Source organism: Euleptes europaea, chromosome 11 (assembly GCF_029931775.1).
Source record: "Euleptes europaea isolate rEulEur1 chromosome 11, rEulEur1.hap1, whole genome shotgun sequence".
In the NCBI taxonomy this organism is placed as follows: Eukaryota; Metazoa; Chordata; class Lepidosauria; order Squamata; family Sphaerodactylidae; genus Euleptes; species Euleptes europaea.
Window position 1 is genome coordinate 61,154,390 of NC_079322.1, and position 71,894 is coordinate 61,226,283.

General features: G+C 46.4%; 1 protein-coding gene across 1 annotated transcript; it reads left to right on the top strand.

The window, feature by feature from the left end:
• Nucleotides 1-25,620: 25,620 nt before the first annotated feature.
• Nucleotides 25,621-40,869, top strand: JCAD (junctional cadherin 5 associated). Its single transcript, XM_056857872.1, has 3 exons — nt 25,621-25,973; nt 26,898-30,589; nt 40,655-40,869. The coding sequence occupies exons 1-3, from the start codon at nt 25,675-25,677 to the stop codon at nt 40,687-40,689; spliced, it is 4,026 nt and encodes a 1,341-aa protein (XP_056713850.1). The 5' UTR covers nt 25,621-25,674; the 3' UTR covers nt 40,690-40,869.
• The last annotated feature ends 31,025 nt before the right edge of the window (nt 40,870-71,894 follow it).

Below are 71,894 nucleotides of genomic sequence, written 5' to 3' on the forward strand. Positions count from 1 at the left end.
TGTTGTGTTTGCTCCGCCCTCGCTGTGAAGAATCCTCTCAAGGAACCATGCAAAATAACAGCGGCACGTTAGCTATTGCTAATGGCTATGCAAATGGAGGAATGAAGGAGCAGGCGAGTGGGGGGGTGGAATTTCCCCTTTTGCTTCGGGACCGTGAATAGGTATTTTAAAAGACGCGTTTTAAAAAAGAGCTTTGAGCAAGCATCAAAACTGACCCTGCATAAATGGCCAGCGAGGACTTTTTTTTGTGCATTTGAGCAAAGGCGAATAGCAGAACCAGAAAAAGGCGAATAACGGGAACTGCCTATTCGGCTTCAGGCAAATTCCCAGGTTTTGGTATCCAGTCTAAAATCAGAATATTGCCGAAACGGCTAATTTCGGGTTTATTTTCAGTTTGGGTATATCAATATGCACAACCCTAGTGGTTAGTGTCAAACTAGGAGCTGGGAGATCTAGGTTTGAGTCCTCACTTTGTCACAGAAGCTTGCTGAGTGACCTTGGGCTAGCACCACACTCTCGGCATCTAACCTACCTCACAGGATTGTTGTAGGGATACCACGGAGTTGGCAAAGACACAGAAACAGGCCAGGCTAGTCTCTCCCCCCCCCCCGGATGAGTCGGTCGCCTTGAGCGAGCGGTGCTCTTTTTTTCTGGCCGACTTGCCAAACAGCTCGCCTCTGCAAAGGATTCCTGGGTCGCTGCATCGCCGCACAACAACCAAGAAGCTTGGCCAAAGATTTCCATAAGCAAACCTGTTCTCAGGGGGTGACAATACAAGAACACACCGGCGGAATTATACAACAGCGTTGCTAGGGAGGTTGCAACCACCACAGAGGTTTGTTTCTTTTTTAAGGGGGGGGCGCCCAACCCACGAAGGTGCTCAAGGGTGGGGGGGGGAAGGCGGAGGAGAAGCGTTTGGAAAACTTGCAGGCAGCAGCGCTTTCCAGCTCATTTCAAGTCATTACAGCGCCGGAGAGGAGGAGGAGGAGGAGGAGTGGGGGGGGCGGAAAGGGCCCGTTTCCACCAGGCATGCTCCGCAGACTTTACTCCTCTCTGGGCTCCCAGGCGCAGAAAGCAGAGGAGGCAACCATGGGTCAGGATCCACCCGGCAAAGCGCTGAACTGGTACTGTAAACCCCCCCCCCCATCTTCGTGGATTGTTCCGCTATGGCGGGGGGGGGGGTGTTGAGAAATGGCAATGCTTTCTTTTCAAATTCATGCAGCTGCCAACTACGAGACTGCCGTCCGGGAAACTTTCCGCTGCCCCTAGATCGGGGGAGGGGGGGGCGAAAACGCACGGGAGGGGTTTCCCTGGGGTTGGCCGCTCTGTAGATGCCCATTCGCCCCATCCGAATTCTCCAAACTCTGCCTGGGGGGGCTTGTTGAGTTTTGAGAATTTGGCTGGGGGGACTGTGCACGTAGAGAGCGGCGAACCCAAGGCAAAACCTGCCCTGCCCTTTCGCCCGTTCCTACAGATGACTTCAAGTGTGTGTTGGGGGGGGGGGAAGCGTTTTTTCCTCTCTTTGGCCATTTATGCACGGGAGGTTTTGCCTTGGATTTGCACATTTTCCCCATCCGCATTCTCAAAACTCTGCATGGGGGGGGGGGCGCTTCTGGTTGAGTTTTGAGAATGTGGATGGGGGGAACGTGCATCGAGAGAGCGGCAGATCCAAAACCTCCCGTGAAAAAATGGCCAAATTTGCCAAGGGCGGATCCTCCCGCACGTGCCGCCGACCGGAGTAGAGGCATTCCTAAGTGCTCGGCGGTGGGGCGAGGAGTGCCCCCCCCCCGGTTGTTTCAGCCCCCTTTCCTGCCTCCCCACCCACGCCTGGTGGGCGCCGGGTCGCCTTGCTCTGCGCGTTTTGCGCACAGGGGCCGGTCCCCGCCGCCGCCCCCGCGCTGCTCTTCTCGCCTTTCCGCCGGCGAGCTTCGTGCTCGGCGCTCTCCGGAGCGGGCAGGGCGGCCGCGCCTCGGAGCACGTGCAGAGCGCCTCCCCACCCCGCGCAAACCGCCCCCCGTTCAAAGGGAGGGCGTGACCGCGGAGCCCCGGGGGGGGGGGTTCCACCGGGCACGCCCGGCCTTTTCCCCCTCGGGGAGGCAACGGGAGCGGCCGGTGCCTGGAAGAGCTGCGGACGCCTTGCAAGGTTGGCCCGGTTCCCTGCCTTCGCGTCCCCGGAGTCTGGGGGCGAAAACGCACGGTCGCTTGAGCCTCCTTTCTTCCCTGTTCCAGCCAGGATCGAACGCACGGACGTTCGAAGAACGTTCAGCCAGGATCGAACGCACAGACGTTCGAAGAACGTTCGAAGAACATTCGTGCGTTCGATCCTGGCTGAATCCTGGCTGGAACAGGGAAGAAAGGATGCTCAAGCGACCGTGCGTTTTCGCCCAGGGGTTGGGAGACGGTTTAGTAGCAGCCGGTATTATTATAGTATCCTTTCTGCAAGTTCCGGCAACGAGCGGATGGAGGAAACCTCCCTTCTAAATGCGCCGCTTATGGCGATGCAAATTAAGCCTTATTGTTTTCCTCCGCGCTTACTGTCTATAAGGCAGGGTTGGGGAACGTCAGGCCCGGGGCCCGCATAAGGCCCGCGAAATCATTTGCTCTGGCCCTTCGTGGGTCCTGGCAGATCTCTAGCTCAGAAGGATCTGAGACTGGTGATCCGCCCCCTCCCGCGGACAGGAATAGCCTCTATTCAAGGTGGAGGTGAGTTTGTTTAGCCGAGGAAAGGAACCTTTTTTCCCCCCTTGCAGAAGAGTCGTTAGCTGTGGAGCTGCTAGGACCACCCAAGAAACTGTTAACCCTTTCCCGCCCAGGCGTGGAGAAACTACGTGGCAGACACTTGGAGCCGTCTCCGGTCGGGCCTCTTAGCTAAATGTTTGACCAAATATAGCAGGTTAATTTTAATTAAGCTGATAATTTTGTATGGCCTGCGAATGATGTTATAAATATCCAAATGGCCCTTGGCAGAAAAAAGGTTCCCTACCCCTGCTATAAGGGGTTGGGAGTCGGTGGCCGGCCTTAAAGGGGAATATGCTCCATGTGGGTAACGGTGCCTACAAATTGACGGGCAGCGGTAGTAGAAAGGGACCCTTAGGAGGAGGCTTTTGCATTTCTTGCGTTTGGATTTCAGCTAAAACCCATCCGTTGGGTAGAACATAAAGTGCGGGAAATTGCCCCTTCTAGTCCTCATGAACTGCATCCATGCGTTCTAGACTATAAAGTACCTGACATCCCTGATGAAAATACCTATAGGTAGGTTGCCAGGTTCCTCTTTGCCACCAGCAGGAAGTTTTTGTGGCGGAGCTTGAGGAGGGCGGGGTTTGTGGAGGGACTTCAATGCCATAGAGTCCAATTGCCAAAGCAGCCATTTTCTCCAGGTGAACTGTTCTCTATGGGCTGTAGCTCTCCAGCTAGTACCTGGAGGTTGGCAACCCTACCTATAGGCTGGGGGTACACTGAGGCTACCCTACTTTGGTCATACTAAGAGAAGGCAAGACTCACTAGAAAAGAGAATAAGGCTGGGGAAAGTTCAAGGCAGCAGGAAAAGAGGAAGATCCAACATGACATGGATTGACTCTGTGAAGGAAGCCACAGCCCTCAGTTTGCAAGACCTGAGCAAGGATGTTAACATTAGGAGATTTTTGCAGGACATTGATTCATAGGGTCGCCATGAGTCGGAAGTCACAGCGCTTAACACAATCACCTTCCCTTCCCCTCCCCACAGCAGATACCCTGTGAGGTAGGTGGGGCTGAGAGAGCTCTTAAGAGCTCGAAGAGAGCTGTGACTAGCCCAAGGTCACCCAGCTGGCTTCCTGTGTAGATGTGGGAAACCAACCCGGTTCACCAGATAAGACTCTGCTGTTCATGTGGAGGAGTGTGGAATCAAACCCGGTTCTCCAGATTAGAGTCCACTGCTCATAACCACTACACCACGCTGTGGGAGGGCGACTGATGGTCTTCCACTTGTCCCTGCTAGTATTTGCATGATGCTAGGTGAGGACCTGGAAACCTGGGCTGGCTAGGAGTGAGGGAGAGCCTTTGCGGACATCAGATGTAACTAGAAGGATGCACTCATGTCCCCAGGATAAGCGACAAGCAAATGTGCTTCCACTCTGGTTTTTCTTTTTGCTGTCGCACAGCAGTGAAAATTGTTTCTGAATCCTTACATCTGAACGATTAGATACGTACTCACAAAGTCCTAAAACTACAGGAGCTGACCTGAGCCAGAGCTTGAGAGGCCCTAGGCTCCGCTTTGAAAGCAAGTTTCTCTGAGAATATAGTATTCTTCCGTACTAAAGAGTGTTCCTTGTCAGTTCGTGTGTACTTTGTGCATGTGTATGTACATGCAAGGTTTCTAGTATGGTCTGAACATTGATACATCTCCCCCCCCCGCCCTGCAACAATAGGTCATCCCAGACTCCCACAGGGCTTTGTGATAATGTTAACACATAAATGCATTTATTTACTTATCGTCCAGCTTGATGGTGGAAATCCAAATCAGCAGCAACTTATATATGAGACAGAACATTCAGCTAGATATCTGGATACTTAATTTAGTAGGCCCCATACGGATTCCCTGCCTTAAGCATCTTCAGGAAGTTTAATTAGTCTGTTTCATCTCTTGAAGAAAGCTGACACTTTTTTCTTCATACGTAAACAACAGTATATAGAGAGTCATCGTGGGGTAGTGGTTAAGAGTGGCCAGACTGATTTGGAGAACGGGGTTCGATTCTGGAACGGGGTTCGATTCTGGAAACGTCCCTGCAGAAAAGGCCGTTCTCTAGCTCCACCCCCCCAATACCTTTGATTTTTGTTTGATTTGCTTCCAAGAAGCACCTGAAGAAGTGAGCTGACACTCATGAAAGCTCATGCTGCCATAACATTTATTAATCTTTAAGGTGCTGCTGGGCTTCTGTTTGTTTTGCTACAATAGACTTAACACGCCCACCCCTCTGGAATTATCTTGACAAACTGATAGGTTCAATCAGTGTGAGCAGAGGGTCAGAAACTTTGCATATCTACTGGAGAGTAGTTAGTATAAGCAAAATCTAGGGTGCAGAAGTCATCCAGGTAGCACTTTTTTGGCAGAATACATACAGAAGTGGCTCAACAACTTTGTTCTTTTAGTACAAAGAGCCCGTGTGGTGTAGCGGTTAAGAGCAGTGGTTTGGAGGGGTGGACTCTAATCTGGAGAACTGGGTTTGATTCCCCACTCCTCCACCTGAGCGGTGGATGCTAATCTGGTGAACCCAGTTGGTTTCCCCACTCCTACCCATGAAACCAGCTGGGTGAGCTTGGGCTAGTAACACTCTCTCAGCCCCACCTACATCACAGGGTGTCTGCTGTGGGGAGGGGAGGGAAAGGTGTTTGTAAGCCTGTTTGATTCTTCCTTAAGTGGTAGAGAAAAGTCGGCATATAAAAACCAACTCTTCTTCTACATTGTCACCTGTGCATTACTAAAGTATGACTGTGTATGTCTTGGAGTTCTTTTTCTACTCCAGTGATCTGGGGATTTATCTTCTGCTTTTGACAGATTAGTGGCATATTGTTCTGAAGATACATAATTGAACTTGTCTCTCATGACCAAAAGAACACCCAGGGGAAATAAACACAGGACCTTTTATTCTGTGGGGGTGGAAGGCAATTAATGTCTACAAAATAATTTTGGGGGGGGGGTGCTGCCAAAGCAGCCACCTGAACAAATGCAAACTTCATTTTGCCCAGAGTGTATTTATCTTTAGTGGGATGTGAGTCTGAAATTCTCAGGAGGCTGAACTGCTCATTGTGAAACGCTGCCCAAGTGTCCCATATTAACAGATTTGGCTGCAGGCCACCGTAAATTAACTTGATTGTGTCTCTCTGTGTGCACGCGTGGAGGATATGGCGCTACATGAAGTAGTTATGTTTTAACTTTCTTTACCTAACTGTGCTACATTATCCAACACTACACTTCCCAAATCCTTTGGGTGTCTTAGACTTAGCCATGAAAGCCTTATAATTAGGTTTTAACAGATAGTGTATGTTCTTTTAGAAGGGCAAGGTATCCACTCTCTCCGTACCATGCATAATTTTCTAGACCTCTATCATGTCTCTCCTTAACAGCCTTCTTTCCAAGCTAAACAGCCCTAAGCGTAACAAAACTCCAAGCCATGGGCTAAGGGCCATGCCTGCTGGCCAGGGTCCTGTGACATTGGCTACTCCCAGGATTAGTACCTGCAAGCAGAGGAGAAAGAAACTCAACCTAAACAGTATTCAGCTACTGCTGGCAAGCTAGCCGGATCTTCCCAACTTCCTCCTATTCTTTGTCTCGAAGGTTAGGGGATTGCTAGGCAAAGGTCTTGTATGCTGGTCCCAGCAACAAAGCAAAGTGTAGATCAGTCTTCTATGGTCTCAGTGCAGACTGTGAGATCCGACTGTTGAGTACGATGTAGAGTGATGGGATCTCTCACCACTATCGGTGAACTGGACAAATCTGTCACAAAAACATGGGATCGCAACAGAATGGAGATTGTAAGGAGTCGTGGTGGCAGATTGCTATCCTATGATGTCTGCTGCTGTCTGTACTTTTGATATATTTTATTGGCACTTCCCAGCATCCAGTGGGACATAGATTTCACTAATGTTTGGGTATTTTGATTGATGTGACAGCTTCAGCACTGGGTTTGCTCCTCTCCGTCTCCTCGTCTACTGTTCAGTGTTCTGCCTCTGGTTATTCCGGGGATCTTTCACTTGCTGTTCCTGTGTTATGGGTTAGATTACTAGGTGATGGATGGTTCAGAGATCACCAACACTGGTGGCCTATTGGAGGGCTTGTAAGACTCTTCTGTCTCACAGAGCTTAGTTTGTCCTTCAATAATTCATTTATTTCGGAGAATGTTTAGCTTAATCTCCTTACAACTGGTCTTTTCAGTACTTTTCACAACATCCTCTGCTGAATCCCTGTTAATAATACAACTTCAAAATCCTGTTTTCAGCTGCTTGTGATCTAAAATGAACTCTGGACTGCCATTATTTCCTCTAACGGTGAAATTAAAAGTCAGATGCCTATCAGTATCAGTATGGCTGCGAAACGGGGTCATCCACAGACAAGTTTGGGGTTTCAGAATACTTGGTGCCCTCCCCAGGAATGTAATAAAAGCATTCCCTTATAATTATTTTTTTAATAGAACCCTGCCCATCAATGGCCTGATGAGTATTGATTCCATGTATTGAAGAATACTGAGGGGAATAAACCTCAGTTAAAGGAGGGGGGGAATGGAAAAGAGGAGAAGTTGGCCTACTTTAGCACCTAATAATTTTGTTTGTGGGCTTCCTAGAGGCACCTGGTTGGCCGCTGTATGAACAGACTGCTGGACTTGGACCTTGGTTTGATCCAGCATGGCCTTTTTATGTTCTCTTATCTTGTAAGGGAAAACTAAAGTTGGTACCAAGTGGAAGAGGTAAACATTCCTCTGTCTCGTACAGCTGGCATCTTCCAGGGAAAATTTGGGGTGGAGAAAATGCCATTGACACTGCACCGATGTGTGACACACCTTCTAGAAGTGACGACATCATATTGTGGTGATAGAGTTTCGGGGCGAATCCAAGAGCATTGCCTCCAGGGTGATGGTGTCTCTTCCTTCTTTTGCTCCAGAAGTTATATCACACATTGGTGTAATGCCGAAGAGCTACCCTCATTTCCCCCACCAGCTTGTGAAGCGACAGTGGGGAACAGGGGGCCGCAAACTCAGCAACACTGAATTATTCAAGAGAGCTTTTCTGCGCAGGCAATGGAGTTGCACTGTACTAAATGATTCACAAAGTTACTTAGAGAAGTTATTAAGGACTGTGGTCTATTCTACTGTGTTTAGCTTACTGAAACTAGGATCCTACTATGTAATTTTTGTATCATTTAATGTGTCACATTAAGGCTTATGCTTCGCTTCAGTACTGTTTTTAGATTTCTGAATGGTCCTACAACCCTAATCCTATTGTATTGTTTATTGGGGAGGGGCTGTGGCTCAGTGATTGAGCATCTGCTTGGCATGTAGAAGGGCCCAGGTTCAATCCCTGGCATCTCCAGCTAAAGGGACTAGGCAAGTAGGTGATGTAAAAGGCCTCTGCCTGAGACCCTGGACAGCTGCTGCCGATCTGAGTAGACAATACTGACTTTGATGGACCAAGGGTCTGATTCAGTATAAGGTAGCTTCATGTGTGAATCCTGTCAATTGTATTGACTCACTCTGTGTCCGCCTTGAGTCCAAGTGAGAAAGGCAAACTATAAGTGATGTAAATAAATAAAGCAGGAGACGTATCCCTAGCTAGAGATTACCAGTTTCCTGCAGTCAAGCAATTGCAGTTCAGAAGTAGATAGCTAAGGGTCAAGGCTAGGATGAGCAGGAAGTCTTCTCATCTAGCACTAGAGGTCAGCAATGTCACCAGGATGTATGTGTATGGTGGGGGTGGGGGTGTTACTGGTACTCTTGGTTCTTTGATGACCCCCAATTTGTGATTGATGTCTTAGTGCCTATGACTAGGGTGCAAAATGGGACCACCTGTAGATAAAGTAGATGACCTGCAGGAAGAAAAGTATTTTGTTAATTTAATTAAGACCTTTTGTTTCACCTGCCTGATAGAGATTGACTGGATCCATTGAGCATTGGTTAAAAGGTGAAGGGGAAAAATGAGAAATGGTTTGTTTAAGCCCCTGAAAGTCTATAGCATCTTGAAGGCAGAGATTTGGATCAGGGGGAAATTCCCAATTGTTCACGCACCTCCCCCATTCCTCGCATATGCCTAATTTTAGGTTGGCCATTTTCCATCGTTCTATCAGACTTTAGTATGACCAAAAATATTCAGGATGAAGCAGGAAGAGTTGACGATGTACAGATTGGAAATTAAGAAGAACAATTTTTGTGAGTTGATACAACCTGCGAACGTAGTAGATCCACAGAAGGTGTGAGAGGGTGTCTTCTTTGCCACAATGAAGTGAGATTGTCCAGGTGTGTTTCAGACATTAATGTGACACTGTGATCACTAGCGGATCACCGTTCAAAATGGGTTGGGTATGTTTTATTACATTCCTGTATGGAGTAGACATTTTTGAACCTTTGCGTGGGCTTTTTGCCTCCTCCCTGCAGCTAGGCAGATGAAAGCAGCTCCAGCTCAATGACTGAGACTGCTGTGGTAACAGTTAAGTTTACTCAATCCTAATGGACGTCCCTTTGGTAGGACGTTCCTGGTGCTTGATGGCTCACTGATGGTGATTCATCGGGGGCTGAATATACACAGAACTTGCCAAAATGCACTATATCATCACCAGAAATCCTTGCAATATCCATGCAAGAACATTCCCAGATATTCCCAGCGATATCACACCCATGGCTGTTTTTCTAGGAGTGTAACATAAGGAGTGTTTAAATGAACTTAAGAACATAAGAAAAGCCATGCTGGGTCAGACCAAGGCCCATGAAGTCCAGCAGTCTGTTCACATAGTGGCCCACCAGGTGCCTCTAGGAAGCCCGTAAACAGGACAACTGCAGCATTATTGTGCCTCCCCAACCGCACTTTCGGGCGAAGGAGTGGCTGGAGGGTCAAGAAAGGGACCCGCACCGGGGCAGAAGCTTCGGGTGGGGCAGTGTTGGAAAAGTCCATCTGCGGGCCATGGGGGCAAGTAAGTGCTTTTCTCTGGCTCTTGTGGGGGGGGGGAGAATAGTTTGCAGCGAGACTCTTGCTTGTGCCTCTGGAGAAGACACTTTAAACTCAACCGCCTGCTCAGTGGTAGAGCATCTGCTTGGCACGCAGAAGGTCCTGGGTTCAATCCCCGGCGTCTCCAGTTCAAGGGACTGGGCAAGGAGGTGATGGGAAAGTCCTCTATCTGATAAACACAAAGATGGTTTGCTTGGCATGTCAATGTGCTAGGAAAACCATGGCTTGTTTTGATATTGGTAATTGCTCTGGTGGTTGCTTTTATGACTGCATTAATTTTTCACCTTTTGAGCCACCTCCAGCAAGCCTCTGCAGAGGTGACACGTGCAATTTCTAAATAATATTTGAGGAGGATAAATAGAGAAGCCTACCATTATTTTCATTTATTTAGTGTGTGTTTTTTTAATCCCACCCATCCTCCATGGAACTCAGGGTTGCGTTCATGGTTTTCTCTTCCTCTGTTTTATTCTTACCACAACCCAGTGGGCTAGTTTGGTCTAAAAAAGAATTACTTTCCAAAGGTTTCCTAGTAAGTTTCATTCCAAATGGGAGTTTGAATCTGGGTCTTCCTTGTCCTAGTCCAACCCTAACCACTATACCACACTGGCCAGATATTAACAGATCTAGCCATCTTGGCCGAGTTGAGGTTTCTCTGCGTACTAGGTTGTCCTGTAACAATCAAGGTGTGATTTAAAAGTTGAAGAACAGGGAATAGACGTGGAATTTGCTATAGAGTGAAAGATTGATATGATCTGATGGAAACCAATACCGTACTTATGGTGCATTCCTAAAGAGAGTTACTCCAGTCTAAGCCCATTGAAATGAATGGGCTTAGACTGGAGTAACTCTCTTTAGGAATGCACCGTTAGAATCTGATAAAGACAATAGATGAGGAGGAAGTTGCATAACACTTTGGGGGACTTATTTGAGGATTGGTTGATTTCTGGATTTTTTTTTATCAAATCAGTTTGAAGTGTGCAGCGGCTGGACAGACAAACTGGTCCTGTAGCCTAGTAACTTTTCCTTTCACGGTCTCTGAGCCTGTGCTGCTGATCTGATTGCAAAGCAAATCCTATCAATGGCTGCATTACACCAATCCAAATCAAAACAAGCCCTCCCTCCATGAGCCACTCTAAAGGTTGTGTGAATCAGCCCAGAGGCTGGTGCTTTTGAAAGCAAGCAAAACATTTATTTGTGTGAAGGATGTGCTCAGAATATCCTCCCACAAGTGTGTATGATCTCTTTTGCGCAGTTGGTAATCTGTTTCAGCTCTGTCTACATCCCAATCATCGAGTGCCTTTGAAAGACATCCGGAAAGTATTTGTTTAGGTCTCTTCCCCTCCAAACACCCACTTAAATCCCAGCCTGAATGACTGATCAATCCTGCTGTGGTTAGTAGAATGCTAATGTGTACGTTCCTTTTGATCATAGAGCCTAGGCTTTATAACTCATGTTACTTCTCGTCTCAAAGAAGTACATACTTCGTGATGGATTCTTTAATAAATTCTTGCACTTGATCACTAAAGTGTTGGTATTCTTGCTTATAGCTTACAGAAATGGAGTGAACTTTTAAAATGCAGTTTATTTAAACTGCTTATTGGGGGGAAATGTGATCTGGGTATTTCGATTAGCTCTCAAAGGCTTAGAAGAATTGCAAGTTCCATTAACTGTTGTACTTTATAAAAGATCATGACTGCACCTCCATTACATTGGCTATTGGGGTTTGGTAGTGCTACAGCAATCAGCTGCTCCTGGATTTTTCTATGTAGACGAGAGAATCCCAGGACAAATAACTGCAGTAGCGCAAGTACCAATGCTGAATGGGTGTAGCCAATGCAGCAGTGGTTGGAGCAGTTGAGAATATTGCTCCAGCAAATGTGTTTAGTGTTGGAGGATTGTGGTCATCATATATTCCTGGAGTTGGTGGTGGGCAGTGAGTTCTGCTTCCAAGACTGCAGCCCCCAGGGATGCTTACTAGGGAGTAAATTCCACTGAACTCTGTAGGGCTGACTGCTTAGTATAGAAAGCTTGCACTGTCTGGAGTGTTACAGGTCTTTTTGTGTGTGTGAAGTGCCGTCAAGTCGCAGCTGACGTATGGCAACCCCATAGGGTTTTTAAGGCAAAAGATTTACAGAGGAGGTTTGTCATTCCTTAAAAATATATATATATATATATATAATAAAGGGGCACAGAAGGAAAACAGGGAAAAGGGAAGAATAAAAGTATCTGGCATACTGTTAACAAACTGAAAATAAAAATTCTAATGCAAATCAAGCAGATGACATTACTTTAATATTTGGGCAAGTTGTACAAATAATATAATTGATAAATGATCGCTGTCTATGTCTAGTTAATATGTTAATAAACCAAATAATTATCTAAATGTAAAATTGAAGTTACATTATAATACCACTAAACATTATCTGATTTCTTACTTTCTATTTGTTATCCATGAGCCTCAACATAGTTATACAATAATTTCCATTTCTCATAATGCTGCTCAAAAGTCATATCATTTCTTGTGTTTATCATGTTGGTCATGATGCCGGAATTCCTTGATGGTCTCTGATCCAATTTATAACAAGGGCTGACCCTGGTTAGCTTGAGATCTGAGGAGATCAGGCTAGCCTGGGCCATCCAGGTCAGGGCGCAGGTCCTTTTAGAAGTATGGCAAGTGGCTTCAGGAGACACACCACAAGTCCTTCCTCTGTCTTTCTGTACAGTCTTGAAAGCCTGTTTGGCAAAAGGACCATTTACTAGTCCCCCCATTTCCCCTAATTTCCTTTAAAGGCTGTGCATTCAGGCGGTATTTAAGCACTTGCTGGCAACATTTGTTAATTTAAACTAGCTTCTGCTGTAGCAAAGGTGACTTCCCGCAACAAGGGTAGCTCTACCTCATTTCCTTTCTTCTCATGGAGAGAGGGGACTGTTGCAGCAGGTTGCCAGTGTGGCACTTAGCAGCACCTCTGTAGTAACCACTGAAGCAATCCCCCACCTGAAGGCATCTGTACCTTTGATAATCAAAAAGGGCAAGAGTCCAGTAGCACCTTAAAGACTAACAAAAATATTTTCTGGTAGGGTATGAGCTTTCGTGAGCCACAGCTCACTTCTTCAGACATTCTAGCTGTATCTGAAGAAGTGAGCTGTGGCTCACGAAAGCTCATACCCTACCAGAAAATATTTTTGTTAGTCTTTAAGGTGCTACTGGACTCTTGCCCTTTTTGACTACTGCAAACAGACTAACACGGCTACCCACTTTGATTTAATCATCATGCAAAGAAAATGAAATAAGAAATACCTGAAAAGCTGAAGCTTTGAGGGGTATGTGGAGGAAGCCCCCCTGAGAAATATTGCTTGTATCAAATTTTGCTTGTATTGTTTCTCTTGTTGTCAGAATCATGGAATCATAGAGTTGGAAGGGGCCATACAGGCCATCTAGTCCAACCCCCTGCTCAATGCAGGATCAGCCTAGAGCATTCCTGTCAAGTGTTTGTCCATCCTCTGCTTAAAGACTGCCAGTGAGGGGGAGCTCACTTGTTGTTAGAAGCTTCCTGAAGCAAAATTAAAAGTCACTTTCTTGGCAATATGGAAGCATAGTATGATTGGTTTGGTGGATTGAAGAAGAAGAGTTGGTTTTTATATGCCGACTTTCTCTACCACTTAGGGAGACTCAAACCGGCTTACAATCACCTTCCCTTCCCCTCTCCGCAACAGACACTCTGTGAGGTAGGTGGGGCTGAGAGAGCTCTAAAAGAGCTGTAACTTGCCAAGGTCACCCAGTTGGCTTCGTGTGGAGGAGTGGGGAAACAAATCCAGTTCACCAGATTAGCCTCCGCCGCTCATGTGGAGGAGTGGGGAATCAAACCCAGTTCTCCAGATCAGAGCCCACCGCTCCAAACCACCGCTCTTAACCACTACACCATGCTAGATTGTAGCACCATGGAAACTTGCTGGGTGACCTTGGGCCAGTCACACATTCTCAGCCCTGCCCTTGGCAAGTAGTTGAATGGGAGACCTCGAAGGAATACCAGGGCCGTGACACGGAAGCAGGCAATGGTAAACCACCTCTGAACATCTCTTGCCTTGAAAACCCTACAGGGTTGCCATAAGTCAGCGGTGGGGGGAAATGTTGGGTTGTGTTGACCAGTATGTTTACAGTGTGGTCAATGGTCCTGATCAAAAGCTGTGAAAGGGAAGCTGTGCTTTGAGGAAAGGTGCTGTGCTCCTGCCAGACATTGGAGGAGGCTGTGACATCTTCAGTGTGGAATGCCAGTGAATGCCGCTGAGCAATTCTTCCTTCTCCTTTTTGCAGAGACAAACTTGGGCTGTTCTCACAATGGGGATACAATTCATTGTCCTCTCTGCCAGCTGTAGTAGTTGCGTTTTTAAAAAAACCAAAACAAAACCCTGGAATGGATGGTGATGCTGAAGGCTGTATTTTCCAAGTGGGCAGAGGTTAGAAATAGTTAAGTTTTTCTCCTGACATTCTTTCTTTAGTTGGATCCTTAAATGAACAACAAACGCCCATACCTTGCTTTGGAAAGGCCTTTCCAGATGTTTTTGTGGGTTGTTTGGATGCTGGGGAAGGGAGATGAGCAAGGACTTGGACAAAGATGCAGAGTTGAGTGTGTGTGCGGAGGGGGGGATGAATAGGAAGAAAAAGGTAAGAATACCGCAGGGAGTGCTAAGGGTGTGGAGAGAAAGTGAGTGGGATGTGGGCTAGCCACAGCCTTTCTGTGGGAGGGAGATGAGCTCATGGGTTGAATAGCAAAGAAGGTGACTCAACTAGGCAGGGGAAGCAGATGGGAGTTCCGAGTGGCTCTGTTTTGGAGGGGTTAGTCTTGTATTGTGAGGCTAAAGAAGGCTGAATGACCAGATCCAGTGTTCCAGATCCAGTGTTTGAAACACCCTGGAATCCTTTTGGCTGGAAGCGGCCAGTAGTTTTTAGGAGAATATTCAAGGGGTTGGAGAGATGCATAGATTCCAACGATGCCTGCACAGCTTCCTCTGGTGCCCCAGATTTTGCATCCGAAGGAGTTCCGGCTCCCGAAAGCTCATGCTGGAGTAAATGTGGTTAGTGTAAGATGCCACTGGGTTTCTGTTTTATTTTGAAACAATACCCAGCTTACACTGAAGGAGACGGGATAAATGTTCATACCATGAGCTACAATCCTTTTCAAACTGGCTTTTTGTGCTGTTTGTTTTATTTTTAAAAACCCTGTCTTTATAGTGTGATAGATTGAGAGTTGGTGTGGTCTAAGACTGTTGGACTAAAGTCTCGGAGATTCACTGAGCCATGAAGCTTGGCCACTGACTGACTCTCAGCCTAATGTACCTCACAAGGGGCTGGTTGTGAGGATAAAATGGGACGGGGAACCTATAGACTGCCTTAAGCTCCTTGGAGGAAGGGCGGAATAAAAATTATTGTTTTGAGGGTAACAATCCATAGTTGGCCTCTGAATTGGACGAGCACCTTAAGGGTAAAGTAGCATTTTACAATGTAGCTGCACAGAGGTCAAAGCTGCTTCCCTTGTGTAAATTATGCTACCTGCATAGAGGCAGAAATGACAACATCTTCCATGTGGACAAGGGGGTATCCTTACACAGATGCTTTGTGGCTGATAGAGATCCGGTGTGATGAATGAGCTCATCTGAGATCCAGACCAGCTTCTATGGATGTATGTACCCCTTGGGTCGATCAAGTGCAACTTTTTTCATCCCTGAAAAGTTGGAGCTGATAGTACAGGATCTGTTACTCTTGGGTAGAACTCCTAAATAGCTTCCGAAGGGCCTCCTTAGGAACTGTTGATGGTAAGGCCTTCAGATTTGCTGTGAAGGTAAAAACATAACATTCTGTATTTGAAAAATTAAGCCCCTTGTTAAATTGTCCTGCTGTGTTGGAGATGGCTTTCTCTACAGGAGTTGGAGGCCTCAGCGGTTGGCTTGGCTGCAGATAATGGATCTCCCCTAGGGCTTTCTCTTGGTGGGTTTATGAGGTTCATTACCATCCATCTACTAGGAGTTTCATCTCACGTTGACGCTAGTGTAGTGAGTCCTGTATAATGTTGGATTCAGAGCTCTCAAGCTTCATGCGGGGGTGGGTGGGGGGAATAAAAAACTTTCATTCCTCCCCTTTTTTGTTAAATAACATTGGCCAAAGTTGACTTTTTTTTTTAATCCCACAACTTCTTCTTCCCCGTCCTTCTAATAATATTTTTGTTGTGTGAAAAATGAGAGGGTGGGTCTTGGGTATAGATGTTACATTGTTTTCATTATGTTCCCAGTTATTTATGCAGCTCCAGGGGCACATCAGTGAGGAAGGTTTGTGGGCAGTGCATTACAAATTAATATTTTGTTCCGTCACTTCAAAGAGTTGGAAAGAAATACATTTTTATTTTGCTTGCCTTCAGCTGGATGGAAAGAAGAAATGTAGGACACATGTGTGAAGTAGCGGTTTAGACTGAACACCTTCCTGTGATGGGAAATCCTACCATGATTCCCAAAGATGTGTTTAATTCTGCATCAGAGAGAAGCTGGTTCTGCAGCCTGTGTGGATTATGCAGATTTAGCATTTGGCTGGAAAAGCACACAAGCAGCATTTCTAAAATGCAGTGATACCGGTCTGATGAGTGTGTATGAGAGATCTCCAAGGAATGGACTGTATATGTTTTGCTAAGTTTCATAGAAGCAGAAGAAAGTTGGAAATAACTACGGTATAAGTTATTTTGGTTCTCCTAGTCATGACAATCACAACATTCATAAGATGGTTCAAGGAGTGTTTCCTCACCTTCCCACAGTGATGTTCCCCACTTCTTCTGCCATGTGGATCTAAATGCATCTGTGGTATACAACTGTATATTTTATTTCACTTTACATATTAGGGGGGAGTGGGGAAAAAAACCATGACCTATTTTTTTTTAAGCTGATGCACTTTTTCTGGGTTTTTTTCCTGCACTTTTCCTGTTTGTTCACCACTGACTTTGGTTTCCTTAGGGCTGCCCCCAGGATTGCATCATGGATAATTTGACGCAGGGGTGGGAGAAGGAGCATCAGGAATCAATCGAAACATCTCTTCTGATCCTAATCAACATTGTGGTGGTTCCCGCAGTACATGTGGCGTAAAAGATATGTTGGTTGTCATATGTGATGAACCGCACCCACTCAAGTATGCACACCGTGCCCTCCATGGAATAGACTTGTGTGTAGGAAAACTTGGTCGTGGGGAAGCAGCACCTAAAGAAAAGCAGTGTGTCGGTGTACACAATGGGGTGGAGAGAGAATCTCTATTGGCTGCCACCACTCTGGTGTGGGTCCAACTCGGGAGGCCCAGAGCACCCTCCCTGCTTCTGGTTGCTTTTTCTCCCAACAGTAGGGTTGCCAACTTTCAGGTGGTGGCTGGAGATCTCCCACTATTACAGCTGATCTCCAGGCTAGAGATCAGTTCCCCTGGAGAAAATGGCCGCTTTGGCAATTGGAGTCCCTCCCCTCTCCAAACCCCGCCCACCTCAGACTCCACCCCCAAAATCTCTAGGTATTTCCCAACCTGGAACTGGCAACCCTACCCATAGGCTTGCCAGGTCCCTCTTCATCACCGGCAGGAGGATTTTGGGGGTGGAGCCTGAGGCGGGCTGAGTTTGCAGAGGGGAGGGACTTCAATGTCATAGAGTCCAATGGCCAAAGCGGCCAATTTCTCCAGGGGAACTGATCTCTATTGGCTGGAGATCAGCAGAAATCCTAGACAGAAAAAGTCGTTTAAGAAGAAGGGTTGGAGGGTACTGAAATGATGGGAGAGAGGGGAGATGTGGGGAAATGAGTTTTTAATTTGCTTATTAATGTAAAGAATTTATAGATCTATCCTTTTTTTGGGAATTATTATGTAACCTATTAGCATTTTTAATTCTTTTAATTTTAATTGATAATATTGGTGATTAGGTTATATAAGACAATATAGGTATATAAAGGACATTAGGAATAAATAGAAAATATAAATAATCATACACTAGTCTAGTAAGAATAGATCATATTCAATATAAAGGAGTGACTAGATTATGAATAGGTTAGAGGAAGCTGGGGGGGGGGAGTCCAAACTACTAGATGTATTTAACATTGAAGGTATACATTAAGCTATATATTGCTACTTACTAACATATGGAAAGATAAGCTTTATGAAATACCGAATAAGAGGTGTTATTATGGAAAAAATAATAAAAAATAATTAAAAAAAAAGAGATCCGTTGTAATAGCAGGAGATCTCCCGCTAGTACCTGGAGGTTGGCAACCCTACCTACCCAACAGGGTATACTGTCTAGGTGACCACATGAGGCATGAGGACCCAGGCAGAGTAATACACAGTTTATTAAAGAGGTCTAATAACAACAATAATTCAAGCCACATATAGGATGACAAGATCAGTCAACGGCAGGTGAGCAAACTAATAAAAACCCTAGCGTGTCTTGCCTTATCTTTTCTTTCCCTAGCCGTCTCCCGGCACTAGGCCTCAGGCCAACTCACCCCTTCCGGGATGAGGGATCCCTCCATCTGCAACAGCCTCTCCTCAGCCCCGCTCCCTGGGAGTGAGCCACCCTCCCTTTCGGGGCAAGGCCTTTTATCCCTTCTCCCCACCCCCGATTGGCCCTAGTTCCCCCCTCCAAATTCCCTTTTACCGACCGCGAGGCCCAGGGGGTGCCTGGGAAATGTAGGCCTGGGAGCTACTTTAATATAGGCCTCCCTAGGGCCCACAGGCCGCACTACTCTAGGCCGAGGACCATGACGGTTGTGAGGAATGATCAAGCAAAGGAATTTGGCCTTTGAGGACAACGTGCATTTCTTCTCCAGGCGTCCCGTTTTTTTTGTTCTTGCTCACGTTGAGATGTAAACTGTTGCCAGAAGTCCCTAAGTTGAGTGCTGCTCTAATAGATCTACCTTCAGCAGCATCCCTGGCAGCACACATCTTGGCATTGGGCCTGGTGAAGCTGGATGTGGACTATGCATTGCTCCAGAATAGCTTCTCTTAAAAAGATCATATTATGGTCGTGTCTACTGCCTTCCACTGAGTCAGATGACAGATTCAAGTACGTTACAGAGCCAGCATGATGTAGTGGTTCGGAGCAGTTGACTCTGATCTGGAGAACCAAGTTTGATTCTCCGCTCCTCCATATCAGCGGCGGAGGCTGATCTGGTGAACTGGATTTGTTTCCCCACTCCTACACATGAAGCCAGCTGGGAGACCTTGGGCTAGTCACACTCTCAGCCCCACCTACCTCACAGGGTGTCTGTTGTGGGGAGGGGGAGGGAAGGTGATTGTAAGATGGATTGAGTCTCCCTTAAGTGGTAGAGAAAGTTGGCATATAAAAACCAACTCTTCTTGTTCTTGTTCTTTTTCTTCTTGTTCTTTTTCTTTTTCTTGTTCTTTTTCTTCTTCCCCCTGGTCATCCTGCAATTGTTCAGGGGAAGGTGATTGTAAGCCTGTTTGAGTCTCCCTTAAGTGGTAGAGAAAATTGGCATATAAAAACCAACTCTCCTCCTGGATCTCAATCTCCTTCTCTTGGATCTCAAAGTCTTTCCATATGCTTGCGGCGAAAGATGCTTTCACTGGAGATGGCCAAGGCCTCAGTCTGAGTCCTTCTGCATGAGAAACATGTACTCTGCTGCTGGGCCGAATGTGCACATTAATGCACATTATTCTGGTGTGGAGAAGGAAGAAAGATCAGTAAGAATAAGGTGATCTCATAGCTTTCTCTTTCTCTTTCCTTTTTTTTTTTTTTTTTTTGCAAAACCCATGTGGGCAAGTCTTCAAATGTAAGCATGTCTGATGGTGCTCGGAGATAGCCTAAGAGGGTCTGGCTCATGTTTCCACTGATTCACAGAGCTAGTCCGGCTAAATTTTGACAAGTCGGAAACTCTGGGGAGATAGCAGGCATCCTGAGGAAGTGAAATCTATCTGACATCTGTGATGTCATTGGCAAGCAAAACAGAGGAGCTCCGGGAAAGCATGTTGGTTTCCAGGATTTTTACTGTTGCATCGAATTAAGAAGTCTGCGTATTCGATCTCTGATGGTTTCTGGTGGGAAGAATATTTTGAAAGAAAGACGTGGCCCACAGTAAACCTTTTGCTTCTTGGATCACATTCACTTTTAATGTACTACCTTAATTGCTTGAGAGCAAAGCCATTAACTGCGTAAAGGGGTGAACAAGATCAAAAAATACCTTGGGTCAAAGCCAGTGATCTGTCATCAGAAGACAATGATGGGTGGGATCTTCCCTTCCCCCAGCCTTCCTTTCTGACCTTAGGTAAGATTATTCCTGGGGTCCAAGTAACTGCATGGACCCTTGGGTCAGGAGACTGCTGCGAGGAGAGGGACGAAGATGAAACTGCTGGGTCTGCAGTTCTGAAATAGCTCATCTCTGCATTTAGTTGGCAGTAGACGTGCATTACACTAAAATTGATGGTTAGTTTGTCCTCCCCTTCCTTTTTAGTCCCTTGACCTGCAAGAGAAGATTGTGTGGTGCATGCTGCTGGCTTTGTCAATGACTGTGTGTGTTTTGGGGAGAGGGACAAATGTAACTTTTACTGGGGGATGCTACCTTTGTGCATTCTCTGCTTTTAACACTGCCTTACTGTTAGCTGTGCTGTGCGATAGATCCTGGTTCTCACTTGTCATCTGGAAGAACGAAATATGGCTAAAATTAGTTATATTGTCATTTGTGAGACACTTTTGAGCGAGTATGGAGTTTTATGCACTTTTGTTATTACTATTATCATGCCAATAAAGGTGACTGAAACTGAACTGAACACTGCCTTACATGTGTGCTTGAAGATCCTCCTCCTCGTATACCAGGGACAGATGTAGCAGGTATAGATACCCATATTTACCCAAAAGCAAAGGCAACCCTGAATGTAAGCTGTTTGCCTTACAGAAGATTATACACAAAAAGGTTTTTTTTTTTTTTTTTTACTACTATACATAACTTTAACTTGTATGTGAATTTAAGACCGACCTTGCTTTTTCTTGGTGGCACGAGTAGGGAAAAAACCTAGTCTTCCTTTCAGGTAATAGGATATCTTGATTTCTAAATGATGGGGCTAGATTTTGACTCTATTTATGTCTGCATTATACCTTTTGGAAATAGATGGGCATTGGTGGTTTTTTTTTTTTTTTAAAAACCAAGTAAACCATTGATTAGCTGGTGTAATCCTAAGCTTATTTCTTTCATCTGAGAATATGAATAGGGAAAGGCATATCCTCTGTGGTTTTTCTTTTATGAAATTCTGTGGAAAAACTTTAAACAAACAGATTTAACTGTCTTGTTTTAACTGTGTACTCGCCCTTCCCCAGGAACCCTGGTTCTCATAGTTCTCTGAGCAGGATATGGGTATCTCAGAGATTCTTGGTTTCCATTTTGAAGTATAGCCCCAGTGGCTCCTTGTGGTAAATAGTAGAAATGAAAGCTGGTATTATCATTACTACACGTTTATATAGCATCCTATATATTGTCTTACTAATGCTGGTAACTTTTAAAATTTTCAGTGTTCATACCCATATTGCCTATGTGGGGCCTTTTTGTGAGAATGAGGCAACATGTATATTTTTCATCCCCCACAGATTTAGTACGCATGAACGTGTTCCCTCAAAAATCAGTGGTTCTCTTCGTACATACTGAAGTTGTATGTGCATGGAAGATATATATGTTGCCTCATTCTCACAAAATGGCAGCCATGCATATCGGGAGCATCATGCATGTATAGCGTGCGCTCTCATTGCACACCACTATATTACTGCAAAGAGCTTGTGGTGACCTCTGTCCCCTAGGCAATGGGAAACTATGGGCAGTATTTTTAACTTCCAAGGTAAAGTGTATGTTTTGTTTCTTCTAGAGCAATCTGCTGTGAAATTGTTAATGTCTTTCCCCTAATCCTTTTTGTGCTTTCCCTCTTATAGCTAGAGAAGGATAGGAGTAGATGGCAAACGATCCACCTTGAGGGACCTAACAGGAGTTTTGGAGACCTATCCAGAGCCTATTGCTTTGCTTGCAATTGTGATTCTGATTATCTGCCACCTTAGTCAAGCTTCATATTTAGAGGAACTGTTGGTTCTGGCATACTATTAGCGCCTTGAAAGCAGCGAGTTAATGGCAGGAAAACGGATGTTGCGCGTGCACAACCTTTATCATCGGTCTGTGTATAACCAGCAAAAGCACTTTTCTTCCTCGCACCTGTGACCTGCCATGCTGTTGTTTATGGTAGTCATAGTGAATCTTCGTTCAAAAGGGTGAATTGTTCTAGCAACCAGCTGTTCCACGTTCCGCGCTTACATGTTCCTCACACAATCCCAGGTGTTAGTGCTCAAAAGAACAAAAAACAGTTGGGGATGGAATATAAATCACAGTGGCCTGAACCAACCTCCCCTTCTGTTCTAAGACTATCTCAAATGAGGCCGTTCCCCCCACCCCACCTCCTTTCATGAAAACGATGCCTCTCTTTTGCTAGGGAAACCTCTGGTTATCTTCACCGGCCCAGCTGAGGGAAGCGATTATGGGACCTGGATTTGGTAGTGGGGGTGTGCGGCAAAAAAGTAAACCAGAGATGCCCCCAGCACACTGGCCTCCGCTTCCAAACTAGAGGGATGGCCACTAGGCAAAAAAAAAAAGAAAAACAAGAAAGTAATTTGGAAAACAGCACCCAAACCCTCCAGTTACCTAAACCATCTGCAAGTAAAATTAAAAATACACGTAACAATTCCACAAGGAGGGGTGGGAAATCAAAGCAGGACACACATACGTTAAAGTCAAACTTAGGCAACACTACTTAAAGTGGGAGCCCAAAAGAGGAGTCTTACTGTCTCTGGCTCTTTCACACATGCCAAATAATGCACTTTCAATCCACTTTGAAGCTGGATTTAACTGTGTAAAATGGCAAAATCCACTCGCAAACTATCGTGAAAGTGCATTGAAAGTGGATCGAAAGTACATTATTCAGCATACGAGAAAGCACCATCCGTCTTTGCTGATGCAGCTTGGCTCTCGGTGGTGAGAGCGCTGCCTCAGATCTCGGGACGCTGCAGCTCTCTTGAGGCTCCTTCTCGGCTATTACTGTTATCTGCCCTAAGACCAAAATGACTTCTCTCTCCCCTTTTCTCCTCAGAACTCCTTCCCAGAACCGTTTTTCCGCAGAACTCTTCTTTTTTTCTTCACAACCCTCCTGTGTCTCCTTCTCAGGGACAAAATATCACCCCAAACTCTGATAGAGGGCCAAACCCATAGGTATAGGGCAGTTCACAATGGTATGGGTCTGTACTTGTGTGGGTTAAATATAGCTTACTCTGTCTTGGGGGATTGTTTTAACTAGATGATGGGGGAGGGGAGATTTCCCCCAATCTAAAATTATCACAGTAAATCACATAATAGAAAAGGTGATTCTCTCTTTAGTTACACACAAGGCATTGGGAAGAGAATTATCTAACCCATGTGTCTTTTGAGCCCTTTTCGGACATGTTTTTGTTGCTCCTATCTCACATAGCAGGGGAGAGGTCTACACGCAGTCTTCCCAATGTGTTTTATGTGAACAGGGCAATGCATGTATTTTCAAGCTGCATCACCCAATGTGTTTTATGTGAACAGGGCAATGCATGTATTTTCAAGCTGCATCACCCGTGAATGCATACGTGCAACATACCTGACATCCAAGTTGCATGTACTGAACCTGGGAAATACATGCATTGCCCTGTGAACACAAAATGGTTATTGAGAGGTTCACGTCTGTCACAATATTCCTGTACATGTGATGGCATTTGTCAAAAAAGGAACAACTGAAAAGGACTTGTGTAACTTTGAGAAGTTGGATGGAGTTCTGGCAGATTCAACAGGTGCAGCTCATTGACATTGACATTAACACAGCTGCGTGTGTTAAGGTGTGACTAATAGGGCACTTTCACACAGCCCAAATAATGCACTTTCAATCCACTTTCAATGCACTTTGAAAGTGGATTTTACTGTGTGAACTGGCAAAATCCACTTGCAAACGATCATTAAGGTGCACTGAAAGTGGATTGAAAGTGCATTATTTGGGCTGTGTGAAAGTGCACTAAGTATGATGTGGGAAATCTATGACCAGGGTGCTATGTTTTTGACTTTTTTTTAACTTCAGAGTGGGGGTTTTTTTGGTGGGGGGATGTTGATATAGTTAGAGAAATGTCCCCCAGGAAGGGTTTTTAAAAATCCTGTTCTCCCCTGTTGGTTACACAGTACACTGAGCTGTGGCTTCTGCTTGGCATGCAGAAGGTCCCAGGTTCAATCCCTGGCATCTCCAGTTAAAGGGACTAGGCAGGTAAGTGATGTGAAAGATCCCTGCCTGAGATCCTGGAGAGCTGCTGCCAGTCTGAATAAACAATACTGACTTGGATGGACCAAGGGTCTGATTCAGTATAAGGCAGCTTCATGTGCACTCTAAGCCTATTGAATTTGTTGGGCTGAGACTGAAGTAACTCCGCATAGGATTGTACTATAAATCTCTCCCTTCTTCCAGTTGTTGTTAACTCCATGAGAGGTAATAATAATACTGTCACTCTGATCACTCACATTCTCCTTACCCAATGTAGCAGCTTCAGGAGGTGAAAGTGGAAGGTGATATCGATGGCAGAAGCTAGGGAGGGAAAGGCGTAACCCCCTCCACTCCAAGAACCACTTCTCTGATCTTACATGATTACTATAAAGTACAAAACAAAATGTGGAAGGCTCTGACCATGGACCCTCCCTGCATCACAACGAGTCTTTCATCAGACCTTTCAGACATATTGGAGACTTTAATCTTCACAGACATCTTCACACATGTATGTTGGCCAAGGAATGACAGTGAATGTTAGCTGTCAAGTGATAGCTTTCAAGAATGTAACAGCTATGAGATTAAAGTCCATATGGAGCCATCCTCTCTGCAGAAGTTGCCTTCACCGGAGAGAACGTGTTTTGTATTTGGGGCCATTTACATGTTCAGTGAAAAATAATTAATGTTGTACATGCCTTTGTGAATCAAACTTTTTCAGAGATGTTGGCGGGGGAGTAAACACTGGATTTGGTTGTTTGTTGTCTGTCTTTTCTTTTAGCATTTTTTAAAACTTTGTCCCAAAGCTGTGGGTGATTTAGGAAATAGTGAAGAGAGAACATCTAGTTGATAGAGCCCTCCGCTCCAGGGAAAGTCATACCACTTAGGTGTGGGCCTTAAATGTGGTCATGCTCAGAGAGATGCTTGATGTGGTAAGCTTTGAGTTATTCAAGTATAGCATTTCCACTCCACCCCACTTTTAAAATGTTCTGAAGTCTTTCTATGTTATTCATGGGGAAGAAATACCAAATGTATTAAATCATAACCTTTTGGTACTACAATTGAAGAGAACTTTATATCTGTAGCGAGACATACCTTTTCCCTGCGATGTAGGTTAAATTCTCGTCCATGCCTTGTATTGGCTTTCTCCCCGCCAAAGTTCACAATTTATGCAATAGTAATAAGCAGCTTGTTCAGGTAGCACTTGTAAAGCTGAACAAACTAAAGATTGGAAAGTACATCAGCATGGTGTAGTGGTTAGAGTATTAAGCTGTGATCTGGGAGACCAAGGTTCGAATCCCCCCTTGGCCACTTGGTGACCTTGGGCCAGTCACTTTCTCTCAGCCTAACCTTACAGGGTGTTGGTTTTGCGGAAAAAATGGAGGAAGGGAGAATGATGTCATAAGCTACTCTGGGCCTTCATTAGGGAGAAAAGTAGGGTATACACTGCTAAATAAATTAAATTTACTGTACTGTAAGTAATGCAAAATCTACTATGATTCTCTGAAATCTCTGCATACAATTAATTCACTTAAAAAAAATAATTGGATGGAGTTCTATGGAATGAAGAAATAAGCTTTTTCCTCACTTATGAAGCCCTTTTACTTCTTTCAGTGATGGCCCCAGCTCGAGAGAACTTCTGGGGTCACAGGAGTTAATGAAGCCCCTGCATCATGTTCAGTGTTGAGGATCTCCTGATTTCTCATGGATACAAATTGTCTAAAACTCCTGCCAGTTTGTATGAGAACAGATGCGATGGATATCAACATGAAGTTGCAGAGAGGAGGTCAGCTCATGGAACACTGAATGGATTTGCAGCCAACCCTGGATCCTATGTTTGTGCAGAAAAACCAGCCACAAAAAGCTACCAGAATGACAATGAAAGTAGTTATATTGGCCAAGGGCAGAAACCTGGTCCCAGTTACCAGAATGACTTCCGGAGGTTGGCCAATACGTGTGCTTCAGAAGGGAGGTAGGTGACTGGGTTTTCTTTGTATTTTATATGTAGACACCTTCTAAAGCCTGTGTTTAGCTCTACACCATCCTTTATTTTCTTGTTTTACTTCTGTCCTACGATCCTTTTTCTGAAGGCCATCTTTGTATGTATCCTGAATCAAAATACTAAGAAGAAAGCTGGAAGTGCCTGAAGCATCTCTTAATCAGTTCCCCAGCTGTTTAAAATTATCAGTCTGTGATAATCAGTCTGGGACAAACATGATGTGTGTGGTTAAAGTGCCATCAAGTCGCAGCCGACTTGTGGTGACCCTGGCCAGGGGGTTTCAAGGCGGGAGACAAACAGAGGTGGTTTGCCATTGCCTGCCTCTTGGGCTCCTTTTGTAGTCTTCCATCCAAGTAGGGCCAACCCTGCTTAGATTGCAAGATCTGATGAGATCAGGCTAGCCTGGGACTTCCAGGTCAAGTCAGGGGAATAAACTAGTGGTAAATACATACAACTGAATTTCCCCTTCTATAATTCTCTGAGGCTTTAATAGGCATTTTCCCTTCTTCTCCCTGTCACCCCCCACACACACACACACACACTTTATCTGACTCTCAACTGCCCTCAACATTCCCTGCTCCCTGGACCATGCTCAGGTCTCAACAGCTTATTTTAGTTTTTCTAATTATTTTTCTGCATACTGTGGAATTTGTTGAATGCTGTTAGTGGTGCTCTGTTCATATATGCCTTTGCTACAAAACATTTCTAACACATATGTATTGCATTAAATAAAGTCACTATATTGTTAATTAAGTACAGCTATATAGCCAGAGCTGCTGCATAGCTCCTCATGGGAAGTCAATATGAGTAACTTCTGCTGGAATCTTAGCATGGAAAGAAAAGGCACATGTTCACATGAGCCTATTCAGTGATTTCTTTCTTTCTTTCTTTTTGTAGGTTTTATGACCAACCTCAGCTAGCTTCTTCTTCGCACCCAAAGACAGATAAAGATCTTGCCTACTGGAGAAGAAGAGGCCAAGATTTTAGTGCATTGTTTGGCTATACTGACAGAGGAGACTCTGAAATGAAAGGGATAGCTGCACCCCGTGCCTTATATGGGCATGATAAAGATGGTCAATGGGAAGTAGGAGGAGGGACAGAGAGAATGAGGAGAGCTGGCTTGCAGGAGAACTGGAAACCACCTGGTGACTACAGGTGGCATAGTTTGAGAACAGAAGGCTGGAACTTACCAACCAAGTTAGGGAGGCTCATGTCTGATGGTGACAGAGAGAGGTTGCTTCAAGATCCATACTCCATCAGGCATGGTGGAGAAACCCCTGTTGCTTCCCATAATAAAGGGAAATCTCAATCTTTGCCAAGAGTTCTTTCACCAGAGAGCCTGAGGTGTGTTGAAATGCCCTCCTTGGTGAACAATCACTCGTCAAGTGGGACTAAAACAATATTTTGTCCCCAAACTGGGTTGGCCCAGGAGACCTCCAAACACTCCGAGCCAACCGCTCCTTTCCTTCCTTTGCCCAAGCCCAAGTATGGCCGACCTCTTAAACCTCCTTCATATGAGCTTCATCGGCAAACCAGGGGGATGCTGGAAACGAATTTGCTTCAGGACGGCCCACAGAAAGAGGAAGCCGCCTCTTATTTGACTAAGGGTAACGAGCCCAGTCAAGATGGCTCCACTCAAGACTCCAGTCTGGAACCCCCTGGGTACATCCCACCTCCGTGTTACAAATCTCCAGCCCAGAAAAGTACAAATCAACATTTGTCCATCGAAGTGCCTGAGTATGATGTGTGCTTTAATAACGGTTTGCAGCATCCAGTGGAAAGAGCCATCCTTGGTTATCAGCCCTCTGTTAGTAATTTAGAGACTAGAGAGCAGCGCTGTAAAAACGAACAGATTCCTCACGACAAGAAAAGGCATCGTAAGCATGCGGAGAGCTACCTGTCCTCTGTCCAGTACATTCCATTTGATGACCCTCGAATAAGGCATATTAAAATAGCACACGCAGATAGTCTCCAGGAGGGCAAAGTGACTGGAGATGCCTACAGAATAAGTCCCCGTGCCTTCCAAGAGAGTGCTCTGGAGCTTGAGTTCAACAGTGCCTTTTTGGATACGTCAGATTCACTTGATAGTACTGCTATGAAATCCAGCCAGGTCTCTGGCGGCTCTGTAAACAGTAGCAGATGGCTAGCAGAGTCGAAAGCAGATCAAGACAATTGTGCCTTACCCATCCAAAGAGACTGTTGTGATGCAGGTAATGACACCAGTCCCAAATATTCCAAAAGTGGGCTGCTTGCACAAAGCCCCCGTACGGAACTGTCCTGTGAGACTGTTACTAAAGTAAAAACGTTTGAACCTGGAACAGAGGTCCATAGCAAGAGGAGTTCAAAGAAAAAAATGAATGAGACTATATTTTGCTTGGTCTCCGTCCCAGTTAAATCAGAACTCAACCTGCAAGATACTGATAGGAACAACAACTTAACACAGGGTGCTGTTGAGAAGAATGGATTTGATAACAGCGGGGTCCTGCAGGAACAAAGCCTCCTAAGTACCTCCTCCACAGACTTGGAGCTCCAAGCCCTGACAGGAAACATGACCAATAAGAACGAGGTACAAAAACAAGAGTCGTGGAGACCCGAGTTCAAACAAACAAATGACCTCAGACTCTTGCAGTCTGCAAAGCACAAAGAACTTCGCTACTCTGGCTCATGGCCAGGTGACCAGTATAAAGACCAACAAACACAGACCAGCTTCACAGAAGAACCAAAACACCTGCAGCTTTCCCATGGCTTAGAACCTGCCAGACTCACTAAGGGGCCAGCTACCCAGTGGTTAAGAAATGCAGTGTCCACCACGGAACCAGTAACGTTGACAGTGTTACCTGCTGATGTCAGAAAATGTTGGCAGGATGCGTACAGGGTGAAAAGTGAAGGGTACCTTGACACCTCCAGTGGTAGGACATGTTCTAGGACTGCAGCAGTTGCCCCAAAGGCATGCCAGAAGAACGCACCTTGTGGATCGTGCTCGAGCCTTCCTGGGCAGGAAAGAGAAACCAGTTCTGTTCTCAGGGAGGAAGCCAGCCCTGCCCGCAGCAGCAAGGAACTGTTTGGGCAGTTCCTTCTGAAGCCTGTTGGCCGACGCCCTTGGGATGTGATAAGTGAATTAGAAAGTTTTAACAAGGAGCTTCAAGAGCAGGAAGAAAGTAGCGAAGATGGTGTGGAAAATGAGGAGAAGCGGAAGAGAGGCGAGGAGAAGGAAGGAAGTCAAGAGGGCGGGACCTGTAGAACAGAGGGAATGAGCCAGGACTGCAGATCCACTAGGCAGTCACAGACTGATACGCTAGTTTCTCCTGTATTTCAGCAGGTCAGCGAGAAAAGCAAAGCTGAACCTTTGAGTCAGTCTGAAAGGTCAAGCACCAGGGGCCTAGGCAGTGACTTTCATATTTGTGGTAGATCACAAAGCTGTTTTCAGGCAAAAGAGGTTGGTGAATCAGTTAGGCCAGGAGATGGGTATGTTATTGCAGGACCACGAAAACAGGAAACTGGGGAAAGGATAATAAAACAGGTGATTAGTCCCTGCCCATTTAAAAAAATTCTGTTGGATAGCTACAGGGATGAGAATCATGACAATCCATTCAATGGGATCAACCTCAGGGAAACTGCTCAAGTTAAAACCCACAGAAACGATGTGGTTCACTTTGATAGGATTAAGAATAATACGGTGCCCTGGAATAACCTAGCTTTAGAAAGAGGGTCTGGAGGACGCTTGTCCCTAACGAACAGGAATCATGGTCTGTCTGAGCCAGATTTGAGATCCGTAGGGCTAGAGAGTGGCCACACACCTGGCACTGTGGACCTTGAGGATGGGAAGCCCGGAGTCACAGAGATTCCCCCAAATGAGTCACTTCAGGAAAGAGCTGCCAGGATTTTGGGTATAGAGGTGCCCGTGGAGTTGCTTGCGCTCAATAGCAGTGCTCTTCAGAATAAACATCTGGACTCTGATAACATTCCTCAGAGCTTTGAATTGTCAGCAGAGAAGGCAGAAGCCACTTCTTATGAGGGAAGGAGGAAGTGTGGCTGGACAGAAAGCTCTCTTTTTGTTGGAGACAGAAATGTCTTGTTGGGGTCTTTTGAAGACCAGAAATCTGATGAAGAAGCTGTGTTAGATAAGCATCATTTTGAGCCTCACCAAGGTCTTGATAGGCAAGGAGAAGACCAAACTCCCCTTCCCGAATCAGTTGTCCTTCCATTTTCCGAAAGAAATTTAGTCCTGTCAGGAGTGGAAAAAAGAGCCAGAAGCACTTCAAAGGTGATTGAGACTTTGCAAGGTAAACTTGCGTCTCCACCGAGCCGGGCCGCCATGGATCGCTTGGTGAGGATGAAAGAAGTTGACTCCGTTTCTCGCATGAGGCGTCTGAGCATCAAAAATGCTGATTCTATTGAAGAGGGAGATGAAGAAAAACAGGCAAAGAGGGTGGAAGAAAGAGGAAGCAGCACCTCTTCTGGTAGTAACGAACTAGCCCGCAAGATGTCGCATGGAAGTTCTGTTTCCAAGCGCATAATCTCACTGGCTGAAAATGGACTCTCGGACAACATAAGTGACAGGAAAACGGGAAGAGATTTATTTTGTTTAGGTAAGATCTGAATTTCCCCAGGGGGTCGTGTGGTAAGTGCTTTGATGGGAGATGAGTATCTGGTTCCTCTGGACGGTCCTTTAAAGGAAAGCCCCTCACAACCCTCTTGGGTACCCTGCAGCTGCTATTGCAAGCAAAAAAACAAAAGAAAAAGCAGTTTATTCGGTGGCTGGAATTTCTACCCTAGTAAAATCTGGTGCAATGGAGTGTAATGGGCTTTCATGTGTTTATTTGAAGCACTAATGTTTTGCGTGCCACATTGACATGACTGCGAGCCCACAAAAATAACTTTCCGTTGCACAGCCTGAAAAGATAAATATGATTGGCAATGTTTTATGTAAAAACTGTAGAAGTTATAACCCCCCCTCATGTTGCTGGTTTCAGGGGGTGAGAGAGGGAGGTTAAAAAGAAGAAGAGTTGGTTTTTATATGCCGACTTTTTCTACCACTTAAGGGAGAATCAAACCGGCTTACAGTCACCTTCCCTTCCCCTCCCCACAACACACACCTGTGAGATAGGTGGAGCTGAGAAAGCTGTGACCAGCCCAAGGTCACCCAGCTGGCTTCATGTGGAGGAGTGGGGAAACGGACCTGGTTCACCAGATTAGCATCCGCTGCTCATGTGGAGGAGTGGGGAATCAAACCCGGTTCTTCAGATTAGAGTCCACCGCTCCAAACCACCGCTCTTAACCACTACACCACGCTGGCCCCTGTTGGGGCCATCTGGATAGAGCGCATGATTCTCTGTCCCTTTCAGAGGGAGACTGGTGAGGCCATCAATATAATGGCTATGCTGCATGTGACCTTAGAGTCCAGTGGTTAGCAATCCAGATATCTAGTTTGCCCCCCCAAAAAGCAGCCTTTGGGACTGGGGTGAATTGGCTTGGTCCAAATGGCACATCTGGAGTGCCAGTGACGTGTAGCTTTGCCCTGAGACCGTCCCAGTCCTTCACCCACAAAGCTCACAGTAGCAGTTCCGTGAGCAAATCTTTATGGCATCATGCAGGAGCCAATCCTTAGGCAATGGGATCTTTTTAGTTCTAATCCTGTACTTTAAAGAACTGCCATTTTGGGCCTGAACAGTGGTGAGGGATATGAGCGGCAGAAGGGAAGGAAGAGGAGAAGACTGAGAGGGGATTTGATAACCATCTTCATGTACTCGAAGGGCTGTCATATAGAGGAGGGTGCCGAGTTGTTTTCTGTTGCCCCAGAAGGTCGGACCAGAACTAAGGGGTTGAAATTAAATCAGAAGCGTTTTCGTCTAGACTGTGAGAGATCCCCCTCTCTGAGTTTGCTTCTCCAAATCAGTTGCTCAGACGTTGATACAGAAACAATCGATTTATTGAAGCCTCCAGGAGATGAGACAGGCACAGGTAGAAAGTTGCAAGTGAGGGGCTATACGGGTTTACAGAATATATTGACTCCAGGGCACTGGGGCACTGGGGTTCACACTTATTGTTATGGGAAGTTACAAGCTTGGCATAATACAAAACATCAGACAGATCCCAGGAAGTCTGGGCGGCTATCACACTTCCAAGGCCGCATCGGCCTGAGGGAGTACTGGCAGGAAGAACAGCGGGGGGGGGGGAAGATACATGGGCCATCAGGCCTGGCGCCTGAGACCAGAAGGTGTGAACTGCTTTTACGAGTTCACTGATAACACAGCAGGTGATGGAAAGCAGAGACACAAAGACAGAGACCCTCACATTCTGCCCCCCTTAAGGCCCCCCCCCGGGGTCCCCGAGAGGACGAGGCTTATCGGGATAAGCAAGGTGGAATTCCCGGACTAAGCGAGGAGCCGCCATGTGGGGTGCGGCCACCCATTCGTCATGAGCGGAGCCAAGGTTTTTCCAGCGAACAAAGTAAAACAGTTTCCCTTTCTTCCATTTGGAGTCTAAAACCTTGGATATTTCCAAATGGGTGTCCCCTCCTACTACGGTAGGAATCTCGTGTGCGGGAGGGGGGTGGAACTGGGGGGCTGCCACATAGGGTTTGAGGAGGCTTATATGAAAGACTGGATGGACTCCTTTCAGAGTTTTTGGGAGGTCCAGTTCCACAGTAACCTCGTTGATTACTCTGGTAATGGGGAAAGGTCCCACATAACGGTCGCTCAGTTTTTTGCAGGGGCGAAGAGAGCGGAGGTTTTTGGTGGACAGATAGACTTGCTCCCCCACCTTGAGTTCCCATCCCGGAGACCGGTGTTTGTCTGCTTGTTCCTTGTACTTGCTTTTTGCCCTTTCCAGATTTTTGAGCAACCATGGCCAGGTGGATTTAACCACCTGAATCCACTCCTGAAGGTCAGGGGTAGACTGGAGCTCTGGCGAGACGGGGGCAGAACCGAAAGGGCCGAAATCCGTCCCGTATATAACTTGGAAGGGACTAAAGCCGGTAGAGGAATGAGGCGCATTGTTATACGCATATTCGGCAAATGGCAGCAGGTCGACCCAGTCGTCCTGGTGGAAATTTACATAGCAACGCAAATAACATTCTACCACCGCATTTACTCGTTCTGTTTGACCATCCGTTTGGGGGTGATAGGCGGAAGAAAGGCCCTGCTCTTCCACTCCCATTAACTTTAGGAAGGCCCGCCAGAATTTGGCAACAAACTGGACCCCCCGGTCGGAGAGGACCTTCCTCGGGATCGAGTGTAGCCTGAGGACGTGTGTGATGAACAGTTTAGCTAAGCCCTGGGCTGAAGGAAGGCCTGCACATGGAACGAAGTGAACCTGTTTGGAAAAGAGGTCTGTGATAACCCAAAGAACCGTTTTTCCCCGACTCGGAGGTAGGTCGGTGATAAAATCCATGGCGATGACTTCCCAGGGACGGGAGGGGCTCTCAAGCGGTTTGAGAAGCCCTGGGGGTTTTCCCATCCGTTTCTTGGCTGTGGCGCAGGTGGGGCAGCTGCGCACATACAACTCTACATCAGATCTCATACCGGGCCACCAGAATTGTCTTCGAACCAGGTGAAGCGTTTTTATGAAACCAAAATGACCCGCTAGCCTGGCACCATGTACAAGTCCCAATACTTCCTTGCGAAGAGAGGAGGGGACGTACAGTTTCCCCCCTTGCACCCACCAAGTGTTGGTACGTTCCAGACCAGTGGGGAGGAGATGATGCTCCTCCTCCTGCAAGGAGGCGTCCCGGAGTCGCTGTTGGAAGGCTTCCGGGATGCCTTTGAGTGTAGGGGGGGTCTCCGGTGGTCGGGCTTGGGACCGGGTGGTGACGGCTAAGCTAGGAACTTCCCCTCGCTGCTCGGGAGTGAACAGGGAGTCGACTGGGCGATCGAAATCGTTGCGATACTGGGGAAGTCGTGACAAAGCGTCGGCTAGGGCATTTTCTTTGCCAGGGACATGTCTGAGAGTGAACCGGAACTTAGCGAAAAATTGGGCCCACCGAACCTGTTTGGCATTGAGTTTTCTAGCCCCCTTGAGGGCCTCACGATTCTTGTGATCGGTACACACTTCGAATGGCAGTTCGGCCCCTTCCAAGAAGTGTCGCCATATGGTAAGGGCATGTTTGACCGCTGCTGCCTCCTTCTCCCAAATGGCCCAGTTGATTTCAGACTGGGAAAACTTCTTGGAGAAGTAGGCGCATGGTCTCAACCGTCCCCCCTCATCCCTCTGCAATAGGGCCCCGCCCATGGCTACATCCGAGGCATCCACTTGCACCACAAAAGGCTTGGTGCAATCTGGGTGAGCCAAAACGGGTTCGGATGAAAAAAGTAGCTTCAAACGTTCAAAAGCTAGCTGGCACTGGGGGGACCATTGCAAACGGGCTGAGGGAAGCGCGGCGCTAGCCCCCTTGTCCTTGGTACGCAACAGGGCAGTGAGGGGAAGCGCAACTTGGGCAAAGTTAGGAATGAAGTTCCGGTAAAAATTGGCAAACCCCAAAAACTGCTGAAGTTGGCGGCGGGTAGTGGGGGGTTCCCAGTCCCGCACTGCCTGGACCTTGGCGGGGTCCATTTCCAACCCTTGGTGGGAGATCACATACCCCAGAAATGTAATGGAGGGTTGGTGGAATTCACATTTGGACACCTTAGCATACAGTTTGTGCTCCCGCAGCCGCTGGAGCACCTCTCGCACTAGGCGCACATGGTCTTCCATGGTTTCAGAGTAAATAAGGATGTCATCGAGAAATACCACCACCCCCCGAAACAGCAAATCATGCAAAACCTCATTAATTAATTGCATAAAGACACTCGGAGCCCCCGAAAGTCCGAACGGCATGACTAGGTACTCAAACATCCCAAAACAACTGGAAAAGGCCGTTTTGGGTTCGTCTCCTTCTTTGATGCGAATGCGGTGGTAGGCTTCTACCAAGTCCAGTTTGGTGAAGATTCGGCCCTCCTTTAATTGTGCTAGAAGGTCAGGAATAAGAGGGAGGGGGTAAGCATTAGACTGGGTGACTGCGTTCAGTCTGCGAAAGTCAATACACAGTCTTAAATCTCCCGTCTTTTTCTTTACAAAGAAAGCTGGGGCTGAATAAGGAGCCTTGGAGGGGCGTATGAAACCCCTCGCCAGATTGACATCCAGATAGTCTCGCAACACTGTCTTTTCACTAGGGCTCATGGGGTAAACCTTTCCCTTAGACAGTTTGCCTTCCCCTACAATCTCGATGGCACAGTCCGTTTCTCTGTGGGGAGGCAGTTCGTCGCACTCTCTAACATCAAAAACATCAGTAAATTGCGAGTACTCAGAGGGTAATTGAGGAGAGACTGGGGCGGGGGACCCTACCAGTGCGGCGGCTGGAGTCCTGAGTACCCGTTCCTTGTCATGCAACCCACAGGGGTTTTCGGGGAAGGAAAGCACCCGTTTAACCCAATCAATGGAGGGATTGTGCCCCCTTAACCAGTTCATCCCTAACACCACAGGGGTTACAATAGGGGCGATAGTGAAATACAACCGTTCCCAATGTTCCCCCACGGACATAATCACGGCTGCAGTTCTGTGGGTCACCGGGCCCCGTTTAAAGTCACTCCCGTCCATTTGGGAAAAACGGAGGGGTCCCGGAAGCCGCTTGCGCCGGACACCCAACTTCTTGGCAGTTTCCTCATTTATCATGGTGCGGGCACACCCCGAGTCGACCAACGCGGGGACCTCTAACGGGGGGCCCCCTTTGGGTAGGGACAGATGGACACGCACAAATACATTGTCCTCTTGGGCGCTTACCATCGGTGGAGCTCCTTGCACAACGATAGGGACGGTCTGCTGCGGAGCCCCCTCTACAGCAGACCGACGGCGTTTTTTGCCGGCTGTTCCCACTCTTCCTCCTCGCTGGAAGAGGGGGACGGGGTAGTGGCCTCCGGGGAGCCGTCCGAATCAAAGACGGTATTTGTAATCCGGGACCCCGATGGGACCGTAGAGTCGGATGCCCCATCCTGGGGACGTGCGTGGAGAGCGGAGGGTGCGCCGGAGCGCCGGCTCAGTGGTCCACTTCTGCGGCGAGGCTGGCTGTCGGCGGCCGGTTTCGTCGGCTCGGCCTGGGTTTGGCGGGGAGGGGTCGGACGGCCTGAGCGAGAGGGGCATTGCGATGCAAAGTGACCCTTTCCCCCGCAGATCAGGCAGACGCCGGCCTCGAACCGCTTGCGGCGTTCCGCGGCCGAGAGGACCCCGCCACCCCCTTGCCGGAGTTCCCGGCCACGGTCACCCCGGGGCCTGGGGTCTCGCCCAATCCGTTGCTTGGACAAGTTCAGGAGTTGTTTGCGATTCTCGATGTCAGCAGCATGGCGAACCCAACCTTCCACATCCGGGGGGTTCCCTTGCATGAAGGCCCAATGTTGGAGGTCTGGGTTGAGACCCTCCCTGAAACATTGTACCAAGGTAGCCTCACTCCAGTCCAGAATTCGGCTAGCCAGTGACTGGAACTCACTTGCATACTGCGCCACCGACTTAGTCCCTTGGCGCAGTTGCATCAGGGAGGCTTTAGCCCGCTCACCTAGAGTCGGGTCCTCAAAACGGTTTCGGAGTGCTACCATGAACTCGTCCAGGGTTCGCAGCACCGGCGAGCGGAGTTCATACTGCAACACCATCCAGGCAGCCGCCTCCCCTTGCAGTAAGGAAGCCACGTACTGCACCCGGGACTCCTCAGAAACGAAGGTTCGGCCTTGTTCCCGCATAAAAATGTCTACTTGGACCATAAAAAAGGTCAACTGGTCTCCCGACCCGTCATACGTGACTTTCAGGTCCCGACGGGCCGGGGGGGCAGGGGTTGCGGGCGGAACTACTGGCGCCCCGTCTGGGGGAGCACCGGCTGGAGGTTGCAATTTCAGCGCATCTAGGGTCGTGGCCATCTCACCCATTACGCGTTGCATGATCTCCATCTGCTCCTGCATAGCCCGGCGGTCTTCCTGCCACTGTTTTCGTTCTTCCTCCATGAGGGCCTCTTTGCGGGCCGGGTCCCCTTCGAGTCCCGTGCTGGGGAAGGCCAACCGGCGATCCTTCGCCGCAGTCCGCGAGAGCGACCAGCCCTTGGGAGAGTCCAGCCAATAAGTGAGCCCCCGGGGACGTCCGTCCCGATCTTGGTCGGGGGCGCGACCCTTCGGTTTCTTTGGCTTGGCTCCCTCCTCTTTAGGGTCCGGCTTCTCCGGCTCGTCCGGTTCCTTGGGGGCATCGGGGTTAGGGGTGGTGTCCTCGTCGGCTGACATTCTGTCCAAAGCGGTACAGCTGCAGTCCGAGAGGCAAGGACTTGCAACTTAATGTGAGAGATCCCCCTCTCTGAGTTTGCTTCTCCAAATCAGTTGCTCAGACGTTGATACAGAAACAATCGATTTATTGAAGCCTCCAGGAGATGAGACAGGCACAGGTAGAAAGTTGCAAGTGAGGGGCTATACGGGTTTACAGAATATATTGACTCCAGGGCACTGGGGCACTGGGGTTCACACTTATTGTTATGGGAAGTTACAAGCTTGGCATAATACAAAACATCAGACAGATCCCAGGAAGTCTGGGCGGCTATCACACTTCCAAGGCCGCATCGGCCTGAGGGAGTACTGGCAGGAAGAACAGCGGGGGGGGGGGAAGATACATGGGCCATCAGGCCTGGCGCCTGAGACCAGAAGGTGTGAACTGCTTTTACGAGTTCACTGATAACACAGCAGGTGATGGAAAGCAGAGACACAAAGACAGAGACCCTCACATAGACATTAGGAAGAATTTTGTAACAGTTAGAGCGGTTCCTCAGTGGAACAGGCTTCCTCGGGAGGTGGTAAGCTCTCCTTCCCTGGAGGTTTTTAAGCAGAGACTAGATGGCCATCTGTCAGCAATGTTGATTCTATGACCTTAGATCATGAGAGGGAGGGCATCTTGGGCATCTTCTGGGCATTGAGTTAGGGGTCACTAGGGGTGTTGGGGAGAAGTAGTTGTGAATTTCCTGCATTGTGCAGGGGGTTGGACTAGATGACCCTGGCGGTCCCTTCCAACTCTCTGATTCTAAGATTTCTGAGCAAGGTTTAAAGTCCTGCTGCAAAACTGTATTTTTTTTAAAAAGTGTATACTGTAATTACTTCGTTGTGCCTCAAGAATAGCCAGTTACATAGTGGCTACTGACTCAAAAATCACATCTGAAATACTGGGTTGGGGATTCTGCCACCCCCCCACCCCCCCTGCTGCCACCTGCCCTCAGTGGTGCCTGTGCTCATTTGCAAAGTAACTTCAAAGGCAACTATAAGAAGTGCATATAACTGTAAAATGAGAGAGTTGGCCTTAGAGAGGAACCACATTGAGGAGACTGTGCTTGTTTACATAGCTTGTGGTCTTAAGAATTTGCCAGATCCTTGGAGCTGCCCTCCTTATCAGCAGAAAAGATGCAAACCATGGAAGTTAACAGCACCCTGGTGGTCATGTTTTTTCTCCAGTGGGAAAATCAGGCTTCATTGTGTCGCAAATGACCAAAAGGGGTCTCTTTAATAGTAAGATGTCCTTTGCCTGCTGCAGTTGGCCATCGTCTCTTGGAACTTTTAGGATTTTGTGTAGATGTTTCCAAATATCAAGGCTGAGTTTGATCCAGCAAAAAACCTCAGTGACTAAGTTCTGTGGTTGACAAGTTCATGTGTCTTCTGAGGTAGAGATGGATTTTTAATGATTAGTTTCTGCAAGCGGGTGGGAGGTCAAATGGGCTCAAGCCAATGTCCTTGAAGTATCTGTAGATGAAGTAGTGACTCCAGGTAGGTACATTGGCCTGTATTGCATTGGATGTGTGCTGGCTCCAAGTTGGACTGCTTAGTACAGCCGCACCTGGCTTTGAGGAAACTGAGCTTCAGCTCTGACTCCCTCAGGTAAAGGTGAAAGCACCGGGTCATTACTGACCCATGGGGTGACGTCACATCCCGACATTTACTAGGCGGACTATATTTACGGGGTGGTTTGCCATTGCCTTCCCCAGTCGTTTACACTTTACCCCCAAGCAAGCTGGGTACTCAACCAAAACAAATTTCCAACAGAAATATCAAGGCCTTTTCTTAAGTGTAGAGTTTGCTGCGTAGATACCGATGTAGAATCCTACAGATGGAGAATGCCAGAATGCACATCCATATAGCCTCTGGTCCATTAAGAATGGGACACAAGAGGTTTAATGGGTCAGTGGCAAGGGCACATCCGTTTCTGCGTTATGAATGGAATTCTGTGCGCTGTAACCAGAGAGCACTTTTTTGCATAGAGGTGCCCGCTACATCAGTGGCTTCATAGGAGTCAGTCATGGAACCCAACCCGTGTTCTAAAGGGAAGTCATCCCCTTGTCCATATAGAGGGGAGATTTCCTTCCCAATTCTGAATTCTAGGTTTAGGTCAGATCCTGTTTCACTTAGTCTTCCAAAAGGAAATGTGAGTAGGAACATCTCCATTTACCCATTAAACGGTTTTGCATCCTGTTCTGCCAGTGGAGCAAGATTCTGCCGATTTTCACACAGGGTTGCTTGGATGCTGTTGCAAAGCAGGATTTTTCCCCCTGCTTCCCCACAGGATGTTGGTGCTTCTGTGACCCCTCCCTAGTTTGTCCTGTCTCTCCTGCTTTCAGAGCAAGGTTTCTCCAGTGACAAGGCAGAATAAAACATAGAGAAGGGCACCTATCCTATGATAGCTTGACTGCATGAAACAGTACGCATCTCAAATATTTTTTTCCTGGTTTTTAGGTCTTGTGATTCTCTTGCTGAGGGTAGTTTCACCATATGACAAAGAAAGAGCTTTCCTTTTCAGGGGCAGGGTTCCATGCTGGCTGGATCACCCCACTACCAGTCAGTGCACAAGGGCACACGTGGCTGTCCTTCTGTCAATAGGAGTGCTATATTTTGCTATTGACTTTCAGCATCAATATGCACACAGGCCCTAAAAATATAACGTGGGAGGTGGAATGTTAGCTTTCTGTTTCGACACACTGGTTGGGTCTGAGATTGAAATAACTGTGTAGTGAGTGGGAAGGGGAAAGAAAAGATAACCAAGGTGTTTTCCACACATGGAGAGTCATGCATCGTTTCTTCAGCCGTTGCTGCTGTTGCTGAAGGGGCGGCATAGAAATATTCCAAATTGGTAGATAAATACTTTCATTCCTGGCAGGAGGCCTGCACCTTAGGGAGGCTTGCTGCTTACCTGTCCTCAGGTCCCTGCAACAGCAACTGTTTCAAGGTGGGAACCACCTACCAAGCCCCTATGGCAATGGCCTTGCTCAATTTGGTGGGTGCCCCATTGGGGAACAGTTCTCAGAAGAGCCACTAGTGACATGTCAGAGACTAGGGTTGCCAACCTCCAGGTGGTTGCCAACCTCCTGCTATTACAACTGATCTCCAGCTGATAGAAATCGGTTTACCTGGAGAAAAGGGCCACTTTGGCAATTGGACTCTCTGGCATTGAAGTCCCTCTCCAAACCTCACCCTCCTCAGGCTCCACCCCAAAAACCTCCTGCCAGAGGTGAAGAGGGGCCTGGCAACCCTATCAGAGACCTATATAGGGCTCCTGTGCCACTGATTATCACTGAGTTAGGCCCTTAAATAGGCAGATTTATAGATCACTACCAAGCAAGGAGATAGTGATATGAATTATTGTGGCTAATACAAATGGCTGCCTTTCTTGTTTTCCAGATACATATGATCCCACCCGAGTGGAAAGGGTGTGATGTGAAAGAGTGGCGCAAGAGATTTCCACCCTCCATGGAGCCTTTGGCTGGTTTCCATCATATGGGAATTGCTTTCAGCTTGAATGTTCTTGAGTGTACTGACAAAGCCTTTCTTCTGCCAGAGGAGAAATGAAGTGCTTCTTATTCCCACTGCTTTATGGAGCTTTCATAGAAGAGAAGGGGGGGGGGAGAGAAATATTTTAAAATCCTCTCACTTTGGAACCATCTGTCTTTTTCATTTTTAAGTATTAAGACTTTAATGCCTCCACTTGGCATGGATTGGTCACTTTAACAGTGTTCAGCCAGGATGGTAAACAGGACGGGAGGGGGGGCGAGTTTGGCTTATTTCTCTGCGTGAAGTGTAAACACAGGAGATTAAAATGATTTTTGAAAGAATGTGAATTTTCTAAGCTAAACATCTGAACCTCTGAACTCTGAGCTTTTTTTAACGCTGGGTATAAGCAGCATCCGGAGCTGCTGCTCGTTCAGCTCAAGCGAACCAAGCCAGTGGGTTAAGATGACTGATTGGAAACTCGACTGGAAAAAGGGGCCTATGATTTAAGTTTCTTGCTCGCCATTTGCGAAGAACATAAAAACTAAAGCTCCAGCAGGAAAAGGCCATGCCGTTTTACTAATTATGGTTGGGGCAGCTGCTGCAGCGAACTTGCAATTTCAAAGCAATCGCGGTGCCACCCAAACTCTCTTTTTGCACTTGGTAATATGTCGGTTCTATTCCCCATCCCAGTTTTCATTCCATAGCTAAACATTCCTTATGTGACCAAATTGCTCATTTAACGTAGCAGAACAAAACAAATCTCTCTCTTTTTTTTGTACGATGGGATCTATTTTTCTACCGCGTAAGCAATTGCTAACCGTTGACCAAATTGAAAGATGTACCTTGTCTTATTTTTTCAGCCACCGAGGCTTTCAAAGAAGCGGAAGGGTTCAAGAAGGGTTCACTTGCACATCTTGCGTGCACATTCCGCATTATCCTCTTATTAACAACTGCCACTTTCTATTATTGTATAAAAAGAAGTATGCGTGTGTGCATACATGTGTGTATACATATAAATCTCTCTCTTTAAAAAAATGCCTATGTATTTACACAGATTTTAGTTTTCTTAGTAGGACCACTGCTTTTCAGGTAAGAACACAGCTGGAAATGATCCAAGGTGGTCTTCCGGCCAGAACATTCCAGACTAGAATTACCAAAAAAAAGAGCAGGTGTGGATGACAGGTTGTGCCCAAAGCCTCTGGAATGGCTTTGTCTGCGGTAGCGCGGATAACGGCTTGCTGCAGTGCAAACTTTTCAAGGGACCAGGAAGCCCGGTTGGTTGGCTCTTCTCCAGTTCTCAGGACGGCTCTGCCCCATCATTTGCTACTAGCTTTAAGAAGTGCAGCTTTACACCTGTACTCACAGCACATAAGAGCACACTCCCCTGCCCTCCGTGGCTTGATAGTTTTTTGGGCGGCATATGGGTACTGTGCAGGAGCTGAGGAATGCACCAGTCCTGGGTCCCAGGGTCTTTCCTGCAGCAGAAGCAGTTATGTCCACGCCGGGACCGTTAAGCCCGATCTTACAAGCAGCTGCCTTAACTCAGCAGCTTGTAGGATTGGGCTGTTTCTCTGTTTTGTTTTGTTTTTTTATAATACACTAATTTGTTTTAAAACCAGGATTCCATGTCTGATCCACTCCTGCAACCATAAAGAGAAGAAGCCATATTGTCACCTTTAAAGAAAACAACATATTTTGTTCAGAATATTCCATGTGTATAGAAAACCGTGTACATTCTTCTAGGATTAATACTGTTTTAACCTGCAACACACTTATTTATATAGATCTTTTTATTGTCTATGCTTCTGTGTTTTGTTTGCTAACACCCATCTGAACATCTATTTGTGTCTGCTTATATTGGCCTTTTTCTACGTTGGTTCTCTTCTCTAAAGCCATGTTATCTGTTAAGCATTTCAAGTTCCTTTATCTTAATGTTGCAGCGGTCCAACAATTTGGCCAAATATTACTGTCCACCTAATGTGCTTTTGGCAGCCATAACTGCTTATCTGTAACACATGATTCTATTACATAGAATCTTTATTAAATATTTAAAGTTTGTTATATGTTAAAATAAAGCTGTATGGCTTGCTTTATTGGAAAGTGTGGATTTCCTTTCTTCTGTAGTTGCAAGGTGGTCTCTGTCACTCTAATTTGGTTCATCAAAACTTTGATATCACAGTTGGTGACTGGGATCGGGCACAACACCCCTCCCCATCCCAGTAGCTGCTTCTACTAATCTCTATGAGACACCACCCCCATGGATTGTCTCCCTGGCAGTCCAGCATTTTGGCATAAGAGGTGATTTGCCATTGCCTGCCTCCGTGTCATGACCCTGGTATTCCTTGGAGGTCTGCCATCCAAATACTTGGCAGGGTTGAGAATACATCTCTGTGGCCCAGCTATTCACTAGGGACATGCCCTTGGGGTACAGCAGTGCCAACTCTTTCCTCATGTTTCAGCTGGCCAGCAGGGCCACACCTTTTGAGCGTGACGGTGGCCCTGTGCAGCTAGCAGCAGCCATGGGGCAGGCTTGCCAGGAGGGGCTGCTAGTGGGAGAAGCCTCATTGGGCCGGTTGGCCCAGGAGGCAGAGGTGGGCACACAAGGGCTGCCATGTGGGGAGACTGGGAATGTCTAAACTTTCCTGCCAACAAGGCTGCCATACAGGCTTTGCTGAAACCTTTTGTCAAAACCTTGCAGCAAAGCAAATTTGGGACAAATAGGAGAAAATCCAGGGGAAACTATAGAGGGGCAGGAATTGCAACATGATGCTGTGGGGAAGCAAGAAAAAAACCTTCCTGAGAACATCAGACCTGGGCGTATAACCCATATGGAAAAGGTCCCTGCGTCCTTGCTTAGATTTGCACTCCACAGGAAAGGGCAGTTGGTGCTTGGTTGATTTACCAATCCTTTACTTTTAAATAGTTCTACCTCTCAATTTGCTTTATATAAAGCAGCTTCCAAAATGAATGAAATACAATGTTGGCATCAGATCATAACCAGCAGTTACACCAAACATGGCTTATATATGGTATCGAAACACGTCTGAGACATCCACGAAAAAGCTCAGCCCAGAAAATGAACATAATCCTACAGTGCCAAAGCCCAGTAATATTTTTTTAAAGAAACTGCGATGTAACTTTGAAAACCACGTTCAGGGGGCGAGTCAGGTTTTAAAAGCCTTGTCATGCAGCTCTGCTGGCAAGGGAAGAGGTTACCACGAAGAAGGTTACAGGTCTTGTGACGGTTTAAAATACCTTGCAGAAAGGGGGCTTGTCATGATGGTTGGGCTGTGCCGCTGATCTAAATGGGCAGGTTGGCCGAATGTGAAGAGGAAACACAAGCAGGGGTTTGGCACAAAGGGTCTGGAATAATTAAACTGATTAAAGTCCAAAGGATTTGGCAATTTCCTCTCCTGGTACTGCGGTAGCCACCACTCAAGGCTGGTTTCTTTAGGGGAGGGGGGATAAGGGAACTCAATGGATGTTGGGGACAACAGATAGTAATTAACAGACAAGCAGTTGCAATATCAATCCTTTGCAAATTGGCAGGCTTGTACAAGTGTGTGGGAATGCTGGTACCCCTCTGGTATATATTCAGCTATCAAAGTTACTTATAAAGCAAGAAGAATAATTACGATTCAGTGACAGCTAGGGTTGCCAGCTCCAGGTTGGGAAATACCTAGAGATGTTGGGGGTGGAGCCTGAGGAGGGCGGGTTTGGTGAGGGGAGAGACCTCAGTGCCATAGAGACCAATTGCCAAACCAGCCATTTTCTCCAGGGGAACTGATTTCTGTTGCCTGGAGATCAGTTGTAATAGCGGGAGATCTCTAGTCACCACCTTTAGGGTTGCCAACCTCCAGGTAATAGCAGAAGATCTCCTACTATTACGACTGATCTCCAGCCGATAGAGATCGGTTCACCTGGAGAAAATGGCTGCTTTGGCAATTGGACTCTATGGCATTGAAGTCCCTCCCCTCTCCAAACCCCGCCCTCCTCAGGCTCCGCCCCCAAAACCTCCCGCCGATGGAGAAGAGGGACCTGGCAACCCTACACCACCTGGAGGTTGGAAACCCTAGTGGCAGCCTTGGAATGGCTGGTTGGTGGAAGGCCTTGTTCTGGGAAGGGTTGATCTCAACTTCCTGCGGTAGCCTTAGCTGGAACAACTGGCTAGGAGTTTCTCCAAGATGGTGGAATTCAAGGAGCTCTCTACAGCCCCTTGGTGACTGGAAGAAAAAAAGAAAGTAAGGCAGAGGACGTGAATCTTTGTATAAAAATAAATAAACCCAAAGAGCGAACAAGTGATAACGACAAGAATAAATATTTCCCGCTCGCTGATCAGTCAGTCTGGGTACAAAACTCTTACATGCCCTCCTAATCCACAGAACAGTGTCGTGGACTGGGAGAACGTGTCCAGGTTGTCAGTGGCCTCTGAGGGAACTGCTGGGTTATCCACTTTCCTGCTTATACAAGGGTAAGAAGATTCTTTTGCTGTTCCCACTGCTAGTTTTAATTTAAAATATTTATCATTATACATTGTTCAGCTGCCTTGGGGCTCCTATGCAGAAAAATGGAGCAGGATTTCTTAACGTTGTTCTGGCTAAAGATGGCTTCAGACTTGCCACCGAAGGTCCCAGGTTCAATCCCCGGCATCTCCAGTTAAAGGGACTAGGCAAGTAGGGGATGTGAAAGGCCTCTGCCTGAGACTCTGGAGAGCCGCTGCCGGTCTGAGCAGACAATACTGACTTGGATGGGCCAAGGGTCTGATTCAGTATAAGGCGGCTTCATCTGTTCAAGAATAGCAAACAAGCTTTTAAAATATGACTCTCAGACTTCTGAATGAATACAGAAGGGAATGCTGTCATGCGTTCTAGTGCCCATGTTGATAATGGCACAAAATGCTGAGTGTTCATTCATTTTTACACCCAAGCATCCCCAGTCCCTACCTAAGTTCTTTAAAGGCTCTCCTAAAGTGTCCACCATTCAGAAAAAGGAGAAAAATTGTGTGTTTTACAGACCTGTCAAGCCTTTTTCTCCGTGGTGCTTTTACAGGCTTGAAGAATCTCCTGATTCATGAGCAAGCAGCACGGATCACACGTTACTCAGAGAGATAATTGGCAATTCACACCCAGTCTGTCCGCAGATATTGGCTAAACCTCTGGAGCTATTGAGGTAAACCAGAGACAGTTTTACTGCTAATTGCTTTTGTGCTTGCAATTATCTGCTAAATCTCTCTGCAGGGGAGTGGAGCAAATGCTACATACTCTGATCTTTCATGTTCGGTTTGTTGGGAAAGTCTCGTGGTTCTGCAAGGTGGCCTCCCACCCACTCAGAGCCATGTGCTCGCAACATGGGTCGGAGAATTGCATGCATGTGTTGGGGTGACGGAGGAGGGGGTGGGAGGAGAGATTAGGCAAACTCCGCATTCTTATTGACTGACACATGGCAGAGATTAGAAATAAAAATGAAATCCCCCAGCCAAGGAAACCACAATAACATAGTGCTTATGAAACAAACGAGGAACTTTCCATTCTAGATGGCAGAAAAACACAGTTTTCTTGCCGGAGCCTGTTGGTGAGAATAACCAGATCCTTCCCAGGAGCCGTGGCCGAACTCCTGAAGGAAGATGAGCAAATGGAGACGCCAGACGGACGGTGCCTGACAGCGCTTGTTCCCGTATAAGTAAAGCAGGTGGTTTCTTCCAAGGAGAGCTTTTGTGTGTTTGTGACCTGTTCCTACTCCTAAAACTAAATCATTGCTGGGGATCTTGATTCAAGACAGATGGCTCAGGAGAGGATTCTGAGGGTTAGAAAGAAGAAAAGCCAAGGCTCAGCAACCACAATAACATTTGGATAACATCATCACAGTACTAGTGTCTTCCTTTGTTCTCTCTGCAGCGTCAATATACTCATAGAGGGGGGCAGCCTTTCAAAAGCTGGGCAATATTTTTGCTCATCCTTATTTATTTGCTGGACAGCACAAGCCTGCCACAAAAGGCCCCTGTCCCAAGGGCGTTACAGTGTACCCTGTGAAAATGACGACAGAGAGAAAGAAGGTAGCAAGGAAAGTATGCTAATCAAATAAAGAGACTGGCCCAACCACTGGCAGGTATGTTGGAAAAGGCAAGAAATGTGATGCTTCCTTTGCTTAGATGGCTGAAGACCCTGGAAGAGGTGGAATGCAGGTCAGCCAAGATGCAGAAGCAACATCTCTCCATGGCAACCTATCCAGGGCTTCCCTGCCTACCCCCGCACCGGACTCAATCCCACTCGCTTTAGCAAAATTAGTCTCTGAAATTGTGCTGAAATGGTTCCTTTAAATCACAAGAGAAATAAAACCATAAGGAAAAATACTAATCCATTTATAAGATTTTCTATTTGATTTTCTGTACCTCGTGTGGGTCGGAAGCTCCTCAGAGGCAGGCCTCTGTTAGGGTTGCCAGGTCTATCAGCTGGAGATCAGTTGTAATAGCAGGAGATCTCCAGCTACTACCTGAAGGTTGGGAGAAAATAAGTACCAACACAACGTAAATGCAACCTAAGTTTAGTACAGTGAAAAAGTGCACAGTGAACAAACAACAAACATTACAAGCAGGAAAAATACATGGCTCTCAAAGAGTCTCACGGAATCTTCAACAATCTTCACTGAAGTTCTTACTAAAGTCCAAAAGGCTTCAACAAGCAAAGTCCATAAGAAGGACGGTGGAAAAAAACGGATAGTGTGAAACGCAGTCCGGATTAACTTTAACGTTTTCACCGCCGCGCAAGCGGCTTCATCAGCACACCGTTCTAATATCGGGAGACAAGGCTCCTGTATCTACATCAGCATGCTGCATACTTCTGCTGACTTAACAGACTAGCAAGCGTGCTCTGTAAAGACATGTGCAGGCTATGAATCATTAGCAAACAACTACCTGAAGGTTGGCAACCCTAGCCTCTGTGTAACAGAGCAGGCCTGACGTTTCAGGTCGCCTGGCGTCACTGACTGACTGGATCCATAATGTGAAGTAGTAAAGAGAAGCTCAAAGGTTGCCTCACAAAGGGGTGCCCGAGGCAAAAGAAGAAGAATATCACTGAGAGCACAGTGCAAGGCCTCAAACCGGGGTTGCCACCCTCCAGGTTGCACCTGGAGATCTCCTGCTATTACAACTGATCTCCAGGCGACTAAGATCACTTTCCCTGGAGAAAACGGCTGCTTTGGAGGGTCGACTCTATGTAGGGTTGCCAGGTGCCCAGTAGTGGTAGGCAAACCCCCGGCAATTCACCCCTCTGCCAGCCGACCAGCTGAGGCTCGGAGGGCAAATGTGCATGCATGCGTAAACACCATGGCACTTCCGGTTTGCAACTGGAACTGCCATGTCGCAAGGGGCCTTATACCACTCAAACTGGGAGTTTGAGCGGTATAAGGCCCCTCATGAGGCGGTACTTCCGGTTGTAAACCAGAAGTGACGCGCACGCGATCCCCTCAGCTCTGCCCCAAAAGCCTTCCACTGGAGGAGAGGGGGGACCTGGAAACCCTAACTCTATGGCATTATACCACATTGAGCTCCTTCCCTTCCCCAAACCCTCCCCTCCCCAGGCTCCACCTCCAAAATCTCCAGGAATTTCCCAACCCGGAGTTGGCAACCCTACCTCAAATGGAAGCCAATTACAGGATATAGGTTGATGATGCAGTTCATTCTGCCTCATATAGGTCCAAATGTACCCCCTCCCCAAACCTGGCACAGTTTGTTTAAGAATCTAGTCCCCGATGGCAGCAGGCCCATAGAGAAAACGGCTGCTTTGGAGGATGGACCCTATGGGCTTATACCACGCTGAGGTTCCTCCTCTCCCCAAAGTGCACGTTCACCAGGCTCCATCCCCAATAGGGCTGCCAACCTCCAGATAGTAACAGGAGATCTCCTGCCCTGGAGGTAGGGTTGCCAACCTCCAGGTATTGTAAAAAAAACCAACAGCACGAGGCTCAACTTGAAAATCAGTGTACAATATTTACTAACAACAATTTCTGCAGTGCTTAACAATAATGATGAAACAATCTTTTGCGAAACGTACACCAATCTAGAGGTGTCGCCTTGTTCACCATTGCTTGGACTCTGCATGCTTGTATATTTTTTTCTCTTTGGAAAAAGGGGAAAGCTCCGGAAGGGCTGCTTAACGTCTTTGGAAAAGTAGAATTGAAAGGAAGCTCATCACTTCTTCATTATGATTTCTACTCACCTTGATTCATAATTCTCTATGGGTCGCAATGAACTTGTTCCTTTGAGAATCTGTATCTTGTATCATTATTGTTAAGCACTGCAGAAATTGTTGTTAGTAAATATTGTACACTGATTTTCAAGTTGAGCCTCGTGCTGTTGGTTTGTCTAAACTTTGTTGAATTCAGCATAGGTTATTGTTGTTTAAGTAATCCTCCAGGTATTAGCTGGAGATCTCCTGCTATTAGAGATCAGTTCACCTGGAGAAAACGGCCGCTTTGGCAATTGGACTCTATGGCATTGAAGTCCCTCCCCTCCCCAAACCCCACCCTCCTCAGGCTCCGCCCCAAAAACCTCCCACCGGTGGCAAAGAGGGACCTGGCAACCCTAGGCGATCCCCAGGGCCCACCTGGAGGCTGGCATCCCTAATTAGTGAGATGTAATCCTTTGGAGGCTGTGCATTTCCCACAGGAGCCCACTTCCTCGGCTTTCAACCAGAAGAGGTGGAACGAGTGTCACTTCCTCCTGCCGTGGTGGGGTTTGCCTGCTCCTGGAGGAAGCCAAGCCAGCCTCTCTTCCAGGGTGCTCCTGGTTCATTTTAACAACCTGCTCTGCTCTTGGCATTATGTACAGTGGAGACACTGTGCCAGTTGGGGTGGATTGGTTAACTAGCACTAACTGTACCAACTACAATGGCAATCTGATAAACACTGACTTGGGAAGAAGTCTAACTAGACTCTGTGGGAGTCCCGTTGCTTAGGAGTAAACGTGGTTGGGTCTAAGAACAACACTGCCATAACAAGGAATCAAATATTTCCTGTCCTCTGGAAAAGCCACAAAATGCTGTCCAGATAAAACAACCCAGGACACACATACACGCACAAATCCTTTTTGCATCTCTCATGCAAACATGAAATAGACCTCACTCTGGCTCCAAATCTCAAATACCTCTGGAAGGGGTGGCACTCCCCACCCAGATAATACGCCTTGGGATTATTTGCTCATTCCAATATTTCTTTCTCCCTTTGAAACATGTCAAGAAGGCATATTTGTTTAAACTTTCCCTAAACTAAGATTAAGGAGAACATAAATAGTGCAGTTTTATCATCCAGGGACTAGTAATTGTACAGATAAGACCGACTTGTTTACTCACAGCGGGGTTTCTACAACCCAGATGTAGATTAGAAGGAAGCAACAGGAACCCTTAACGGTAAGCCCTCCCCCGCACCCCCACAGTACCCTTTAAACTGCATAAACCTCAGACCCATGGGTCAATAGGAGAGATCCGTGGGCAACAAACTTTCACCTCTTTGTCCCTTGCCTGAGCATTTTGAGAGCAACATGGTAGCTTTGCCACTCAATAGAATTTGAAGCCTTCCTTCATACTTGGGAGCTTTCCTCCTTAAGAGGATGCAGAATGGAAAGACAGAGGACACATACAGCCACTTTGGTGTAACAGTTAAAGTGTCAGACTGGTCTCTGGTAGACCCAGGTTCAAATCCCCACATGAAGCTTGCTGGGCAACCTCCGCCAGTCATTCATTTTCAGCCTAGCCTACTTCACAGGGTTGTTGTTGTCATGAGGATGAAATGAAGTGGTGGATAACAATGTACACTGCTCTGAGCTCCTTGGAGGAAAGGTGGGATAAAGCCACATTGAATCATCATCACCACCACAACATCCCTATGAGGTAGGCGAAACTGAGGTATCATGAGAATTTGCTGACTTGAGAAGAGAAACTATACAGGAAAAATGGGTCTGTCTTCTATTTTTGGCAGCGTGTAAGTCTAATACAGAGTGTGACGTGACATTACCAAGCTGTTTGTCAGAATTCACGGGCCACTTTCCTACTTCCAGCAGAAGTAATGGCATAAATATATCAAAATAAGAATTAATACAGCAAAAGTGGCAAATTAATAAACTAAGAATCAGATACAATCCAATGAAACAGCAGAAGATTCATTCATACTGAATGTTTTGGAGAATAAAAATATAAAAAGGGTGCCAAAATTAAAATAATTTAGGCAGTCCTAAACTGAAGATCCCCCCATGGGCACCATCTTTGGAAAGAGCTGAAGATTCCCCCCATGGGCAAGAGCCTCTCTAGGGTTGCCAGCCTCCAGGTACTAGCTGGAGATCTCCTGCTATTACAACTGATCTCCAGCTGATAGAGATCAGTTCACCTGGAGAAAACAGCTGCTTTGGCAAGTGGACTCTATGGCATTGAAGTCCCTCCCTTCCCCAAACCCTGCCCTCCTCAGGCTCCACCCAAAAAACCTCCCACCACTGGCGAAGAGGAACCTGGCAACCCTAAGCCTTCCTGATTTTCACCCCTCTGATAATTGAGGGGCACTGGAGAAGAGCATCAGATGCAGGTCTTAAATAGTAGACAGGTGCCTATGGCTATGCTACACATTACTGGAAAGAGAGGAGAAAGAAGGAGAGAGTATCAAAAGTGACTTGTGCTGTCACCATCCACCTAGGTAAGGAATTCGAATCCAGATCTTTCTAGCCCAGCATTCTACCTACACCACAGTGGCTCTCTACAATCAGTTGGTGGCCAATAGAAATTGGGGGCCTGCATGCAATTTCTAGCCCCTGTCCCCAGCAAGGATTTTTCTTTTCCAGTTAAATGTCAAAATTATTCAGGTAGAATATAGGTTTTGCAATACCACCACCTACTGGCTGGTTGATGGGAATTGCTCAAATGATAATACCACCACCTAGAAAAGCATATTGAATATTTTTCACTGCTAATCCTCTAGTTTACGTGTGTTCTACTTTTGTGCTACAGACAACACCAGCTTCAAGGAGGGATGATAATATGCCTAATGAATAGGATCAAAACATATTTTTCCAAACCTCATTATGTGATACCTTTCATTTATTTCCAAAGAATCTAATAAAGCAGCTTAACAAAGAGGATAAATTCCACTACCTACTGACCAACAAAGCTTCTTTGTTTCCTGTACCATGATGGGTTCGTTTACGATGCCACCAATTCAGTGACTTAAAAGCAGCTGGAGGTATCTTGAGCACACTGACTTAGTTATAGCATGCATCAAGTTTCTTTCTTTTTTAAAAAAAGCAGGACATCATTGGTCAAGCAATGAAGGTAACAGAAGACTCCCATCCTTGTAAGATTAAGGATGGGAAAATTTTAGTGTAGCACCTAGAGATGCTCAGATATGGTTTGAGATTAATTACATTCCAAAGATGTGCATATTTGGGGGGTTTCAGTTCATTGTGTAATTCACAACCAACTCAAGCGTGGTATAGTGGTTAAGAGCGGTGGCTTGGAGTGGTGGAGTCTGATCTGGAGAACTGGATTTGATTCCCCACTCCTCCACATGAGCAGCGGACACTAATCTGGTGAACTGGATTTGTTTCCCCATTCCTACACACAAAGCCAGCTGGGTGACCTTGGGCTAGTCACACTCTCTCAACCCCACCCACCTCACAGGATGTCTGTTGTGGGGAGGGGAAGGGAAGGTGATTGTAAGCTGGTTTGATTCTTCCTTAAGTGGTGGAGAAAGTCGGCATATAAAAACCAATTCTTCTTCTTTTTCTTCTTCTTCTTCATGTTGACCCCAGCAAGGGGCTTTTAAGGCAAGTGATTAAGCAGAGGTGGTTTGCCATTACCTTCCTCTGCAGAGTCGTCCTTGGTGGTCTCTCTTCCAAGCACTGACCCTGCTTAACTTCTGAAATCTGACAAGATCAGGCTATACCATGCTGCTTTCCCTTTCAGTTCATTAAAACATCCATTTTGTTAAGCTAGTAGTTGTTATAGCTAACGTGGTGTAGACGTTCGTGTCAGACTAGGATCACTGCTTTGTTCATATGAGAATTCAGCCCAATTGCTTCTCTTCTTGGAACACTAAATGAGATTTGCAGTGCCACCCTAAACAGAGTGAGACCTTTCACAGCCCATTGACTTCCGTGAACTTAAAAGGATGCAAGTCGGCTGTGGGCTGTTGGCCACTTTTATCCATGCTCAAAATGCATTTCCATTCCTTGTGATTTGTTTACTGATAGCATTCATCTCATTAAACCACCAGGAGACCTTGAGCAATAGCAGAAGGCTTTATCCACAATCCACATCAGCCCTAGCAGGAGCACATTTTATCATTCAGAGTTAGAATGGTTGGGGAGGGGGAGCAGGAAATGTAAGACCCTCCTGTTTCCTCTTTCTGTCCTTTGATAGTTGGGTTTCTTTATGCTCCAGCTATCCCTATGTACCAGGGATGTCCTTGTTTTCTGTTACCTGTCCCCAACAAAGCAATGTCTTTATTTTGTGCCTATTTTTGCATTCTAACGTTCCCCTATCAATAATGTTAGGGTTGCCAGGCCCCTCTTCGCGGCTCTGGCGGGAGGTCTATGGGGTGGAGCCTGAGGAGGTGGGGAGGTGAGGGACTTCAATGCCATAGAGTCCAATTGCCAAAGCGGCCATTTTCTCCAGGTGAACTGATCTCCATTGGCTGGAGATCAGTTGTAATAGCAGGAGATCTCCATCTAGTACCTGGAGGCTGGCAACCCTAAATACTGTGTTAGTACAAGTTCTCTCTCACTCACTCACTTATTCTCTCTCTTTATGGAGTCTCTAGAAGAGGGGGGAGTAGATGCATCTTGTCTTCAGTGCACATTCATGTACATTCATGCACCGCCCATAGTGCACAGCCTGCATTTCACACCCTGCAGGTGGTGAATTTTGGACTACTGGTTGTTGGACACATTTCTAGTATTACATTAAGCACAAGAAGAAACACCTTCTTTGCTTTAAACCAGTGGGGGAGTTGCCTACTGCAGAATAAATGAACACCATGCAGAGCAGAGACTTGAAGAGAGGTGTAATTGTGAATGGAGCCTTCGAATAAGAATAGGAAGTGCGAGATTGGCATTTCCTATGACGCCCAACCCTGAAGGCACTTAACACACAAGATCATCACCTTTCTTTTTTAAATGACAGTTATGGAACTCATGAATCCAGGTGGTGGGGCTGCAGAGGGTCTTTCCATGTCTTCCAGGTCCATGAAGATACTTCATGAGACATCTTGTGTTCTGATCACCAGGTCAACCTGATGAGTCTACTGATGGGCTGTACCCCTAGAGAATACAGATGGGGGGGTCACTGGTTTGAATGTTCCCCCCCATATAAAAATAACCTTGCATGGCTAGCGTGGAAAAGATAAAGCTAGCAGAATTCTTTCCTCTGGTGTACTAATGTTTTGCCCACAAGCAGTGATTGTAATTTTATTTTTTAGCAGAAAGCGGCCTAATATTCCATCCTGCAGCTGTGGCATGAAATGGTACCGTCCAGCAGCGGCTTGATCATGCAGGCATGCTGATCAGGTGTTTCAGCTCTAAACTGCATATAGTTGCACCCCTAGTATCTACAGCACAGCTCCCTCCTTGTCCTCTTCAGCCTCTGCCCAGCTATTTGTCCCACCCTGCAAAAGCGCACGAACCAGGACTGTGCAATGCTCATCTTATAAAGCAAGCTCTGTAATGGAGCCCTCTAACACCGATAAATCTCCTTTTAATGAAACGGGACTCTTCCCCCACCCCCACCCCCAGTTTGAAGCTGAGCTGGGCCGGCTGCTGTCTGGACCTGGCCAACAACAATACTGGGGCTAATCATTCTCATGAGAATACCGGGGGTGTTTCAGGAAAGGCTGGGGTTCCTCTTGCACACTGTCACATCTGTATTGGATTACAAAGCCATCCAGATGATTTTGCTAAGATCAGCAGTGTTCTCAGAAGTATTTACTTTATCAGACACGAAACCACTAATTTATTTGCTCAGTCTTCAGCATAAATATAAAGAGATTCCCCTGGGGAAAACGCCTCCCATTCCCCCCACCCCACATCACTTTTTGGGTTTTGGCTTTTTTTCAGCGTCAGCTTTTTACAATATGTATAGAAGTCAGCTTCTTAAACGTGTTTTTTCAGTAAGTCGGGACATCTTCCACTCTTTGCTTGACACCAAAAGAAGTCTAGTGGCCCCTTTGAATCTTAGAAATATACTATGGCATAAGTTTTCATGAACTGGTGTACACTTCTCTAGAGGCATGAAACATACATGCACATGGTGGGAGGGGATTGTAAACAGTATTCATTATGCATGATCTACTGACCTTGCTGCAGGTAAGAACATCGGTGTCTGGTTGGTGGTTAGATGGCAAACCTCCTGGGAACCCCATGTCTGGAAAGATATAACTATAAAAGAGAAAGTATTGAACACCACTATCACCCCTCACATCCAGGGTGAGACAGCATGGTGTAGAGCCAGAGTGGTGTAGTGGTTAAGAACGGTGGTTTGGAGCAGTGGATTCTGATCCGGAGAACCGGGTTTGATTCCCCACTCCTACAAATGAAGCCATCTGGGTGACCTTGGGCCAGTCACTCTCAGCCCCACCCACCTCACAGGGTGTCTGTTGTGGGGAGGGGAAGGCAAGGTGATTGTAAGCCGGGTTGAGTCTCCCTTAAGTGGTAGAGAAAATTGGCATATAAAAACCAACTCTTCTTCTTCTCCTTCTCCATTGTTTACTGTTTTCCCCCTCTATGCCTCTGTATAGTGCGAGCGTGGTGTAGTGGTTAAGAGTAGTGGACTCTAATCTGCTCTCCCTCATTCTCCGTGTGCCATCTCCTGGTTCTTTGATGTAATGATTGGTGGGATGTAAAATAAGAAAGGTTGAGAACCACTTGGGTACAGTGGTGGGAGAGGCTGTAGCTTCTGGTAGAGCGTCTGCTTGGTATGCAGAAGGTCCCAGGTTCAAACCCCAGCATCTCTAGCTAGAAAGGATCCAGTGGATGGCGATGTGGAAGACCTTTACATGTGACCCTGGACAGCCACTGCCAGTCTGAGTAGACAATACTGACCTTGATGGACCAGTGTCTAATTCAGTATCAGGCAGCTTCATATGATAGCTGCCTTCATAGAAACTGCCCTTGCTGTCACCCCCCACCTCAGGGGTGGGGCAACGGTGGTTTCCAGTTTGTTGGAGACTGGAGAAGGAAGACTACAGAGTGCAGCTGCAAGCACAGGTTAGCTATGCAAAGAAGGATCTCCAGGTGTAGGGATCCATTAACTGGTACTCTGTTGTTGTCGTGCTCTAGATGGACTTGCACAGCAAAGAGAAACCTTCTACTTTCCTCAATAAGGGAAGAGGAAGAAATAACCCTTGATTGCTTTTGAGTACAGCTGGAGAGTATATTATAAGGGGGAAAGAACACATCATTCCAGAGAGGCTTATGAGAAATTTTCTGAGATGTTACTGCTAAAATGCTCAAGACTGAGCCTGGAAAATATTGAGTCCATTGCAGACACCCAGCTGGATTCATATGAGCCCGGCTAGCAGGTGGTGTAGGTATAATGTTCAGCTTAATGTAAGCCATTTTGATATGGAGAAGCAACCCTTTCAGAGGTCGAAAGAATTCAACCTGGGAACATTGGAAGCAAATGATATTTCAATTTGTTACATCCCAGGCAGAAAACTGATCTCTTTCCCTTTCTTAGGGGAATAGCCTTTTGGAAACACCTAAATGAGGTGAAAGTTCCATCCTTGGTTATGGATAAGGTGTTTGGTTCCCAGCATCACAATTAAAGAAGCAGTCCAACCATGGGGAAGAGAGGAGAGGAAGAGGACAGGTCTAGAAAGTACATCCAGTGAGAAAAGGGCAGAGAAACTGGGTATGTTGAGCAGAGGCGACAACAGAGGAGGAAGTAACTGGGAACCTTTCTTTTTGGAGCACATGAGAGCAACGACGTGGCTTTAGAAAATTCTCCACCTTGGGCTGGTTGGTAGAGATGGTCTCCTGTACATTGAACAGGTACATAGATGAGAGAATTTCACCTATTGTGAAATAGGGGAGGGGCCATGGCTCAGTGGTAGAGCATCTGTTTGGCATGCAGAAGGTCCCAGGTTCAATCCCCGGCATCTCCAGTTAAAAGGACTAGGCAAGTAGGTGATGTGAAACACCTCTACCTGAGACCCTGGAGAGCCGCTGCTGGTCTGAGTAGACAATACTGACTTGGATGGACCAAGGGTCTGATTCAGTATAAGGCAACTTCATGTGAATGGTCACGGCACTGATGGATGTTTTAACATTAACAGAGTTGATGAGCTCTCCCTTGCTGGCAGTCTTCAAGCAGCAGCTGGACAAACATTTGTCAGGGATGCTTTAGACTGATCCTGCATTGAGCAGGGGGTTGGGTACATGGCCTGTATGGCCTCTTCCATCTTTATGCTTCTATGATTAGCCTGGGTGTTCAGTACACTGGTATACTTTGTTTTGATCTTTGAGCCCTTAGGCGTAGAGTTTTGCTTTCAATTTTTCAACTTTAGTTGGGACTAATACATACATGGATTCACATGCTCTGCAGGTTACATTCTTTGGTCCCGCAATACCCAGCAAGATTCTGTTCCTTGGGATACCCATGGGTTCCCTCGACAGGCCAAAGGGTTCCCACCTTCCTCAGGACTTTTTCAAGTTGGAGGAATGGCACAGGCAGGGAGGTTGGAGCCCCTTCTCCATATGCATCACAATCGTGATCTGAACTGGGCTCCACACGCACAGGAATAGGGGAGAACCCACAACTCCCGTCTAACTTCGTTACATCTAACACAGGATGGTGACCCCAGCCCAACCTGTGTACTCTGTGTGAATTAGCTGTTGTCTTACCTATCAGCTGTGAAGTGTAGTGGTAAAGAATACGAAGTAAGAAAGGAACAGGTCACATCTCACCTTAGCCAAGAAGAATTCTCTTTGGCAAGACACTTTCTGGCAACATCTGCCTGTGATCTGTAGTATGGAGATGTTACTAATATAACAAGGACACTCCCCCACCCCCACAGTTTTTGAGGTTATTTGATGCTAGTGTATTATTCTGAAAGTGGATGAAAAATAAAATATTCGGACAGGCCTTTTCACCTCATAACAAGTCGGTGCTTTCGTTTTGTAAGCTGAAAGTTCTATTACAACCTACAAAGCCAAATGAAGATAATAAGCAGATTTAGTACAATTCAATAAGTTAATGCATTAAAATGCAATGATTTGCCTATAAATTCTTTAGTCAGTTTCAGACTCGGTGAGCAGCTACCAAGCATTCCTTCCGGCTGGCAGATATCCTTAGTTCCTTGCTACTTGCTTGTCTGTCTGAGAGAGTAGGTTAGCACATCTGTGCTGCAAATTAAAGTCTTGTCTAAGTGATAGATGGGGGGAGCGTCTGGACGGGAAACAGATTTCTCAGTCTTGCTTCAAACCGCCCTTAGCGTTCTATCACTCAAGCAGAGAGCTAATAGAACACTCGGTGAAAAATGTGTCTGTCCATTTGCAAAGTGCATGAAAGGCAAGAAATGTGTGCATATTAAAAACATTTTTAGTTTAATTGTGCATCTGGGCTTCTCTGGTCCTGTGCCCCATTCGCTAGTTAAAGAGGATTCCCCCCCTTAGCCACACATTCTATGGAATGGTTTCTCAGACTCTTAGGCCATTTATGCAGGGTCGATTCTGCTCCTCACTCAATGCTGATTTTTTAAATCCGACCTTTAAAATGACTATTCACGGTCCCAATGCAAGAGGAGAAGTCAAACAAATTCCACCCCCCCACTCGCCTGCTCCTTTGTTCCTTCATTTGCATAGTCATTAGCAATAGTCATTTGCATAGCTAAGCCACGGCTGGGATTCTGGATGCTTCCTTGAGTGAATGCTTCCATGTGGGGGCAGAGCAAATACAAAAGGTCGCGTTAAAGGGGCTCTTAAGAAATGCGAAGCAGGTATGCACCGGCTTCACAGTGAGGGCTGGAATGACGGTTTAGTGTGAAGAAATCAAAACAATATGTGCGGCACTTCAGCCTGGAACATGCTGCTAATTACCAAGTATAACCGGCCTTAGATATGCCTTCAAATGCATTAGTTATGAAGGGTTACATTCATGTTCAAATGTCTTTCCTATTTAAACAAACTAAGGTAATCAGCAGGAAAGGATTGTGCTGCTGCTGTTTCCAGGTTATTTGGTTTAGCCATTCAAACATTTCTGTTCTACCCAACTCTACAGAACCCAGAGCAATTAGTTGACCTCACACCAACCCTGTGCAGTAGGTTAGACCGAAAATAGTGACTTGCCCAATAAGATGTATTCCTAAATAGAAATTTAAACCTACTTCTCTCCAATCTAAAGTAAATGTGAGCCAGTACAAGCCAGTACTGAGTACCTGTAAGAAAGCAGCCAAAATGATACCTGTTGTCTTCTGCTTCCAGCTGCCCAAGAGATACAGTGCTGGTAAGAGATGTAGAATACTCTCACGTAGGGTTGCTAAGAGTCCTTGAGAAAAAAAATGTCCTGTCCCTTTAACAGAGTAAGAGGTTTGGAAATGGGCGGGTGAAGATGTGGTAAGCTCTCCTTCCCTGGAGGTTTTAAGCAGAGGCTAGATGGCCATCTGTCAGCAATGCTGATTCTATTACCTTAGGCAGATCATGAGAGGGAGGGCATCTTCTGGGCATGGAGTCGGGGTCACTGGGGCTGTGTGTGTGGGGGGGGAGTTAGTTGTGAATTTCCTGCATTTTGCAGGGGGTTGGACTAGATGACCCTAATGGTCCCTTCCAACTCTATGATTGTATGATTCTATGGCATTTTTCCCATCAAGTCACAGCTGATTTATGGGGACCCCATTGAGTTTTCAAGGCAAGAGACATTCAGAAATGGTTTGCCATTGTCTTCCTCCACTTCATGCCCCTGGTATTCTCCCATCCAAATACTTGCCAGGGTTCAGGCTAAGAGGTATGACTGGCCTAAGGTCACCCAGTCCAATACTTCAATCACTACATGGTGCTGGCTCTCTTCTCTTTCATGGCATAGAGGTAAATAAAGTCTATTAAAGGGACAAAACATTTTTCTCTCTCCAGGCAGTTGGAAACCCCTGACAACACATTGTGTTTAAGAATTATTTTCTTAGCTAAGATCTGACCTTGGGCTCCATTTCTACCTTGGGTATTGTGATTTAAAAAAAAAAATTGAATCCACCTTGAGTTTCAACAGGAAAGGTGGGCTATAAATGAAGTAAATTAATTTCAGGGTCAATGAAAGAAGAGGGGGAAAGCAGGTCGGCCTTTTAAAAAAATTAATGTCCAATTGATATCCCAGACTGCCCTTTGGCAGTCTTTGTGGAAGAAGAAGAAGAGTTGGTTTTTATACCCCCTTTTTCTCTGCCTTTAAGGAGTCTCAAAGTGGCTTACAATTCCCTTCCTTTCTCCTCCCCACTACAGATACCTTGTGAGGTAGGTGGGGCTGAGAGAGTTCAGAGGGAACTGTGACTAGCCCAAGGTCACCCAGCAGGCTTCATGTGGAGGAGTGGGGCATCAAACCCAGTTCTCCAGATTAGGGCCCACCATTCATGTGGAGGAGCAGGGAATCAAATCCAGTTCTCAAAATTAGAGTCTGCCTCTCATGTGGAGGAGTGGGGGAATCAAACCCCGTTCTCCAGATTAGAGTCCACTGCTCTTAACCACTACCCCACGCTGGCTACCAGAGCACCCTCAACAATGAATTAGAGCAGATCAGGTGAAACAGATCAGATGGGATCTTGATAAAATCCTGGCTCATTGAAGGGATATTCCCTCCTGCATAGATTTTAATCAAGGGACTTTAAATGCATCCTCTGCATTCCTTGTGAGAACAACTGGCATTTCTGTGCAGAATTTTAAGGGAGGCGAGATAGCATCTGCACAATACACACACAAACTAAGTAAGCAAAGTCATTTTGGGTTCCCATTGGGGAGCAAGGTGTGGTATAAATGAAGTAAATAAACAAAAAAAAAAAACTAACAGCAGTTTATATGTTTGCATTTGAAGTTAGGGAAGGGCAACTTTGCTTTGCATTCAGGAAGTCCCAGGTTCCATCCCCACCATTTCCAGTTAGAAGGATTATGTAATAGGTGATATGAAAGGACCTCTACCCTTACACTGGGGGGAGCCTCTGCCAGCCTGAGTAGACAATACTGATAGTAAAAAGGTAAAGGTCCCCTGTGCAAGCACCAGGTCATTCCTGACCCTTAGGGTGATGTCACATCCCAACATTTCCTAGGCAGACTTTGTTTACGTGGTGGTTTGCCAGTGCCTTCCCCAGTCATCTTCCCTTTACCCCCAGCAAGCCAATGGTCAAATTCTGTATAAAGCAGCTTCAGGTGTACAGTGAAAAGACAGACACTCCCCCCCAACCCCGACTTACTGCAGAAAAGGATAGCAAAAGGATATGTCTCACATATCTGATTTAATAATTTCCAATAGCTCTCCCAGAGGAATGTTGTATCCTTTTGCTCCTAAGCACGCGCACACACACACACACACACACACACACACACACACACACACGCGCACACAAGCAGAATCATGTCCCTGGGAAAACTATTTGCATATAAATGGTATTTTATTTATAATGTGGATCTGCTCAGATTCTGGCTGTTCTTTGTTGGCAGTTTCCTTCCCTTTCTTCCAGCAGGAGAGAAATAACATCTACATCATGTGCTGTGAGCCACAGAGGGAGAAGTTTGGCTTTTGTTCCTCAGTGTTTTGGAATTTAGGCTTTGTTAACGGCTGCTTGATGGCTTCATCTCTTGGTTTTATCTAAATGCCCCCCTGTTTCCATAGAGGGTGTGCTGGACTTTGGAGATCTGACCTGTCAGGTTGCCATTCTCTGGGTTGGGAAATTCCTGGAGTTTTGAAGGTGGAATCTGGGAAGGGCAGGGTGAAACATCAGGTAATACCAAAGGCATTTCCCACATGCACACAGGCTGGACGAGGCAGTTAGCAAATGATGAAAATACAACTGTCTTGTACATTGGGGATTCCTGCTCTATAGCAATACATCTCTGCGGCACTCCCCCCCTCCCCAAACATGACCCTTCCCAAATCTCCCCCCAAACTCTAGGAATGTCCTAAGCCAGAGTTGGCAACCCTAGGAGAGAGAAAGTACAAGAAAGTAACCAGGAGGTACAATTCCCCCCAAACCCCAATCCCTAGACTTTGTGTGGGACTCTCCAATCTCACCTGGGGAATAACCTCACAGGGATAGAAAAGCACGTGTATGCACAGCAACCTAGCAAAGAACCCATTTTTATTTATGATTTTTCAAAAGCATTTGTGCGGTTTGTCTGTTGGATCATAAAGTAGGAAATACTTCAGTAAATAGGATCACCTTCAAATAGGGTTGCCAGGTCCCTCTTCACCACCGGCAGGAGGTTTTTGGGGCGGAGCCTGAGGAGGGTGGGGTTTGGGGAGGGGAGGGACTTCAATGCCATAGAGTCCAATTGCCAAAGCGGCCATTTTCTCCAGGTGAACTGATCTCTATCGGCTGGAGATCAGTTGTAATAGCAGGAGATCTCCAGTTAGCACCTGGAGGTTGGCAACCCTACCTTCAAAATCTGGGCCATCACAAATGCGTGCCAGGCCCTGCTTGTCTAAGAGGAGCCACTGCTTGAGACAACACAGATAATGAACTATTCAACTTCTACTGATGAAAGATGGTTTCTTTATCTAGCTCTCAATCTTGAGTTTCTGTATTTGAAAAATGCAAAATATCCTCCAAGGCTTATTAATTTTGTCTCGTCCTTCCTCTCTCCATGCATACCGAAGGATTGTTGCATCCCCTTGTTTGCCTGGCAGGCTGTTGAGAATCTATTCATGGGCTGGTGATTTAAAATAAAAGGAACCATTGTTGTGTGCCTGCACGGCCTGAACAGTACATAGCAGATTATCAGGATGGAGACTAACTAAAGTTCAGCAATTTTAAGGTCATAAGGTTCGCCACTGCCAAAATCTTTCCCAAGTCTCTGCTTCTTCTCAAATACACATTGTTCAGTGAGTAAATTAACAAGGAGGGGGGAAATCCCTCTTCTGGCCTATTCACAGTGAAACCAGAAAAACACTTACCACATGATCATCACTTGAAAATATCCTGTGTGGTAGCTCCTGCCACGAGGTAGTCTGACATTATTATGCCTTTTGCTTCACCATGTTTGTGTGAACATGCTAACACCAAGCCCATTACATGTCTGAAGCCTAGGGGCAATTTATGCAATTACAGCCAACTCATGGAAGATTTTCAGACAACTACATGACCATCTTGCTGACCTATTTCTAGTTGTATACTATTGAATTATAGATAGGGTTGCCAACCTCCATGTACTAGCTGGAGGTCTCCTGCTGTTACAACTGATCTCCAGCCGATAGAGATTAGCTCACCTGGAGAAACGGCCGCTTTGGCAATTGGACTCTATGGCATTGAAGTCCCTCCCTTCCCCAAACCCTGCCCTCCTTAGGCTCCACCCCCAAAAACCTCCCACCGGTGGCAAAGAGGGACCTGGCAACCCTAATTATTGAGCCACATCAACCCACTAACTAGTGTTGCCAGGTCCCTCTTCGTCACCAGTGGGAGGTTTTTGGGGCAGAGCCTGAGGAAAGAGGGGTTTGGGGAGGGACTTCAATGCCATAGAGTCCAACTGCCAAAGCGGCCATTTTCTCCAGGTGAACTGATCTCTATTGGCTGGAGATCAGTTGTAATAGTAGGAGATATCCAGCTAGTGCCTGGAGGTTGGCAACCCTACCACTTTTCAGGGTTGCCAGGTTCCTCTTCACCACCAGCGGGAGGTTTCTGGGGTAGAGTCTGAGGAGGGTGAGTTTTGGGGAAGGGAGGGACTTCAATACCATAGAGTCCAATTGCCAAAGCAGCCATTTTCTCCTGGTGAACTGATCCCCATTGGTCAGTTGTAATAGCAGGAGATCTCCAGCTAGTACCTGGAAGTCGGGAACCCTTCTATTTACCAGCGTGCCAACCACATAAACATATCCCGCTGGTTTTATCAATGAGATTGCATAATTTAGAAATTGGGTTGCAGCATCATGGTTTATACCAGTGGGGCTGTGATTGTGAGCCTGAATTTATTATTATTATTAATATTCAAATATCATAATTTCTTTAACATTACAGAACCTTGCTGGTGTTCCATAAAAAAAGTTCCAGTCAGGGAGGTCAGATGGTTGACTCCTGAATGCAACTGGAATAACTCCTGCTCTTTAAAGTATTTATGAAGATGTTGGTCACTGCAGGAAGGGGAAACGATCGCCAGTTTCCTGACACTGTCAATCATCCGTCCAATAAGAGAAGATAAGGGCCAGCAGGATTTGGTCCATGTGCCGCCTTCCTCTTCCTTCCACCTAACATGATTTATGAGAGGGAAATCTTGCCTGACAGTGGAATTCTGTTTTATTATGCCTTCCAGAGCTGTTGAAGGTCCGTGGAACGGGGCAATCGTGTACAACAAGCAAGACAATGCATATTTCTTGCACATAATGAGGAGTCTCATTCACAGATGCAAAGTGGCTGTTTTCTTCTCCTGCTGAGCATCTATGTTGAGGCTTGCTAACCTCCAGGTACTAGCTGGAGATCTCTTGCTATTACAACTGATCTCTAGCCGATAGAGATCAGTTCCCCTGGAGAAAATGGCTGCTTTGGCAATTGGACTCTATGGCATTGAAGTCCCTCCCCAAACCCCGCCTTCCTCAGGCTCCACTCCAAAACCTCCCGCTGCTGGCAAAGAGGGACCTGGCAAACCTATCTATGTGTGTAGGCCCTTCGAATAAATGTAATGTGTAGGGTTGCCAACCTCCAGGTACTAGATGGAGATCTCCTGCTATTACAACTTATCTCCAGCCGATAGAGATCAGCTCACCTGGAGAAAATGGCCACTTTGGCAATTGGACTCTATGGCATTGAAGTCCCTCCCCTCCCCAAACCCGCCCTCCTCAGGCTCCTAAAAACCTCCTGCTGGTGGCGAAGAGGGACCTGGCAACCCTAGTAATGTGTGAACCATCACTGCATAAATACACTTTGTAGTAAATTCTGCCACACGGAAATGGTGTACAGGACCAATCCACTATTTTCAGTTAGCACCAGTTGAAAGCTGACGCGCAGCTAACTTATGCTGTGGTACAGATTACAGGGTCCCGTTCTAGCCCATCACTCAGCATTTGCTATGTATCAGAAAACATCCAAGACATATTTCCTGAGTATTGGTAACCAGTGAAAATCGGTATATAGTTATTGCTGTATTCCGTATGGAAAAATACCGAAATAATAAACAACATTACAAATAACCCTTATTTCCTTTTTACTGTATGTTGTATATACTTCATACAAACTCACAATCATTGGACTTCTCACATACATATACATACAGATTTACAAATCTGAATATATAGGCATAATATGCCCTTGCAGTTTCCCAGCACTTCCAGTCATGACCAGCAAGGGAAGGCTGTTGCCTCAATTTCAGTTGATGCCTTGATAAAGATTATTGAAAGTTTATCCAATCCCAGGAAATAAAGTTAAAGTTGGCATGGCACATGGCACAGCATAGATTGTGAGGGCAAGTAATGCTCATAGAAAAATTGGCAATTATGCCAGACTTGAAAAAACTGCAAGGGCAAATTATGCCTATATATTCAGATTTGTAAATCTGTATGTATATGTATGTGAGAAGTCCAATGATTGTGAGTTTGTATGAAGTATATACAACAAATAAGGTTTATTTGTAATTTTGTTTATTATTTCGGTATTTTTCCATACGGAACACAGCAATAAATGTATCAGAAAACAGCAAGCATTATAACAGTGATAACAAAATATCACTGTCTGACCGAACCGAAATCTGAACCAATGGCTCAAAGATTTTGAAAGTGGATTCCTCGTTTCCCCCCAACTCCTCTAATGAAAATAAAGACTCAAATAAAATAAAGAATACAGTAAAACGACAATAGCACCATCGAACTTTATGTTCATTGGTGACTGTGGGTGGGACATTTGGCCGTGTCTTTCATGCCTGTCTGTTCCTGTCTCCATTTTCAATAGTGATTCTCGGGAGAGTCTTTCTGGCTGATTGCTCCATTCAGACTTCTGTTGCAGACATATTTAATAAGTTTATGCACCCATCTAGTCGCAGGGATCGGTGGAGAAGAGGACGATTCTATTCACAAGAACTGGGAAAGAGGTTTGCTTAGAAACGTAGCACCGCGGCGTGGACCGGTCCGGCGCGTGTAATCGGTTACAACAAAAGATTTTATCCGCGCAGGCAGAGGATGCACGGCTTGGATTTGAAACACTGTGCAAAGGATGGGCAGAGGAGCTTAAAACCCCATGTCTTTGTTTAGCAAACATTAGAGGGTGGGGGGAAGTATTACCTTGCGTCGTTTTCCCTGTGGTGAAAGCCAATGTTGTAATTATCCACATAATGGGATAATGGTAGAAGCAGATGTTCATGTTTGTCTGTTATTTTTGTTAATCTCCATTTAAGTGGTCTCTGCCTGTCACTTTTGCTCTCTCCTTTCTCCTTCGTGGGCTTCTCTTTTATCAGCCCCCTCACCCAGGAAGAGGCCTGGATCCTGAGATTTCACAGTGAGGGGTGGGGGGGCTGGCTGAGGAAAAGGAGGAAATGCAGATTATAGTACATTTAGTGCTTCCTTTAGTGGATTAGGGTAAATTTAATTTCCTGAGCAACTACAGACGGAGGTTTCAGAGGATGTGGCTACGCAGAATGGCTTGCCATTTATTTCACAAACATTTCAATGGCGCTTTGGGATGGAGGGTTATTCACTACATTTATATCCCGCTCTGAGCTGAGTATATGGTCCTCTCCCCTCACAACAACTCAGTGCGGTAGACTAAACCTGAGAGGCAGTGACTGACCCAAGATCAGCCAGGTCGCTTCATGGTTAGGGTTGCCAGGTCCCTCTTCGCCACCAGCGGGAGGTTTTTGGGGTGAAGCCTGAGGAGGGAAGGGTTTGAGGAGAGGAGGGGCTTCAGTGCCATAGAGTCCAGTTGCCAAAGCAGCCATTTTCTCAAGGTGAACTGATCTCTATCAGCTGGGGAAGCCTGCCTCCAGGTGGGACCAGGGGATCCCCCGGCACTGCAGCTCATCTCCAGACTACAGAGATCAGTTCCCCTGGAGAAAAATGGATGCCTTGGAGGGTGGACTCTGTGGCATTGTACCCCACTGAGGCCCCTGTCCTCCCCAGTCTCCATTCCCAAATCTCCAGGCGTTTCCTAACCTGGATTTGGCAACCCTACTCCCTATCCCCTGCCGTTGGTCAGGGGGGCCTGGCAACCCTATCCCTGGGTAGAGTTGCCAGCTGCAGGTTAGGAAATACCTGGAGATTTTGGTGGTGGAGCCTGAGGAGGGCGGGGTTTGAGGAAGGGAGGGACTTCAATGCCATAGAGTCCAGTTGCCAAAGCGGCCATTTTCTACAGGGGATCTGATCTCTGTCGCCTGGAGATCAGTTGTAATAGCAGGAGATCTCCAGCCACCACTTGGAGGCTGGCAGCCCTATTCCTGGGTGACCTCGGTCCACTCTCTCTCAGCCTAACTTATCTCACAGGGTTGTTGTGAGGATAAAATGTAGGAGAGGAGAATGACATAAGCCACTTTGGTTTCCCAGTGGGGAGAAAGCCAAGGCGTAAACGAATTCAGTTCATCAATTCACAGAGGTTCTGAGGAAAAGAGGGGAAGGAGGCCTTGAGCTGTGACAACTCTAGATTTCAGGTACTCCTCAACCATTGCTGCCAGTTCGGCAGCAGCCATTCCCCCGTAGGGTTGCCAGGTTCCCCTTTGCCACCAGCTGGAGGTTTGGGGGCGGAGCCTGAGGAGGGCAGGATCTGGGGAGGGGAGGGGCTTCATGCCATAGAGTCCAATTGCCAAAGCAGCCATTTTCTCCAGGTGAACGGATCTCTATCGGCTGGACATCAGTCGTAATAGCAGGAGATCTCCAGCTAATACCTGGAGGATGGTAACCCTAGTGCCCCGGCAAACACAGTCCATCTCCTTGCCCTGCGGGGAGACCCTTCCTGATAGAGGTGATGAGTCACCCTGCTCTTGCAGGGTTTTTGTTTTTTTTGCAGGCTTGGCCAGGACTGACTCATTGACATTGCAGGAGCAAATACAAAAGGAAAGCTGGGTAGAGTTTTATGCAGTTCAATCAATACCCCCCCCCCCCCGCCTGACTCCTGGCTTATTTGAATATGCAAATAGTTTGTATGCCTGCAGATTCAGATCTTTGAATCTGAACTTTGCCTAGCAATGGGGCTGAGCTGTTTGTTTGTTTTCAGATGATAAACATAGTTGTAAAATGCAAAAAAAGAAAGAAAGATCCAAAACAATTGATTTCAAGCCCGGTCATATGCAAAAGGAAAGAGCACTGACTGAACAACAGAGCCATCCCTTAGTCATTCTGCAACCTTCTGTTTCCTCACAATGCATTCACATTATTGTTGCAAATATACTTCCTCCTAACTAGGGTTGCCAACCTCCAGGTAGTAGCTGGAGATCTCCCGCTATTACAACTGATCTCCTGTTGATAGAGATCAGTGCTGCTGGAGAAAATGGCTGCTTTGGCAATAGGACTCTATGGCATTGAAGTCCCTCCCCTCCCCAAATTCCACCCCCCTTCAGGCTGCGTCCCAAAAACCTCCCACCGGTGGCAAAGAGGGACCTGGCAACCCTACTCCTAAGCCTGGCCAGCTTGATCAGTTTAACATTTTGGCACAATGCAGATGGAATTATTTATTTTATTTATATATTTTATTATTTTTCTATCCTGCCCTCCCCAGCAGATTAGACATGTTCTCTATGACTTTAGCATGTGCTTAAATCCTTGTTATATGAATTGATGGTGCTGATTTGGGGAATATTTAGGCTAAAATCATGCATGTTCATAAGCCCCTGTGACTTAACCTCCTTGCTCCAAAATAAGTGCGCTAAGGATGGCTGCCTACAGTGCAATCCTAAACAGATCTACACCGATCTAAGAGCAATGAGCCCTGACCTGGACAGACGAGCCTAGCCTGATCTCATCAGATCTCAGAAGCTAAGCAGGGTCGACCCTGGCAAGTATTTGGATGGGAGACCACCAAGGAATACCAGGATCGTTACGTGGATGCAGGCAATGGCAAACCACCTCTCAGTGTCTCTTGCCTTGAAAACCCCACCAAGGGTTACCATAAGACAGATGTGACTTGACAGCAAAATAGAACACTGACTTCAATGGATTAAGAAGGGTGGGACCGTGCTTAGGACTGCACTGTGAATCTCACAATTTGTGTTGGATAGCATGGTTGTACGTATTCGGTTTTCAAATTATTGTATCAATGTTTTATCCTTGACATGCAAGGTGGTTTATAGGAATCTACATCCATACATGAGAGATCTACCAGCAAAGCCCACAGAAGGAGTTTGTATGCTACAGCGTGGTGAAATCCTTGCTCTTCTACATCTTGTCCTCCAGCCCTTGACAGAGAAGATGTAACGCAGGTAGATGTTCGAATGATCATGGAAGACTGAGGTAAGTAATGCCCATCCTTAGCAGTCCTTCCAGTATCCCTTGTGGCAATTTATGGTCTTAATTAGAAAAGTCACTGGAGTGTAGAAGAGCCTATAAGATCACTCCTACCAATGCTGTCTACATTTGGCCCAGTCGTTTATTCCTTGAGCTCACAGTCTGAGCCCATCTCATCATCTAATGAGATAAAAGGTCAAGGTAATACACTGTGGGCCTTCCATTGCTGAGGTGGACATTTTCCTCAGGCCATGTCGCTAATGGCTACTGTGATTCATGGCTGAGCAGAAGCTCTCAAAGGTCATAAGTAATGTGACTTGGCTTCTTCTATTGCTAAATGGAGCTTGTGAATTGCCTCAGGTAGCAAATAGCCAAAGGACATAGCGCTGCTGGCACACATTAAGTGTCTGAAGTGTACCAGCAAAGAACTGAATTCATTGGGGTGGTTAGAAAATGTGAACTTGAGATGTGCTGGAGGAAGTCCATGTTCATGCCCCAGCTCTAGCAATAAGTTTCCACAGAAAACCTGTGTTCTTTGTGAGATTGTATCCTTTGCTGTCCTGCCCTAAATAGTCACTCTAATTTGAGTCTTCAGATATTTTTTATACTTCTGGCTCACTCATGATTTCACTACTTATATGCTTAAAACTGAATAAACACTTGTTCCAGTGAATTGGGGATTTCTACATATTGGAACACGTCTTAGTAGAAGATTATTATAGTGTAATTCAACATTAGAGCCCTGACCTGGATGGCCCAGGCTAGCCTGATCTCGTCAGATCTCAGAAGCTAAGCAGGGTCAGCCCTGGTTAGTATTTGGATGGGAGACCACCAAGGAATACCAAGGTTGCTGTGCAGAGGAAGGCACTGGCAAACCACCTCTGTTAGTCTCTTGCCATGAAAACCCCCCAAAAGGGGTCGCCGTAAGTCGGCTGCGACTTGAAGGCTCTTTACACACACACACAATTCAACATTAGAGGTGGTGGTTTAGTGTAAAGGGGTCAAATATAAAACATTGAGATAGTAGAGTAGTATCTTTATTAAAAAAGTTATCCATCAAATGCTTTACTAAACATCACTTCCTCAATGAATGGTAGTAGATTCAGCACAAGCAACCTGGACTTCAGTATTTCTCCTTGAATTTTAAGAAACGCACCGGCAAACTCCCATGCCTACTTCGCTCCTTCCATTTAAATTGAGACAACGCAGGACTTGGAAAACCTGCAGAAGTCCCAGAAATGGGAGGAGTGAACCAGGAGCCATGCGTGCTTACTCCTGGGATTCGCTAACTAACCTGGGTCCCAGGAGAAACAGGGGATAAAACGGCCATGCGTTAATGGCCATAGAATATAAAAGAGAGTTATAGGATCCAACCCCATATGAATAACAATAGCTGAATTGTTATTCACACATGCAACAGAATGAGGTAGGAATAAGGTTGGGAAGTGCTGAGATGGTAGATAGAAAAATCACCTACTTGTGCCTCTATGCAAGTGGAAATAATGCTATTCTACCATCCCATTCTTCCATAGTTTAGGTTGAAGAAAGTGCTTTTCAAGGCAAGTTCTGGCACATGTCAGTCGCCTTACTTGTGTTTTGAAAATGTACTGAAGTATGAAAAAAGGAAGTGGCCACATACTTGTAGCATCATAAAATATCAGGATGTGGCTGAACTAAAAAGATCTCAGTAATGTGGCAAGATTCATACCTCACACTTAGACTTAACAGACTTATTCAGAATTTGAACTGAGGAAATAACATTATAAGGAGGCCTGACTATCTGGCTTTTGCAGAGTTTCTATTAAGCCGGTATGGTGTAGGGATTAGATTGTTGGCCTAGGACTGGAAAAATCTGGGTTCAAATCCCCAGTCAGCCATGAAGCTCAGGACACATGGAGCCAGAGGATGGCCTGAATAGCCTCCTCCCCAATAGTTCTTTCTGCTAGTGAAAATGGCATGGGAGTAGGGTTGCTAAGCCCAGCCTGGGAAATTCCTAGAGATTTGGGGTGGTGGGGAAGTGCCTGTGGAGGGGAGAATTTGCACCTAGAATCGAATGTATACTGTAGAGGTTGCCCTCTGAAGTGGCCATTTTCTCCAGGGCAACAAATTTCTGTATTCTGGAGATCAGTTGTACTTATGGGAGAACACCAGGCCCCACCTGGAGGTTCGCAACCCTTCATTGGAGGGAAGCCCATCCTCCCCCCTTGTAGCATTTGGACCCCTGCAGAGCAATAGAGGGGATTTAAAAGGTTAGCGCCTACACGAGAGTCAGGCTGGACACTCATTGGGTGACCCTGGGCCAGTCACACTTTCTCTCTGCCTAGGGTTGGCATGAGGATGGATGTATACTACCCTGAGTGCCCTGGAGGAAGGATGAGATAAAAAAACGTGCTAGGTATTAATAGCTATACTAGGTATACATAGCTATACTAACTTGTTCTAGATTCATTCCTTTTGCACATAAGACTGACAGTTCGGGAGCTGGTCAATAGGGATGTCAAGAGATCAAATGCTGTCCCTCTATATTGAGTTTTAATACAAATCTTGAGTCCTTCCGCTACAATGCTTCCTGCACGAAG

Coding starts and splice junctions, on each gene's coding strand:
- JCAD (XM_056857872.1), top strand. CDS start 25,675: ATGTTCAGTGTTGAGGATCTCCTGATTTCTCATGGATACAAATTGTCT. Junction 25,974..26,897: donor ACGTGTGCTTCAGAAGGGAG/GTAGGTGACTGG, acceptor TTCTTTTTGTAG/GTTTTATGACCAACCTCAGC. Junction 30,590..40,654: donor AAGAGATTTATTTTGTTTAG/GTAAGATCTGAA, acceptor CTTGTTTTCCAG/ATACATATGATCCCACCCGA.